The 72,089-nt window shown below is 25.7% G+C and overlaps 1 protein-coding gene and 1 long non-coding RNA gene across 3 annotated transcripts; both read right to left on the reverse strand.

Moving 5' to 3' along the window:
- Window positions 1–4,608: 4,608 nt before the first annotated feature.
- On the reverse strand, window positions 4,609–50,180 carry LOC145829707 (uncharacterized). Of its 2 annotated transcripts, none has more exons than XR_014369567.1 (6): window positions 50,027–50,180; window positions 49,535–49,665; window positions 45,973–46,097; window positions 8,834–8,934; window positions 5,227–5,401; window positions 4,609–5,027 (listed from the first exon to the last, which is right to left on the reverse strand). It is a non-coding gene; the product is annotated as an uncharacterized LOC145829707 (long non-coding RNA). The 2 variants fall into 2 exon arrangements; XR_014369568.1 differs by lacking the exon at window positions 50,027–50,180 and adding an exon at window positions 49,884–50,018.
- An 8,948-nt stretch (window positions 50,181–59,128) lies between these two features.
- On the reverse strand, window positions 59,129–63,554 carry LOC145830173 (uncharacterized). Its single transcript, XM_082938076.1, has 4 exons — window positions 62,863–63,554; window positions 62,008–62,266; window positions 61,749–61,815; window positions 59,129–60,263 (listed from the first exon to the last, which is right to left on the reverse strand). Exons 1-4 carry the CDS (start codon window positions 63,521–63,523, stop codon window positions 59,652–59,654), a joined length of 1,599 nt encoding a protein of 532 aa, XP_082794202.1. The 5' UTR covers window positions 63,524–63,554; the 3' UTR covers window positions 59,129–59,651.
- Window positions 63,555–72,089: the final 8,535 nt, after the last annotated feature.

The raw sequence follows: 72,089 nt of genomic DNA on the forward strand, positions 1-72,089 counted from the left end.
TTGATGTTTCAGAGCTAATAATGTTTTTTTTTTTCACAATACAACAGCTATAAGTTTATAACAAAATTAGTTTTAGTACTAAACATTTATACACTAAACTGTTAAGTGTGTATTTATTGTTTATTGAACGATAAAAGAAAAGCGGTCAAAAAGTTTGGTCGAAGGACCTGGTGTACGAAGGAACCTTTCGGTTATCGAGTCGTACACCACAATATACAACCGGTGTATAGAACTCGCTCTTCAGTATTAAAGTGTGCACACCTTTTTGACAATTTTTAAAGCCTCTGATCGAAACAATACAACTATTCTCAAATGCTTTAAGATGTAAAAATAGTACAAACTTTTTTGGAATATTATTAGCAGACTGTTTTAAATTATAAATTGATTTTTTTCTAAACTAAAAATACTTATATATTTACTTAACTGTGTTATAATATATATTTTTTTTAAAAGTTGATGTATAAAAGTTTTTTTGTTTAGAACTAAAATAAAAAAAAGTTTTTACTATAACTAAAAACTAAAACTGGTACAAACCAAAACTTATACTTATGTTAAGTCTAGAACTTAGGAACCTATATTAAATTTAAAAAATAAACTTTTATATACAAGTCTACACAGTAGATAAAAATAACACTGGGACAGTATGGCAAAAAATTATATGTCATTTATTTAAATTAATTCTTTATTTTAACTGTTTTAAGTGTGGTTTTTGCTTTTTTAAGCTTGACTAACAAATTTTAAATCATTTTTTCAAAATAAGTTTATATAGCTCATCTACACATTTCAATTTCACTGTTGAATAAAACACACTTTGACTTATGTTACCTAGCTTTTTCAGATAGTCATAAGTTTTAAAATTTTCTTAAACCCTAGTATTAATATACGAGAGTTGTTCTAAAAAAGTATATATAAAATGTTTTTTTTTTGTGATCATAGAGACAAACAAATATTATTGCAAGCTGTTCACCAGAAGCTAATGAGTGAACTCTTGATAATTTTTTACACTCAATCAATTTTCATAAAAAAGTACTGTTTTGTTTTTATAGTATTCAATTTCAATTGAAAATTTGTTGCTATGATAAAAACAACAAATGATAAAACATATTAATACTAAGGTAATCAACTCTTTAAAGAATAAACATTACTACAAAAAACTTAGTGTGCGTGCTAGTTTATAAATGTAACTTTTATGAAAAATTTAGATCTAAGGTTAATATCATTTTATTTAATGAAAGAGAAATATTTTTCGTAACTAATAACATTAGTTAAAAATATTAGTTTACTTAGGTTTTGATAAGTTTACAAAAATGTTCTCTAGGATTTGCAGTTTTGATTTAAAGAAAAATCTCATAGCTAACTCACTACTTTCAATGATATAAGAAATATTTTGTGATTTTATTTGATATTTTTTTAACAGTAATACGATAACGTAATATATTTATTTTTCAAATTAAGGATTTTTAAAGAATTAAAAGCAACTTTAAAAACAAGGTAAATAAATCAAGAGTAAAATAGACACAAGATTAGTGTACATAACTAAATTTAGCATAATAACTGATCCACTCATATATGTTCATTGATTATGATAATCATTTGATTTTTTTACTTATGCGTAAGAACAATAACAAATAAATTAGTTATTTTTTTAAATGTATAGTTTATTTTTTAATTCAAAAAAACAACAACAAATGTTTCATTTAGCTTATTGCTACGATCATCATTTACATAAAATATTTGTTTTTAGTTGTATTTTATAATTTTTAACTTTAAAATAACTTGTTTTATGTCTTTTCAAGCGGATTCAGTGAAAATAAATTAAGTTAAGTAACTATAACTTTGTTTTATATGTATAAAAATTTAGTACGCTAAAACAAACCTTTAAAAAAAAAAACAGCTTTTAATACGCGTTCTTAAGCCAGGTTTATAATAAATGAAAATCAAACTAAAAGTATAAGTTAATACATTTTTACATTCACAAACTAAGATCAATAAACTAATGTTAACTTAACTTAAAGTTTTTTAGCACTACAAAAAAGCTTAAGACGAGATACGTGCTTTGTTTTAATTAAATACTAGAGTTTTAAAGTATCTGTTTTATTTTACTCATAAAATAAAGAATAGGTGTAAGTATTTCTGAAAGAAAATATAATTTAACTGTTTTCCCGGAAATCTGAAGAAAATAACCTAAACTACCACTACAAGAATTAAGTCTTTTATCTTTGAATTAATTCATGTAAAGTTATTTTAACTTCAAAAATATATTTTCTCTTCCCTTTAGAAATTCATCTTTTTAATAATCTAAACTGCAACATATTAGTCTTTTTTTTTTTGAGTAGGTTTTATGAGGCGTTTGTCTTAAGTTTGAAAAACATAAATGTATTTAGTTTACTTTTTTTAGTATTAAAACAATTCTTACTAGCTTACCTCCTATGTTTTTAAAACAATTTGTGTATAAATAGAAATATATGAGCATTTTTGTTCAAATTTTGTTTATTTAAACGATTTTTGTTAGCTTTACTCTGTAATACAATGTTTACAAATATCAACCTCTATGATTATTAAAGTTTGAATGATAGTATGAGCTTCCTGGACAAGACATTAAAAGGTATCGGTGGTGTATGACTCGATAACCGAAAGGTTTTTCGTGCACCAGGTCTTAGGAGGAAATATTTTTAGCGCTTTTTTTGTCATTTGATAAACAATATAAATGGTGACGCAAACCACCACTTTAAACTATTTCGAAATCTAAAGCTTAACAAAGTTTATTCTTTCAAAATTTTCTATAAACTACAACTTACTTTTTATTTGGATGATTACTATTTTAAGTCAATAAACTTAAAGTTCAAAACCTAGTCTTGTGAAATAATTGAGACTTTTTTGCAGTTTTCGGTTATATAAAACTTTTACAAAACAATTTAAAACTTAAAAAAGTGTTTTTTCTTTAATATCTACAAATACCCTGAAACTATTATGGTACAATTTTTTTTAAATCTAATATCAAAGTTTGTATTTACTGTAAATGTCGTAAACTTATTTATTATCTTATTCTGTACTAAGATAGTGTAAGGTTTACTGAAAAAAGTCACAAGTTGTTAAAAAAAAGTGTTGCGATCTACAGTTAATACAATTTTAGTCCTGTGATACAATAATTTTCAATAACTGTCTGTTTTTATTGTAACAAAGAATTAAAAACTTGAACCAAGAGAATACTTTACTTCTACATTTCATAATTAAAGTAAATTACTTCCCTCATTTCCTAAAACTTATAAAGTTTCACTTAGATTTTGCCTTTATAAACAGAAAAATTTAAGAAATTTTGCCCGCTAAATCTTTAATAGACTTAAAATAAATGTAGTGGTAGTAAAAAAATATATTTATGTGACAACATACATACAAAATTTTTCGATCTTAAGTCTTCTGTTTGTAAGACTTGAAATAAAAATGCCATATACTAATCATTAAATTGCTATTTTGAATTTACATGTTTAATCTCCAACATTTTTCTGTTAAAAAAGCATTGTTCTAGCGAAAAAAGGAATTAATTATCATTGAAATAAAAAATGTTTTAAATCGTTTAAATTTATTTACAAGCATTTATTTTATGATTTATACAAAACTTTAAAAATATATCCATACAGAAAGTTAAAGAAAATGTATACAATTATTATCAAATAAGTGTCAGTTTTAATTTTATTGTCGTAGAAAACTATTAATCATGAACGGTACAACAAAGAAATTTGTTTAAGTATTTATTTATGTTAAACATGTAGAAAATACTACCTGATTCTCAAGGGATTTACATAATTTACAGTTGATATCCAAAAACACAATGACTAAATTTAAACTATTTTTAGAAGTAACAAATAGTAGTTATTTAAAGTATTCCATTGAAAATATTTGTAATGCAAGATCAAAATAACATTTTGATGCTTTTGAAGAAAGCTTCATTGTGTAAAAAAATATAATATTTAGTGAAAGCAAAAGTCACCTACTTGTTCGATAAATATTATGAGTTGTGTTGCTAATCTACCCGCAACAACAAAATATTTTAAACACTTGAATGTAGACTACTGACCTACTAACCTCGCGTTTTACAAAACAAAAAATACATTTATTTATTTTACAAAAACAACTTATACTTAAGGTGAAAACATCCTAACAGCACTTTTTTTTGTTTTCAAAACTCACAAACCTCATAGTTTATGCTAATTTGAATTTTGATTTAGTGTCTTTTTTAACAAAAACAAAAATCTGGCTGTAAGCAATTCCATGTACTAAAACCAACTTTTAAATTAACCTAGAATAAACGAGCCGTGAACTAATTAAAATTTTGCAGTTAGGTAACTAAGAATTTCCCAAAAAATTTGCAACTTAACACTTTTTTCGCTTCATTAAGTATAACAAAGCAAAAAGGTTGTTTTAGTTGACTTTTCACAATTTTGTTACAAATATTTTACTTGATTTCGTTATAATGATATAAGTGCCCTCAAATAGCTAATTATAGTACATTTTTAACTATCTTATATTTTTGCTGTAACTAGCATGAAGACTGGTCAGAATTATAATATAGAGTTTTTATTCAAAGTATTGATAGAAAAAGAAATCGATAAACTAAACTGAAAGTAAAACCTTTATCTTAATAAACATTGTAAACTAATAGTGTAAATGTTTGTTATTTTTAAATTTGGTTTTAAAGGTTTTATACAAAGTTGAACTTTTAATAAAACAAATGAGTCGTGCAGTTCAAAAAAAGAAGACGATAAAAATCGCGAAAAAAACTTAACACAAAAGTTTTGAGTGACGTCATTATGATTTATGTTGGGTAAGGAAGACGGTTGAGCGAGCTTGTATAATGCAATTTGAAACGTTACACTTCATCTGATGTGACGAATAAGTTTTCGGATAGTCTATATTATCGCTTGAAAAAAATAAATTTATCTTTTTCATTTGAAGTGCTTTTACTTCTTCTTGTATACAAACTTTCTGGCAAAGTATCAGCTAAGTTTTCGTGTAATATATAATGTACCCTGTGTTAATATATAAATATAAGACTAATAGCATTACGTTTACCAAAGAATGATTCAAAACTACTTACAAATGAGAAATCAAATTATCATACATGCAAATATTTCAACATTTTATTGGTTTTTATAGGAGTTGAAATTACTTAAAGTAAATATAACTTTATTTAAATGATTTATAAACGAGTCTGATCAAAGCACTAACTACCGCCTTGCAGTTGACAAAAGAGGGGAGTAGTTTACTTTCGTGACCAAACGACTGCAGAGTGAAGCCATGAATTTTTGCTGCCTTCTTTGTGGTAATATTTGCTCCGAAACAATTCTTTGCGGTGATGATTTGACTTTTCTTTTGATCTTTACCGCTGTGTTAACCAGTAAACCTGATGTTTAATCTTTATTTGAAAACCAATTGAAAAAATTATATTTTTTTAACAACTAATTTATTCTGTTGTACATTAAAAAAATCAATGAAAAGTTTCATGAAAAAATCATTAAGTTACTTACAAGTTCATACATAAAAATGTTTTATACGTTAAAAAAAAGTAAGCGTTTTACCTAGTGTATTAAATTAAACACTTCAACTAAAGTTTATTACAATAACTATTTTGATCAATATCACTTAAATATTTTTTTTTGTAAAGTTTGTGCATAGAAATATTTTCTAACAATACAAATTTAACAACAACATTTCATAATAGCCACGATTGGGCTATAACAAAACGATCAGTCATAATAATTTGTTTTCGTGGTCAAAGTGAAAGTTTAAACGAACATGTGCAAACAAAACCATTTTCACAACTTTCACACTACACAGAAGTCACACCAACACAATTGAATCGCGCAATCTCTAGGTCAACAACAAGCCGTTCAAAGCTACTGTAATCAGGGTCTACATCTAGCGTCTACATGGGTTGGCGCCAAATGAGGCGTCGTTGCGTCTCACACTTTTATTTAAATCAAAACAGAAGCAAAACTTTGCGAAAACACTCTATAGAACAGTTAGAAGGCAAACAAAGCAAAGTGGTGAATTCATCAAGTTTTAGACAAGGTATGATAAATGGTTTATTTGATAGGCCCATACACACAGTGTACAAAAGTTGTAATGCTGTGCGTTGATTGGTCAGCAAAGAACAAACAATTTTTCTACACGCTTTAATTACCTTTTCGACGTTTCAGAACTAGGCGTGAAGTGTTGTTTAATTATGAAAACATCTGTCTCGCTTTAATACTGATAAATTGACTTCAAAATATTTTTAACTTGAAAGTTGGGTAAATGTTTATTTTAAACGAGAAATAGCTACGTATACAAGAACTTATTAGAAATACAAATCAGAAAAAACGGTTAACAATCAGCTAAAATATGTGTTTTATTTATTATACCTTAACTTTTTGCAACTAAAAAGTAACTTTTCCTTAATAGGGTGTTTTAAAGATTTTTGATTATCTGTTACACTTAGTAGTGATTTTTCCTAACTTAATACTACTTCGATTTCTTTTATAAATTAAATATAAACAACTTAAAAAAAATAATCTGTACACTTTAAAAAATTATAAACGTCATATACATTTAGTATCCAGAGCAATAAAAGTTAAGATTATTGTACTGTATTTGAAGCATCTAATTTTTAGTAGAAATGTGTTTAAAGTCGTTGTTACATATGTATATTTTTTAAAATTTATAGATATTGATCAAAAAAACTAAAAGTTTTCTGTTTTATGTATTGCTACAATGAAGCTAGATATTTTCTGCTAATAGTAAAATTTTATGATAAAAATGGCAGTTTGTTTAAAATTTGAGGGTTTTTGAAATTGAGTTGTTTTTGTTTAGATATAACCTTTTAGTTTATGTTGTTGTTATATGTTCAAATTTAGGCAACAAAGAAAAAAAAAAACTGTTTTAATTTCAAAATACACTTTTAATACAAAAAATTATAATTACATGTTTACGAACTATACCTAAAGCAACGTATAAAAAGTTGATAAGTAAATTTTAGCGTTAAAATAAATGACTACTATAATCTAATAACAATAACAACAGTACAACTTAATGCAAAATTGTTTACTATTTTTTTTTGTTTTACTATTAGAATATTTTTAGAGTATTTGTATTGATTTATACTATTGAAAAAAATGGAAACAACAAAGCTACTACAGTTTGTGATTTTGCTACAGTAAGAAAACAAAAAGTTTTCATTGAATTAAGCAGCTTTTGTTCTCACAAAGCAGTTTATCTTTTAAAGAGAGTTCAATTACTAGCTGAGAACAAACATAAGTGTTTTTCAGTATTTATGTTGATAAGTGCCACTACAATTAGGTGGTTTTAAAGGTTTAAAAAGTCAATAGCTGTTACTTATATAAAATATCGTTAGATGGTGCTAAAGCTTTAGATTTGTTATTCTTCTACGAGTTATACTAAGAACAGTTTTTTTCGTTAGTGTTTGTCAAATAAACTTATCAAACGTTTTTGCTAAAAAAGATTATAAGTGTTTTTAATATATAAGAGTATACTAAGGTAATACTTTAAAGGCCAATATAGTATAAAACCTTTATAAAATAGATATATGTATTAATGACGTTAAGACGGTTGCTAATGACGAAGTTCTGATATTAAATGCGCGCTTCAAGAGAACCAGTAATCTATTAGTGGCAAGGCCGTGAACTTTTTTGTCTCTAAAACAGTAAATCCTCACTGATCCCCTGTCTTAACCTCAATCATAAACGTTTTCTATATGCGTATGATGACTCACTGCTGGATTTCAGCGTACAATTTAACACCGTGGTAGTGACTTTGTACTTTTTTTATGTCTATTTAAATTCTTTACGGTAGTATCTTGTACTTAATGCATTTTAGAACAGCTGACCTATTTTATTTTGAAAATTATTAAAATTACATAAGTTTTAAGAAAACTTTTATAAAACTAGGTGTCATCTCGAAAAAGTGGATAAAGTTTACGGTTTTAAAATATAAACTATAACGCCAAAAATGTTTTGTAAGTTTGTTTGTATCATCTCTATACTATATATAAATGTTGCAAATAAATATACGAAGTGAATCTTAGAACAGTACAAATACTTGTATAATAAATGAGATTACAGACTGAAAACTTTTATACACCTGAAATTGTAATGATTTTTAATTAGCTCAATTTCACAAAAAAATAACTTGCGATATCTTATAGCAGTTCTTTTAAGAGTAACGTTCCCTAATTTTTTTTCGAAAGCCGTATTTATGTGCCGTTGTAAACCCAGCTCATTCATAAATATGTACTTGTACCAACAAAAACGTTAAAAAGAAAAAAAAACGGTCAGGGGGTTGAATTTCTGCGCGCGAGCCCAATTTGCGACATGATTTCTTGTTGTTTCAGAGCAGCTCTATAAACAATCACAAGCAAGGTCGGTCTTCATTCTGTCACAAGGAGTGGTGACGGATGAAAGTGAAACAAAAGAAAACAATGTACACAAGATATAAATGAAGACGAATGACAGGTGCAGTGGATGTGATCGGCTCGCTAAGCAAACTTCTCATTATGTTTGTTGTAGATGTGTACAGTGGAAGTTTGTTTTGACGCAATTTTGCTGCGCGCACTTGACGATATTTAAGCTTTTATGTGTGTTTTAGAGAAAAGATCAACATTAAAATGAAGACTCAAGAATAATTATTAATTTTGTTGTTTAAAAAGATTTTTTTATAAAAAATTACATTAACTATTTTTAAGAATATTTTGTGTACAAAGGTCTTTTTTAGTCCTAAACTGTAAAGGAATCACGTAAATTTTGATATAATCAGTAAAGAATTGATAAGAAAAAATTACCTTTACGACCAGCAGTCAGCTAATGTTTGCTTTCCAATAGAAGCTGTCATTTTATTGGAGTATCTACTTCCGTTGATTTTTTTTGAAGAAAAAATGAAGTTCTGCAAAATAAATTAGTCAAAATAAAATGTCTATAATTAAGCTGACTTAATAATAAATCGAAGCAGTTTTATTGTATTTTTTTATTTATTATTTAACTAAAAAGTGTTAAATTATAAAACAAAAAAATTTGAAACAAAAATACTAAAACATAAAAAACAAAGTTATGTTTCATAAAGGTACTTTAAAAGTTTTTATCAAAATTATTTTTTTTATTTTTCAGATTTTTAGTTATATAGTTGTACATTGACAACTATATTTTATAGTTTGGAACGAAAATAAAAAGTGTAGAACCATCTAATCGTTTAAAAATCCTTCAAATAACAAACTTATCAATTTTTCCTAAACTTAAAAAGGAATAAATAGATTAATAAATCTGTCGATCCGCGGATAAAAGGTAATCCAAACGTGCGTATTTAAACAAACAATTAACAAGTCATTTATATGCCTAAAGTGAGCTCTTTTAATGCAGGAAGCTTTATCTTGCGTTTAAAAATAATCTTAAATTAAGATTTTGATATGATGTCTAATTCTTTGGTTTAGTATAGGTATTAGGGTAATTTTACATTGTGGATTAATGTTCTTAACTTACTTAGTTTGTTTGTTTGTTTTAATTTAGTTATTAAGATTATGATGTTAATTGTTTGTTTAATAAGTCAAACTTTTTATTACTTTTCAAGGAGCTTATATACCAATATCTCAAATTCGATTTTAAGTTAAATTATCTTAAATAAGTAACACGTTATATATTTTTTTTAAAGTTATTTTAGGGTATCTAAAACCTTTTTAAATTAAAGTAATAAATGTATTCAGAAACTAAATACAAAATTGTACAAAACAATTTTTTTTTAAACTTAAATGACAGCATATATTTCAATGCATATTTTAAGTATAGTCATGATTATATCATACTTAAAAATTTTTTATGCTACATTTTAAAATAAAATTGAACTCTAGTACTATATTATAACTAAATTTAAAGATACTGAAAAAAAATTGCAGCATTTTATGAATTTGTCTAAATACAATGGGTGCAGTAAAAAATTATAGTCTTCTTATAATCTAATGGTCTTTTAAAGTTGCTTTTACTTATTTTTAACACTACAAAAAATTAAAGTTATCTTTTTACCTTTTCAATATCTTCCTCTAACACCTTCTGCACAAAAAAAAACTAAATAAGAAAACTAAGTACACAAATAAGTTGAAAAAAGTTTGCTTTTAAATAGGCTTCAAGTTAAAAAACATGAAAGGTAGTTAAGAACTTAGGATTAAAAAGTAGTTTATTTAAATGTTAATTACTAGTCATACACATACTTCTTGCAAAAACAGATTTCACTTTATTTAAGCAAGTGTGAACAGTGATTATTTTTAAGAGCGCTAGAACTATATGACACCGTAAATAAAAGAGACTGTACTTAATTGACAACTTTTGTTTTGAAGGTTAAAAATAATGTAAGGTGTATAAAAAATAATGGCAATATGACCATCTGCTGATTAAAAGTGACTGAAACTGATAAGGCTACAACAGCCATTACCTGTTTGTTTGCCACTGATATTTGCATTTCCCAACAATCTGATTAGTACTTGTTTGCCACTAACAAACATGCTAGTAAAAAAATACTTCTTAAAATTGACAGCAGCCATTTTGATATAATACTACAGTTTCCTCAACTGAAAGTTCAAAGTTTTAAGCGGTCACTTTTTATAAGTAAATCATATCATAAGTTTTTTATTTGAGTCACAGTTTTATTTTTGTTTGTCGATGAAGACGAATTAAAACTTTAAAACAAAATGTCACGGGAAAGGTAGCGTGAATAGGGCGAGCTGTTGTTCACCACAGTGAGGAAACTGGCTCGTTCAGCTTAATTTGCAACAAAGTTCATTAATCTCTTATTCATCCCCAACGGTCTGCTATCAATACTACGCGCTCCCACACCAATGAAAACGAACGAGAAAGGGTTTCGATTGGTGATAGCTAATGACTCGGAAAAAATTGCAGTTGGCCAATTATGATGCATGTTTTAGTTAATTTATGTAACTACTCTATGTTTTGGCTGCTTTTATAGTGACCAGAGTTTAATAAAAACATTGCTCGGCGCTTCTTGGAGGTACATAGGTATAAATGAATAACGTGTGTTCTATCAAAACAGGAGTTATTTAAAAAACACAGCAATAAAAGCTCAGGACAAACAAGTTAGAATGTAGATTAGAACATTGTTTTTTATAAACTAATTTGACTGACTAATTTTAGCGCGAAATCTACAAACAATAATTTCAAAATATACATTTACTTTATAAAAATATTTCAACACGCTTTTATTTCAAAGTTCAAATAATTTAACAACTATTTTTTCATCCATGAAAAAATAAGTATTATTCAAATCATCTCTAAAACGCTTTTTGTGTATAAAATGCACTTGATTAAAAATTTTTTAAACTCTTGTACAACTACTTTTTATCCATATAAAGTAATTTGTTCAATTACTGGATCAGATCAAAATAAAAAAACAGTACAAATAAAACGTTTTAAAAACACTTAAGTTCAGTTTTATTTCATCGTGTTTATACTTAACTAAACTCTAAGAAAATGTTTCTATTAGATTTTTTATATTTGATTCATATTGCAAAAAATCTGCTTTCAAACAAAAAAAAACTATTTTTTGCGATATTAATACTTCCAGATAATTACTTCTAATTTGTTTTATTCATAGCAATACTTAATACCATAATAAACTGCAAAAAAGCTATATGGAACTTTTTTTTGAGATAAAAATATTTAAAATATAAAATAAATGTTTGGTTATGAGAAAATAAAGTAGTTAGAATTTTCATATATTTACCGCTACTACTAAAAAAATAAAGTAGATGTACTAAGTTTTTTTGTTATGTCAATCTTAAACCTAAGGGTAAATATTAACCTAAATAATTAAGTTTGTACAAACTTTAAGAGCTTTTATGAAAAAGTATATGAAAAAGTTAAACAAGATTGTAAGAGGTTTTCATTCAAACAATTTGAACACAAGATGTCAACAAAGAGTTACATTTAAAATATATATTTAGTTTACATATACCCCTTTGAATTAACTGATTGCTATTTATTTTACAAAAATAAGATTAATTTTAAGTCTTACATAAACAATATTGAAAATATTAACATAACTTACTTTGCAATTTTTATTCATAAAGTTAACTTTTGAAGTTATAATATGAAAAGATAAAAACAACTCTACAAAAAAGTTCATGCAGAATTGATTAATAAAATATTCCTAAGTTCACAAATTGACTGAGCTAAGGAAGTTTGTGTTATACACAATTAATATTATTTCTAAATAAAAGCTTTTCCAAATTCATAAAAAAAGGTATATTTACAAAACTGTACAAAAAACGTCTTTAGTTTGTTTTCTGAAGTGAAGAAAGTAATTTGTATTTTATGGGTAGTAATTTAACGATATTTTTGTTTTATTATTTAAACTTTGACTTATCATTAAGAAAAATTAACTGTACTTTTATAAAAACGATAGAACACTAAACAGGTTACTTCATAAGTATAAATGGCGGATTAACAATTTGCATTTAAAAATTTCTTAGTGTTGCTAGTCTAGCGAAAGAAAACGTTACTTAAGTATCGCTGTAGTTCCAAATATTTTGTTTGTCGGTTTCAAAACGCTTTGTTAATGTATTGTTTTCCTATGCAAACAAAACTCATACGGTTAGGGAGATTAAAATTTATAATCCCTTTCTTTGTATAACATTCTACTCCAAATTCTATTTGGATAAAAACATTTTGTTTGCTGCAATAATACAAATAAACAGAGGTGTTAGACACATACGTGATTGTTAATAATAACAATTTATGTCCTTGTAAGTCGGTTTTGCTTGATTAACTAGTGAAGCGATTTCTAAAGTTTGGTTTCTAAAAAAAACTCAAAGTTCTTCTAGAAAGTACTTAAAACAAATAAATATTTAATGTAAAAATTTGTTTATACTGAACTTAAAAAAAAACGTATGTACTTCATGAAGCTTTTTACCCTTATCACACGAATAAAAAAAAGTTAAGTCATGTGTCTACAAACATTGAATAAATCAAGAATTCAATTTAGAAAACATAACTAAAAAAAAAAGAAAAGTAAGTTATTTTCTGAATCAAAAAAAGATTTAACATTGATCGCGAAATAAAATATATCTAATTATTAAAGCTGCAACTTTTGTAATCAAAAATGGTACGAGTATACTTTTAATGAAGTAAAAAATTAATTTACAACGTTCATAAAAAAAAATTAAATTGTTTTAAAAAACCTTATAACTTTTACTTTTACCAAGTTTAACACTGTATTGACGTACAAACTTTGTTAAATTTGTAAAAACTCGTAAATTACAAACTTAACAAAAATTTATACCAACTTATACATAAAATAATAGTTTTAGTTATATGTTTACTCTTAAATTTACATAGACCACATACATGACTTGCATAATTCATCTTAATTGTAAGATAAACCGTTTATATTTTAATAATCTAACTTTTTAAACTTAAAATACACTATTTTCAAATTTAAAAATCGGTTTTAAGATAAAAAATTGTGAAGTTTCAAAAGTTACTTAGCAATTTATATCCCTTACCTCGAATCGGCTTTGTAAAAGTCATGCTTGAAAGCAACTGAATGTAAAATTATGCGAAGCGCTGAATGATGCAAGAAGCTAAAGGCAGCTGTGGTAAATTCTGATAGAATTTTGATGAAATATTTCCATTTCAAATCATTACTCTTATTCTTTTAGCAAGTGTCTTCAGTTTCATATCATTTTTAAGTCGTTTATATATTATTTAACACTAAAGGTGCTAGAGATTTAAAGATTTTTTGTAACTCCACTTGTTTATTACCAAACTATTTTATTCACAGTATAATTTTTTTTTGCAATAAAACTTAAAATAAATTTGTGTTTATTACAAACAAAAACTCATTTAAAAACTATACAAATAAAACTAACTAATACTTTTTTACTGCTACCATAAAAACAATGTTATATATAACATAACTAACAAAGCAAATAATAATTACAATTTTAAGCTTATTAATTCTGATTATTTTTTTAAGTGGACAATGGACAGCTGCTAATTTAGTTTTTAAATTACAAATTAAACCAATAAGAAAGTTATATATATATATTATATTATTGCAAGTTTATTGTCATATGAAGGACCCAGGCATCAAAACCTAGGCCACTTACACAGAAAGACATACAACAAAAAGACAAAAATAAACCAAAATTGTACATTAACTGAGTTTAACTAATTAAAGTTTAAAAATTAACATAAAAACACAAAAATTATAACACAAAATTTATAATTCCGGTGCTTCCGAAAAGAGAACAACAATATCCTACTTCAACTTCACCCGAACAGATGGTTTCACTCCAAAACTGGTTTCACTTTCATTCGAACGACTGGCTTCACATTATTTGAACAACTGGTTCAGCTTTCATTTGAGTAACCGGCTTAACTTTTATCCATACAACTTGTATCACTTTTATTCGTTTGACTAGAACCGCTTTTATTTGAACAACGTTTTTCATTTTTTTTTAGGAGAGCCTGCTTCATATTTACTTTAATATCTTTAATACTCAGATAACTCAGCGTTTGTTGGACTTTCGTAGTAGCTGATAAATGTTGAGAACACTGACTATAAACAAAACTTAAGAACCCAAGGCCTCTAGCACTTTAACAGCCCAATAAACTATGTATTAAGGAACAGGTTTTGTTATACACAGAGGAAAGGCGCCGCTAATAAAATAAAGCTATAGGTTAAACCAAATTAGACAAATACAACCAGTGGTTAATGAAGAAATAACAACAAAAAAAAAAAAAAAAAAATCACTTATGAATTTTGCTAACAAAATATTTATTTAAATCAAACTTTTTTAACCTTAACCGAAAATGCTCAACTTTTTTACAAGAGACTAATTCGTTTGGAAGCTTGTTCCATAATTCAACTGAACGATAAAAAAAAGAATTATGCCAAACATTATTATTGAAATTATGTCTGCATGTAAATTTTCTGCTGTTACCTCTCAGTAAATAAGTACATTTATGAGGTTCAAAAATAGACTGTAAATTAATTGTAGTTTCACTATTAATCAGTTTGAAAAAAGTAATTAAGTCAAACTCAATCCTTCTATACTCTAAAGACTTTATACCAAGTTTTGAGAGTCTATCAAAATAAGATGTGTATGAGATGTTACAACGGTTGAAGACTATTCTTGTATATTTTCTTTGAATGGATTCAAGATGGTTAATATCTTTCTTCAGGTATGGAGACCAAATTGGTGTGTTGTATTCTAACTTAGGACGAATGTAAAGGAGATAAATTTTTTTGAGGATGTTTATATCTGTAGATTTAAAACTCTTTAAAACTTGAAAAGAAATAGTTGATGCAATTTGATAAACGTAATTGATATGGTGGTTCCATTTTAGGTTTTCAGCAATAAAAATTCCCAGATCTTTAAACACTTTAGTTGAAGGTAACCTTATGTTGTTTATTCTAAATTCAGAAGTGATACTAGATGTATTTTTTTGAATGTTTAGAACCTGATATTTACTAGGATTTAAAACTAGTTTTCTTTCTTTTAGCCAATGATAAATTTTATCCAAAGATTTTTGTAGAATTGTGTTAGAATGGCTAAAAATTTTTGTATCGTCTGCAAAGAGATTTATGTTGCTATCGACATCTACTTCTAAAGCTATATCATTGATATAAATTATAAATAAAAGTGGGCCAATAACCCCTCCTTGAGGCACTCCACTGAAAACAGGCAAAGAATCTGAAAAAGTGTTACCAATAACTACTTTTTGGGTTCTGTTTTCAAGAAACTCTTTGAACCAGCTAACTAAACTTTTATGAATTTTGTATTGAGTTAAAGTCTTTATTAGTTTAAAATGGGATACAGAGTCAAAAGCCTTTTGAATGTCTGTGTAAATAACTTTAGTTGACTTATTGCTTAGAAATGAAACCAACCATGAGTGTAAGCAATTCAACAGTTGATAACTAGATGATCGATTAGGTAGAAAACCAAACTATTTATGTGAAATTAGCTTATTTAAAAAAAGGTGATCGAGTATTTTTAGAGAAATTATATGTTCGAAAATTCTACAAAAACTGCTTGTTAAAGAAATGGGTCTGTAGTTTAAAGGGTTGTACTTACTACCTTTTTTGTGCACTGGTATGACATATGAGACTTTCCACTGGTTTGGTACAGAGGATGTAGCTAGTGAACAATTAAAAATTAGTGAGATTGGAAGAATTAGGGAATAAATAGTACGTTTAATAAAATATGAAGGAATGTTTTCAGGCGTTCTGATTATTTTATCTTTTAAATGATTAACAGACTTAATTATTTCATCATTGCTTATGAAGAAGTTTTTCATTTCCAAACACTTTTTACTAACAAGTGTAAAATTTTTGTCATCACAATCTTTAATAAATACCTTTTGAAAGGACCTGTTAAAAAAAGAGGCTTTATCAAGTTCTGATATTATTGGAAAATTATTTTCATTAATTAATACAGGTAAAGAAGGTGTTAACTTGAGCTTTGATTTTACATAGCTGTAGAATTTTTTTGAGTTTGTATTTTGGCAAAAACGTTTTTCATGTTCTATGTTGAACACTTTCACTGCTTTTTCATATTTTTTTGATACAGTTTTGTATTTTTCTATCATCTGCTTATCTAACTTACATTGTTTGTAGAGTTTTAGTTTTTCTCTTAACAACTTTTTTATATCAGAAGGATATGTTTTCATTTTTCTGTCTTGTTTAATCAAAGGCACAAACTGTTTGATTGAAAAGTTTATTGTTTTGATAAATTTATCATAAAACATTTGTAGATTTTTTGAGTTGTTAAAAAGAACTTTCCAATTTATATCTGATAAAAATTTATTAATATTCTCAAAATTTGCTCTACGAAAATCTGGATAGAGTGATTTAGGAGATGGTTTTTTACTTTTGTGAACACTTATCCCAAACAAAATAACATTGTGATCATTTATATTTGTTAAAGGTGAATCAACCAAATGAAACTTAACTCTATCTAATGCCATATAATTACAAAGCAGTAAATCGAGGATATTACCGTTCTTATGGGTAGGTGAGTCAATAAGTTGTGTAAGGAGATTATCTGAACAAAATTTAATAAAACATTTGTGACAATCATTGTAGGTTGTGCTTGGGATATTCCAGTCTATATTTGGCAAATTAAAGTCACCTAAAATGTAAAAAGGAGACTGTTTTGGAATAAGGTTTCTGATTAAGTCGATCATGTTTGAAACAACAGCTAGAGATTTAGAGGAATTCGGAGGGATGTAGACACATAAAAATCTCAATCTGAGTCCTTTAAGAATCAAATCAAAACACAAAAATTCAAAACCATCAGATGAAACAAAATTAGTTTTTACTTCAATTAATTTTAAAAAGTTTTTAAATATAACAGCAACGCCTCCTCCCCTGCCTATTCTGTCATTACGGATTATATTATACCCTAGAGGACAAAAATTTGAATCAATAACATTTGAATTTAACCATGTTTCAGTAAAAAAAAATAAATCTAAATTTTGTGTACACATATAACATTCAATGAAGCTTATCTTGTTTAAAATAGATCTTACATTAGTATATGAAACATTTAAGAATAAATCTTTACTAGAGGTTAAACTATTAGAAAAAACAGTGCCTGAGGCCTTAGTATTAGAACAATTAAAGATAAAACTAGATGACTTAAGATGCATGTCAGTGTTTAAACTAGACTTATTAGGCCCAGAGATCCTGGGCGTTAAACCGAAAGGGCAGTTGAGTACTTTCAACTATTTTGTTTTGTTTTATAACGTATCTTATGTTCAAATTTTTACTTTCAGCTTCTGCTTGTTTTTGTTTTAGTTCAAATCTCAATTTTCTAAAATGTTCCATCTCTGATTTTGTTCGATCAATATTAATGTATATACTAATTTGTTTTCCCAGATGCTGTATTTTAAGGTTTTTTAGACTCAACAGTCGTTTTCTGCTAGATTGTGTCAGTAACTTCAAAATTATTGGTCTCGTTTTATTGCCGTTGTATTTACCGATACGGTATATTGTATTTAATTCAGTTTCAGCTATCTTGTTGGAACCTAGAGAACTTTGTATTTTATTCAGGTCATTTTTTGCATTTTCTACCGTATAAACTGATGTATTGGTAATGTTTTCTGGAATATTAAATACTATTACATTTAAAGATTTTTTTTCTTTCAACTTCCTCTCTTTTAACTTATTATGTATATATTAAACTTAATTTTTAAAAATAGTCTACTAATGCTTTAAGCAGGCGTCGGCAACTGCGGCCCACAGGTCAAGGTTGTCATTCAAGCAAACATTTTTGATCAGAAAGAAGCTATTTAGATTTAAAAGATAATGCTGAAGCTAGTTCAAGCTTTTTATAATAAAATTTTACAACCATACTGTTTTTTTAATATGATAGTAAAGTTCTACTTGTTTTATGCTTGTTTGTTTACACATTTGCTGTTAAGTTTATACATATATATTTTTTAATACTGTGAATTATTTTAGTGTGGCCCACAAAGTAGTTTTTTAATGAATCTTGCCTGTCTTCATAAAAACCTGTCCACTTCTAAGTTAAAGTACTATAATTATCATTTTAGTTGAAATACTTAGTTTTTTTTTTTCTGTTAAAACTGGATAAAATATTGAGTTACTAAAACATATACACAAAAATCGGTCTATAGAAAATTTAATATATTACTATTTAAAAAAGTTATTTACGAAATAAGTTGATTAGCTTTTGATTTCGTGTATTTATAAATTTGTATATTTCATAAATTATTTTCTAAACTTGTTACTATTTTTTATAAACAAAAATAAACCCATTAGTAGTATAAAGTAGTTAGTTAATCAAGTTACAGTAACATTTTGAACAGATCAAAAACTAAGTATAACAATAAACTATAATGACCATGTTAATCAAATATTACCCAAATTTATTTTTCAAAAACTTAATAACTAATATTTAAATTTTATCATTATATAAAGCTTTCATTCATTATTAATCCAATTTAGTAAAAGTAAAAAATGCAAACTTTACAAATTTGTTTTCTTGTTATAAGTACGAGACGTCTATTTTTAATATCAAATAGTTTTAATTAACGCCTAAGCGTACTATAAACACAATCTCTTTAACAAAAAAGTTTAAAATAAAACTAATACTCACATTAACTTCGTAGCAAAAAAAATTTATATACACTTTTTTACTTTTGTATCAAGTAGAACTATTAAAAAAAAGCTTATTTACTTTAGACATGTGTCTAATAAAACTTTAAAACCTAAAGTAACTTTTTAATAAATATTATTTTGAAAAAATAGTTAACACCGGTAATTAAAATAAAAGTAATGAATTTAGGCTACGATCAGTCTGTTTCAAAAAAGTGTTTGTTTTAAATCAATCAAAAATTAAATTGTTGTAAACAATAACACATCATAAAAACAACAAACAAATTTTAAACAATGAAAACAGAAGTTTATGTAAATTTATTAGTATGTAAATATTATATTCAAGAGAAGCTCTTAAAGAATATTAAAAGAAAAAAAGTATTAGGAATTTCATATTTATAAACTGATAAACATTATTTCATTATAAGATGTACAAAAAAATTTCTATTTATATATCAAGACATGCATTACAGTTACAATGGAAAACAAGCTCAAATTAAAAAATTAGTAACAGTTTAATACTTTGCTCTGCATCAATTTTTCTTAATAATATTCAGAACATTTTCTGATTGAAGTCATTTCAACAAGTTTTTAAACATAATCTCTATTGCTTTGCTTAACTGAGTTAAATTTTAGCAATAATGAAAACATAAATCATTTTCCCAAAAAAAAATGGTCATTATTGTTTTTGGATTTATGAATGAAAAGATGAAATTAAACACAAGGTGAGTTTAGTAAACGTTATATATAAGTAAAATTACATAGTGTAAAGAGACTTTTTTTACATCAACTAAGAGTGCACTAAGAATAAATTAATTATATATCTAACAATTTTATAAATGAATTAGATTATAAAATATTTAATTTTCTTTTAACTAAAAATAATTTATGTTACGTATTCATTTTTATGGTAAAATTAGTTAACAAGTTTTTTGAAAAGTAAGCGAAAAATTTATGAGGTTATATTATTATTATTTTCCGTTTATAGTTGTAAACGAAAAACAAGACTCACAAAATATTTGGTCTTAGGACCTGGTACACGAAAAACCTTTCGGTTATCGAGTCGCACACCACGGATACCTTTTAACGTCTTGTCCAGGACAAGTACGTAGTTATTATTGATATTGTTTGTAGTTAAACAAAACATTATTAAATATATATATTGTTCCAAGAAATGACATTAAATTATCTTGGTGTATGACTCGATAATTAAAAGGATTTTCCTTAAACTAGGTCCTTGAAACAAATTTTTGAACGCTTTTTTTTTGTTCAATACACAATATATACAACTTTTAGGAAAAAAGCTTTGCATATTTATCGGTGCAATTTTTAACAAAATTTAAGTGTAACAGAAACAAATTTAGATTTTATTATTAATAGTTTAATTTAATTGAAATCATAGTTTTTTCTTAATCAATTTTTGTCGTGCGCTTAAAAAAACACTTATAATAAATTTGTTTTTTAAGTTATAAAACTAAATTATTAAAATTAAAGAATTACACTTAGCTTTTATTCTTCAAAAAGAGCTAGTCAAGATAAAAGATACTATAAATACTTTTTTTTTATCTAAGAAGTAAAAAACTGAAAATTTTATGGTAATAGTAATTGCTTATAATTTTTTTGTAATGAGAAATTTTAAACTATAACCCATATAAAGAATTTATAGGTTATACTTCAGAAAACTTGCAAGGTAATTTGATTGTTTGCATATAGAATTTAAGAGTTATTCGCTAATAAAACAATTTCTCACTTTATACGTTTTTACACTGTTAAATCTTAACTTTTTTAATTAATCTATATGAAAGATTTATAAAAATAAAATTAAAATAAAGCACCTATAAAAAATTATCTTAAGTTTTAAAAAACTTTACAAAAGCAAAATTGTAGTCAAAAACCCATTTAATAATTACTACTTTTACTCATCATTTGATTAAGAACACATTGAAAAATATTAAATTTATAACAGCTTAAATCTGATTGTTTTGTACAGGTGTTTATGACACATCCGTGAAGTATGACTAGATCACCGAGAGATCTTTTTGTACACCAGATCCTTAGATCAAACTTTTTGAGCAATTTTCTTTTCGTTTAATATAAAACGATATAAACTGACCAAAACATTTCGGGGGCCAGATGTTTTAGCTCGCCAAGAGATAGTTTGCCCTCGAGCAGTAATTATCTTACTCCACTAAATAAAAGATTAAAAAAGATAAAGTTTTACATTTATAAATTAAGTGAGTTTTGTTATATAAAATTCTATCAACTTGAAAAAAAAAGTCTAATTCTGCAATTTTAAATCAAAACCAAGTCAAATATTGTTTTTTTTTTCTTGTCCTGGACAAGACGTTAAAAGGTATCCGTGGTGTACGACTCGATGACTGAAAGGTTCTTTGTGCACCAGATCCTTGGACCAATTATTTTGAGCGTCTTTTTATTTTTTGGAATAAAAAAAATATATATATATAACCAACGCCTTGTAGTATTCTTATTTATGTTTATAAATCAATCTAATACGGAAATTAGAATAAATTGGTAATTTTATCTTTCATAGTTTAAAATAAGGCTTCAGGATAATAATATAACTTTTTAGTTTTTTTTCACAAAATTTTGAATTCAAAAAATCACTGGTTAGTTAAAAATACTTTTTGGTGAAATTTACTACTAACTATATTTTTTATGTATATTAACGACAGTAAAATATTGTTTAAACTTTTTTGTGCTTTGTTTTTAGTTTTAAAAGTTGTTTATTAATAAGCTTTAAAATTAAGACTATTTACTTATATTTTTTGCTACTTAAATTACTAGTGTAAGTATTTAAAAAAATAAATTGTACTTCAAGCAAAGTAAAAATAAAACTTAGATAAATAAGTTAGTTTTTATTATACAAATCTTTTTTTATCACCAATTGTTTTTAAACTCTTTTTGTGCCAAGTTAATTGTGCTTTTAAAGAAAAACTTAATTAAATTTTAATTTTATTAAAATATTATTTCTTAACGTAATTTCACAAGTTTTTCTAGTAAATAATTACTTTTTTCCACAAAAACTATCTTTAGACTAGTACAATGTTTCTTTAGAAGTTCAAATTTTTTTTTTTCATAAAACTTTATTTTCTTGACAAAACGTTAAAAAATATCCAAGTGGTGTGCGACTCGATAACCGATTTTTTTTTTCTGCACCAGGTCTAGGACCAAATATTTTGAGCACTTTCTTTGTTATTTAATAAACTTTAATACAAAGGTTTGTTTTTCATTCAAAAACTTTCAAAATCCAGAACTATTTTTATTACTTTAACACTTTTAGTATTTGATACACAAATATTTACAAAACAAGATAACTTTTTACTCATATACAACTTTGGGATACTTTTTAAGCCATAAAAACTTACATAATTTTAGCATATAAGTATACACAACGTTTTAAAGTTTAAGACTTCTATTTCTTTTAAAGATTTCAAAACAAAATCATTTTTTAGTCAACTCATCTTATTTAAAATTCAATGTATAAATATTAAATAACATTTTCAAATTTGTGCGGATAGAAACTGTAATACGGTTATATTATAAATTCTAGCAGAATACTTTGAGCGAATAGGTATCAAAAATGCACGAAGGAATATTTTTGCACAGGTTGAAACTTTTATTATTGTACGCCAGGTCCTTAGACCAAACTTTTTGAGCGCTTTTTTTTTTATCCTTCACTAAACAATATATATTTTTTTTTAATTTTTACTATCACTGCTACTCCTAACCCTTTGTCAGTATTTTTTACTCTTATTATACTTTATGATTTTTATTATTATCTTTTTTACTGTCACTGTTACCCCTAAGCCTTGGTCAGTATTTTTTGTTTGCTTTAATTTTACTCTCGTGTATAATTGACCTGTCTCAATTTTGAACATTACTTTCTTAGTTTGTTAATTGCGCATGTTACAATACTTCGTTTTACAGACTCATTATTTTCAAGTCGTATATAAATAAAGGTGTTTAGCTATTTGGCAGTTTATTCTTTTTTTGTTAAGCAATGTAAGATGTTTTCGACACTCTACATGTGATAGTTTACTAAAGAAACGAAGCAAACCAAAAACGAAGTAATACTGCTTTTAAATAAATTACTTTAAACAGAAAAAATAATTAAGTGGTTAATCTAGTTGAGTTAAGTTACTAGAAAATTTTACAGGTAAGTCTTAAATTAGTTTCTTATTTTGACGCACCTTCTCAATAGATCCGCTTTAAGCTGAAAAAGTATTTGAATATTTTCAATTAAAACAATCTATTTTACTATTTGTTTTACATCAAGTTATAAAAAAACTAAAGTTATTTAATACTTTTGTTTGCATTTTAATTTGTTTTGAAAATAAATTGTTAAATATAGAACAATTTTTCATGTATACTTATCGCATTCGATTTTATGCATACTTATCGCATTCGATTTTATGCATACTTATCGCATTCGATCATCTTCAAAAAAAGATGCATAATCCGTCAAATACAGTCTTTTTGGTTAAAGATATGTGTGCAATATGCATTTTTTTTACTAATATAATACTAAATTTTTCTACATTGCTTATTGGGAAACGGGTCAAAATTGCACGAGTGAAAGTTTTGCACGGAGGGTCATTTTTTCCCGAGAGTAAAAAAAAATTAAAGATAAATTAACAAAAAAAAATTAAGGAGAAAAAAAGTTATCGACCAAGGAGAAGGGGTAACATTGATAGTAAAAATAAAACTAATAAAAACTACTATTAAAAAATCAAGAAAATAAATTGATTAAAAAAACAGCTACCGACCGAGGGTAACAGAGATAGTAAAAATATTTAATAATAAAAATAAGTTACCGACCGAGGGTAAGTGGCAACAGTGGTAGTAAAAATTTCAACCCGTGCAATTTTGACACCCACCCTGCTTATTGTTATTTATTAAGACTTAAATATTTAACTCTTTAAGTTTAAATACTTGATCTTGAATAACTAAAAAGTTATACTAATAAAAAAGTTTCACATTTTTATTACAAAACAAATAATAACTAGTGTAAGTAGTAAATTTAGTTTATAAGAAAGCTTTTATCAAGGCGCAACAATGTACCAAAAGTAATTAAGCCTGATATTTAATGCCTTAACCGTAAAATAGCTAAATGTAACACTTTTAGGAAAATTTCTGAGAAAGCACTTTAGTATATTTTTTTACGTTTTACACAATTATATTTTTTAAAGAATTATTTTAATAGAATACATTATATATAGTTTTTTAACTTCTTTATTAAGGATCGGATTAGAACTTTCTAGAAAATAAAAAAATAGTTTTCCTTTAATACTGGTTATTATTTAAGATTTTGTAAAACAAAACTAAGTTTATGCGTTTAACAATCTTATTGAGCGCTTATTTATATGATCTGTATCTTTTATTATTTAATCCTTATTTCCCATCGTTTAATTACTTAATGGAATACTGTTCAACAATAAATTACGTAGTCATAATTAATCAACTATAAATCTATTAGCTATTTAAGTCAGTTTCCATATTTTTGTTTTCTAAACTGATAAACAGTAGTTTGACAACTATAGTCTTTAAAAGTAACAACAAAAAAGTTAGACGCATAAAATGTATTTTAACAACGTAGCAGAGAAACTACAAACATTAAATGCTAATTTGTAGAAATTTTCATGAATACATTACTACAGTGAATGAAATATAAATTAACTTTGAAATCAAAAATCGTTAAATAGTTTAAATGATAGTAAAAAAATACTGTTGTTATTGTTTGTGGAAGCTCAGCAATTGTGCTGGTAATAAGATAATTGAATTTTTGATAGTTGGAGTATATACAAAAAATCATAAAAAAATTTAAAGTGACTACTATTGGTCAACTTAATTATATATATTACACAATTTTGAATCTTTTCAGGACTTATTCAATTTTTTTTGTGATTTTTTTTAAATTGTCATCAGATAAAGAACAATCAAAAGATTTTTTTTTTATAAATTTGATTAGCACATCAAACTTTATAGCGCTTTCGAGATTTTAACTATCATATTCAATAAAGTTTCATAACTAAAATGAATTTTGCAAGTAAACTGAATTTAAAGAAAACAAATATTAAGACGTAGTAATTCAAAATATGTATGATTATTTTGTAAACAGGTAGAAGTTTTTAGTAAAGAGTAATTACATTATTTTAATTAAAAATAAATTTGAACAAGATAAAACATTTTCTTAAAGAAAGCTATCTTAGAAAAAATATTTGATGTAAACTATTGGTCTTAAACTTAAAGTGATACTACTATCGACTAAAAAAAACATTTCTGAAACGAAATTAAAATATGTACGTATATAAAAAAGCTATTTGTTGCAAACCACTTATCTTAAAGAAATACTATTATCGATGAAAACAAACTTCAAACAAAAAGCTACCTTTACAATAAAATATATGATGTAAATTATTGGTCTTTAAATAATACTATTATTAAAAAAAGAGTAGTATTAGTTTGTTTATGTTTGCTGGTGACAAATTAGTCCTCTTTCTATAAATAATCCAAGTCCGTAAGATTTTTTGTTGAATTAGTGAATAATTAGTTATCTTCGAAATATTTTCTCCGTATTGGATGAAAAAGCACTGTGTAGATTAAGTGCAGCTCGATGGTTTGTTTTGATGGTGGTTATGCTTTTACATTTATGCCTGTGAGAGCACCATCTTTGGGAAAAAGACTTAATTGCCTGTCCAAGATGTTCATCAAATTTGTTACACTTTTTAACCTAATAACTTTATTTATGTAAATTTAGTTTTTTTTTTTGACTACTCTACCTTCTTCACCTCGGTTGTATAACACACATGTTCTACAAAGATGTAAACCACCATTACAACACTATCTTTATGGTCTATGACCTTAATTAATTAACACTGTTGCAATTGTTCGTAGGCGTTTATATGCTACTAACACATTTGGGTTTAACTATTTGTTAACAATTTCTAACAGTTTTAGAAAGTTTGTCGTCCAAACATAAACATTCTTGTCAGCTTGTCTTCATTGATGGTCCAAATCGATCTTTCCATTATGCTGTAATTTTAACCATATCGCCAACTAGAGCTTTGCAGATTAACACTTTAAACATTTGTTTTAAAAGAATTTAGTGCTTCTAGACAATCTCATTCAAGTTCACACAGTTCCCCTTAGTATGATTGACTCTCCAAATACAGCTTATATGTAAATGAAGTGATTATTATTGTAACCAGTTGTAAATTAAAACCATCGGGTAAACTTGTCTATGCTCAAAGATGACATTAAAATTTAATTTTGAAATCAAAACATAATCAAAAAGTAGTTATTAAGAAAATTGAAAGTGCAGGTAAAAATATCATCACTTGAGATAACAATTCTAATCCTTCGGCAAAGAGCAGCAAATAAGTAGGCTAAGAAAAGAAAACTTAATGATAAGAATTTGCAAGTTCAAAAGGGTAGTACAGAAGATGCTTCAATTGCTTTAAAAAACATCACGTTGCTAAAGAAAAGTTCAAGTCTAGCAAAATAGGGGTTATAAGCATCTGCTGTTAGTCGAAAACTTCAACTAAAAGGTCGAACAGGCTAGCAAAAAAGGCTGAAAACAAACAAAAGATTAAGACTTATGCTGAAACTAACTTCTACCATTCAGCGATTGTCAGCCAACTTTCAGAGAGGAAAAACTCACAGTAAACAGCTTGTATATTCATACTTGTGTTACATATAAAAATATGTTTGATTGTTTCAATTCCACAAGAGTTGCAAACCAAATACTTGCAAGAGTTGCGTAGTCGGTTTTTACCATTGCAGATAACATAGGATGCAAAGAAACTTTGATCGTGAGAAACTTATTCTAAGGTTCACAAAGTTGGACAAAGCTACTTGTAAAGTCTGTGCACAGTTAGATATCAAGAAAACTAAAGGTGTTAATAGAAATATCACTTTAGGTGATATGTCCAATCCTTCTGCTCAGCGAAGCATAGAAAAGATGAGAAGATTGATGAGATGGATGAAGTTCTGGGTTTGTGCAAGCCTGAGATAAATTTAAAGAAAAATTTTATAAGACTGCTGCCTTGGTTTACATGGCTAATTTCAAAAAGTTAGGCAGAAAAAAAAGGTAAGAAAACAAACTCAAATTCTGCAGCAGTAAATGAACAAAGCTATACTTTGCAGCTGTAATCAAACGAACAAATTGTTACTACCAAGAACTCTATTACCTTGAATATAAAGCTCGATGATACAAATTTTCAACTTCAAAAAAGTAGAACAGAATATGTAAAATTACTTTTAAAAAAGCTTCCTTTTGCTAAAGAATTGAAAAATTTTAGCAATAAAGTAGTTAAAAGCATCAGTTGTGACTCGAAAACGTCAAACAGAAGATTGAAAAGGCTGGTAGAAAACGCTGAAATAAACAAAACATCAAAGTTAATGCTGAAACCGTCTTCTATAATCTAATTATTGTCAGCAGAAACTTCTCTTTAAAAACGGATTGATACAAAATGTAATCTGAATTTGAAAGTTTCATTTAAATGAATTATAAAAACTCAACTAAAGTTAAGAGTTTCATGAAAAGAAATGTGCCTTCAAAATTTCATGTGCTGAAACTAACTTCTACAATTCAGCAATTGTCCTTTTAAAGAGGATAAACTTAATTAAAGAAGTTGTTTAAAATTGAAACCTCACAAGCGAATATAAAACTTAAGATCTAGTTCAAAACTTCCAAAAAAACTTTGATTTGTTTTATTGCAGCTAAATAATTGTTTTCTATTATTAATTGTTAATAGTGTATCATAAACTAACTGTATAATATTTTTAGAAAAGTTGATAGAAACTATTTGTAAAATTTCCACTTTATTTAACATACATTAATTAAAATAATTTCTATTTAGTCAATTATGACTATGTAAAAGGACTTAATACTATAAACATTATATAAAAACTTAACAAAGAAGAATATCTTTAAAATTTAAGTTAAACGTTATTTTTTGTTCTTAGTTAACTAAATTTAATATTTTTTACCTTAAAAAAACTAACATTTTAAATTAAAAACCTTAGTTTTAAATGAATAGTATTATTTAAATGCAAAATTTAGTTACAATGTTTTATATAATAAAATTCAAACTTTTATATATGCACTAAAATTTTTTAAACTTATTATTTTAGAGTATTAGTTGAAAATAGTTAGTTTTTGTCAGATTAACCAAAAGGTAGTTTAGTTTTTGTTAAGTATAAATAATTTAATTTGTAACCATGTAAAGTTGTAAAAGTAAGTAACTTATGATCAAAAAAAAAGTTTACATTAGGGGTGGGCAATGTTTTAAGTTGAAGGCTAGATGTAGAAAAATTTAGTAGTTGGAGGCCTAGCATTGAAATATCTTTTATGTCACAAAAGTTACTCAATTAACTAATTATTTTGACAAGTACTACATGAATTTTTTTACTATTTATTACAAACCCCACAATATCTAGTGTAAGTTTGAAAAATTTCTGGTTAAGCAGGCAAGATTTAGAAGGCTTGGGCCAAAGTTTTACCTTTCATATTGGCTTCCAGCCTAAATATCTTTAAGTTCTTTTTATACTTTTCTTCCATTGACTTTTAAGAAACTTATTTGTTAATAAAAAGTTTTTAACAGTACTGAAGTCAATTTTTGAAATGAGCCAGTTTTTTTTGTGTTAATATGAACATAGTTCAATTGATTCTCATTTCTACTTTTTAAGATTTGAATGTTTCATTTGTATAGACTTTTAAACTTTTAAAATAAATCATAAAAACTACTACTTACTATTAATTACTCGTTTTTTCAAAAAAAATTTCTAGGTTTTCCAAATTTCTTCCAGGTTTTTAAAAGTACACATTTTCGGGTCTATTTTTAGTTTAAAGTTAATTTTAAGGTAAGAAACTGTGTTAAATAGTATAAAAACATTGAAAAGTTACTGTAAAGCTACTTTAAATTTGTTTTTTAATGAAAAAATGTTTTGATGATAACAATTTTTTTTATTTATATGATAGATTTTTTGAGTCAAACCGAAATTTTACTACTGAACATGTGAAAAACTGTTTAAATTCCAGATTTTTAGTGATTTTTGTTCAAAATTCCAGGTTTTTTTTTTGCCTAAATTGTCAAATTTCAGGTTTTTCCAGATTAACTGTTTTTTTTTGTTTTTTTTTTTATAAAATTTTAATTTTTCAATTTTTAAAAAATTCTTTCCAACATAATTTCCTAAATATATCAAGGAACACTACCTGAAATTTTGAAGTAGTTATCTCAAAAAACGTAGAAGATAGATTTTTAGTGAAATAGTCTATTTTTGCCGTTTTAATTTGCGCCTCCCATAAGGAACCTATTGTTGCCTCTGACTTTGACCGGCTATATCTCAAAAATTATTTTGAACTTTTAAAATAGGTAAAAAGCATCTTGTAGCTTAGTGAAAACTATATAAAATAAGATCAAATTGTAAAAAAGTGTTTAACCCCCTATGCCCTTAAAATCTTGAGAAAAACTGGGTCAAATTGTTCAAAAAGTCATAAAAATAACCACAGTTTTTCAATAAAAAAATACAAGCCTGTATTTTTCAAAAAAAGCAAACTAATCTGAGACTTTCAAAAATTGCAAACTAATGTAAGTTGTGAACTATCTCCTACGTTTTTTGAGATACTTACCTCAAACTTTCAGAAAATGTTCCTTTCAATATTTAAAAAATGCTGTTGGAACAAAATTAATAAAAAAACTTTAAAAAATAAATAAACAAATCAATTTTTTGTCATAATCTATGATTAAATATATTCCATAAATATGTTCATGTAGATCTAATTAAAAATATTATGATGGTAAAATAACTTTGGTTTTAAACATTTATTAAAAATATATGAACACTAATACAAAACTATTAAAATTTGAAAACTCTGCATCCATTAAATCTAGCCTGAGAAAATGTTTGGAAAAATATTCAAAATGATTTGAGTTTTTCAAGAACTTTCAAACAAGCATATATCTTTCAATGAGGTATAAACTAGCTTGATTTTTCAAAAATTTTAAACTAACTTGAGTGTGTGGCAACCCTGTTTGAAAATTAAAACCTGCAACACATTAAAAATCATATATTATAAAACTTTGTTTTTCCTTAATATCTTTATAAACTAAAATATTTTAAGTATGCAAAATAAAAGTAATTTTTTAATTCAGAATAGTTTAAATACTAAATAGTTTTAGACTAAACTTAAACTTGAAGAAATTTTCTTTTCAGATGAGTTTATTGCTTTTGAACAATTTTAAAAATATGTAAAATATTCTACTTAAACTTATATTAAGAATTACTACCTCCAGGTAACTTTTAAAATTTGTTTATATTTTTAATAACATTTTGAGTAAAAAACTTATGCTTTATAATATATCTCATATACTTAATTCATGGCTATTATAATTCAGACAATTCTTTTTGGAGTGCAGGCAGTTCTGAATAAGAAGTTTTTTTGACAAAGTTACTCTCACATAAACTTATAAAATAGTGTAGAGTATTACAGCTTTGACAGTCTTTAAGTTAGAAAAAACTTTAAGTGACTAAAAACTGTCCTGAGTGACCATAAACTGTACTGAGTCATCCGGAGTTTTTTTTTTCATCATTTGAAATTTTTTTAAATAAATAAAAAAAATATAAATAAATTACTCAAAGTTAATGAAAATAGAATTTGTGAAAAAAATGAGTTATATAACATAAAAATATTGAAACTTAAACGACTAAAACTTATTCAAGATCTAGAGAAAAAAATGGACTGAGATTTTCAAAAAATCTTATAACTATCCTTAGTTTTTTATAAAATAAACAAACTGGCTTGAGTAATCCTGATTTTTTTTTTGTACTAGTCTGAGTTATCCTGAGATTTTTAAAAATTTCAAGCTGTTCTTAGCTATTCTTAGTGTGTGGTAACCCTGATACTTTTGAAGATATTTTAATATAAACTTTATAGTATTAAGTCAACATAGCTTTTTGCAAAATTATTGATAATTTAACTATGAAAACTAGTTTAAGTACCATTGAAATCTTTTGAAAATCTCTTTCTAGTTTTAAGCTGGTTTGTTCAAAAATCATGATGCTAACACAAAAATATTACAATGCAAAATTAAGACTTAAAATTAATTTCATTTGTGATGTCATAATAACTTAATGGGTAAATTAAGAACCAGTAAATTGATTAAAAAGTTCTTTAATAGAACATATACTATTTTGTTATAATTATAGTTCAGTAACTTATCTAAAAATAATTTTTATATTCAAAACTGCTTTTTAACTGTCCCCCAAAAAGAATTGAATGTAATAATTTTTGAATTTATGGTGTAGGGGTTGTAATGACAGCTTTAAAAAAACTCAGATTTGAACGTTGCAAGAACAAAACTAACTGCCTACATGTATACAAAAAAATTGCACAAAAATATCATATAACTAATTTTGATTATTTTTATACTTTACAGTTTTGACAAAATTAATTTTAGTTTATATTATAATAAACAGAAAACTAGATGTACAAAATTTGATTGTATTTTTATATACCATTCACAAAAAACTTGTGTTAAATTTTTTTACAGACTTTTAAAACAAAGATATTTTACTTTGAGCTAAAGAAAATAAAAAACATAAGGCCATAGGGGGTCTACCATTTTACTTACTAAAATTCACATACAAAAGATTTTATACTATAAAATGCTTTTAAGGGCATAGGGGGGTTAAACACTTTTTTACAATTTGATCTTATTTTATATAGTTTTCACTAAGCTACAAGATGCTTTTTACTGATTTTATAAAATTTAAAATGATTTTTTAAAACAATAGGTACCTTATAGAAGGCACAAAACAAACCAAAACAGCAAATAACTAGAAATCACTAAAAATCTATCTCCTCCTACATTTTTTGAGATAACTACTACAAATTTTCAGGAAATGTTCTTTGCAATATTTAGAAAATTCTTTTGGAACAAAATTTTTAAAACTATAAAAAAAAAGTTTTATTATAATAAAAAAAAAGGTATTTTATCTTATTTTTTATATAAAACTTTTATTTTTTATAAAATTCATCTGACAGAATTTTCTAAAAATATTAAGGAACACTTCCTTAAATTTTAAGGTAGCTATCTCAAAAAACGTAGGAGAAGATAGAATTTTAGTGAAATAGTTTATTTTTGTGGTTTTAATCAGGGTTGCCACTTGTTTTTTCAAATTTTTTTCCAGGTTTTTCAAATTTCTTCCAGGTTTTTAAAAGTACAAAGTTTTGGGTCTATTTTTAGTTTTAAGTTAATTTCCATTTACAGGGTTGCCACTTTACCTGGAAATGACAACTTATGGTAAAAAAACATCAGTCTCAAACTCTACCCCTTGCAACAATAAACGTTTTCTGGTGAAATAAAAATATTTAGTCAAAAATAACCTGGAAAAACCTGGAATTAAAGAAATTTTGAAAAAAAAACTGGAAAAACCTTGAATTTTGAACAAAAAACCTGGAATTTTTAAGAATTTTATCATGTTCAGTAGTAAATTTTGGTTTGACTCAAAAAACTTGTCATATAGATAAAAAAAATTTTGTCATCACCAAAAACTTTTTTTTTAAAAACAAATTTTAAGTAGCTTTACAGTATCTTTTCAATATTTTTATACTGTTTAACACTGTTTCTTACCTTAAATTTAACTTTAAACTAAATATAAACCCAAAAATGTGTACTTTTAAAAACCTGGAAGAAATTTGAAAAACCTGGAAAAAATTTTGAAAAAACGAGTGGCAACCCTGTATTTAAGAAACTGTGTTAAATAGTATAAAAATATTGAAAAGATACTGTAAAATTATTTTAAATGTGTATTTTAATAAAAAAGAAATTTATGATGACATAAAATCTTAATTATATGATATATTTTTTGTATCAAATCAAAATTTTACAACTGAAAATGTTAAAACTATTAAAAATTCCAGGTTTTTCCAGGTTTTTTGATCAAAATTCCAGGTTTTTTTCAAAATTTCTCAAATTCCAGGTTTTTCCAGGTTATTTTAGCCTAAAATGTCAAATTCCAGGTTTTTCCAGGTTTCCAGGTAAAGTGGCAACCCTGTTTAGTCTGTGTCTTCCATAAGGAACCTATTGTTTCCTCCAACTTTGACCTGGTATATCTCAAAAATTATTTGTATTTTTTTAAATTTGTAAATACATCTTGTAGCTTAGTAAAAACTATATAAAATAAGATCAAATTGTAAAAAAAGTATTTTACCCCCCCCCCTGTGCCCTTAATTATGTTGTTCCTCAAATCATTAATGTATATTAAAGTCAACAAAGGTCCTGGAACTGAATTTTCGTTCCACACACTGAGAATTTTTTGAAAGTTTTTTAAATATCAAGGTGACTCAAACTACTTTTTTTTTAATTTCAAGCTAGCTTGGTTTTTATTTAAAAATAACTCAGGGAAGATTTAAAGATTTTTAGAAAATTATCAGCCTCACTCTTGCTTTGGACCCCTACACCATCACTGATAACATAGCTCAAACAAACTAAAATACTTCAGGAAAAAAAATAAAAGTAAGGGCAGGTATGTGTCTATTCAATACTTGATATTTCAATAATGATTCAATACTTTAGTTTTTATTTATTATTTTTTATTTATACTCTTAACCCTAACCCACCTTACCCAAACATAAAAAAAAGTTATTCAAAAAATAAAATTTTGTTGTTTAAATAAAAAAAAATTTTTAATATTTTGCTGACTCAGCAAATATGCAAACTAGTTGCATGTATTTTAAGTAATTCAAAAACAGCAGTGGAAATTTGAAGCTACCCCTGTATCTACAAATCCTTGACGCTTCTGATTGGCTTTAGTTTCACATATCTTTATTTTAAATTTTAAGTAATAAATCTACTTTTTTCAATTCATTTGTTATATGTTGTGTAAGGTGGGCTAGGGGTAAAGTAAGAGTTAAAAATCTTAGGTAAAATTTCTACTGCAGCCCTGACCCAGCAGGTTAACTAACTCTCGCTTTGTTTAGTGTTTATTTATCCTGGACAAGACATTAAAAGGTATCCTTGGTGAGCGATTCGATAACCGAAAGGTTTTTTCGTGCATCAGGTCTTAGGACCAAACATTTTGAACGAGTGTGAAGTTAGCTTGACCGCGTCTTTCAAGAATTTTTTTAAAATGTCCAAATTTTGGACCGATTTATTTTCCTTATCTTAATAGCTAATTATTTTTTTGTTTTTTTTTTTGTATTCTAGAGACCGGTCCTTTGCCCTTAACTTAAAAAAATCCATTGAATTGGGGTTTGGTTTTTTGAGTTGGGCCCCTTAGAAAAAAAAAAGAGATTTTTTAGAATTTTTATATTTTATGAGTTTAATAATAATAATATTTTTTTTTAATCTTCTTATTAATATGTGAAGTAACGGCTATAACATTTTTTTTTTACTAACTGTCAATATTTTGTACAGTTTGGCATTAATAAGGTTTTTTTTAATAATTTTTTTAATTTTATGAGATTGAGTAAAAAAAAGAAAAATAATAATAATATTTATTTATAGTTCATTTAAGAATATATTCTGATGACAAATTACATCAGAATAATGATTAGTATTATTAAATCCAGCATGTTTACTTGTTTAATTTTTAGCAGAGTTTAACCAATAAATATTTTCTATACATAGATGCGTTCTTGAGTATTCTAATTCGAGAGTTATAAAATGTTTTCATACATTTTTCTTTGATGAAGAATTAAAATTTTTTATAAAACTTTATTATTGTTTTTGACGACTAATTTTTTTTGTTACAACTAAGTCAGTATTAAAAATAGATACTAATAAAAAAGTATTCAGTTTTTTTAAATTCTTAACTCTCTTTTTTCAATTGCTTTACATTTAATTATGTTTACTTGAATTTGTTACGGAAGTAAGACATAATTTCAATATTTAGTTTAGTAGACACTGCTGAAAAAAAATTACTCAATAAACAAAATTGTACTACTATAAAATTATATGGTATTGTAATTAACACACTTAAAAGGTTTTAGTTGTCGATATGATGTATATTACATAGGTTAATATAAGTAAAAACTTTTTAACATATTTTTAACAGAAAATTCTACTTCAAGCTGAATTTCTCTTAGAGAGAAAAAACAACCATGTTACATTTTTTAAACTTTGTATCAATCAATTGTTTTTAAAAATACTTCTAAGCTATTTTTTTGCACTTTTTTATTTAAATAATTTATCTTATATCAATTAAACTGAATAAATCAAAAAAATATCGATTAACCTTTACAACATTTTTTTAGCATGCTCAAAAATCTTTATTAAGCATTTTATCACGTAATTTAAATAATTAAAAAAAAATGTAACATAATTGTTTTATCGATACTAATCAAATTACTCTTTTAGAATATTAATTTTTAAAACTGCTTATTTAATGTAACTGTATAGATCTTAGTTTTTAGCAATGATTTTTCTGTTATTTTGATAATAATATTAACCATGTCATGTTATAAGAAAAAAAAAACAAATTCTGTCTGTCAACAAAAGCTAAGCTCGCTATTTATTAGTTAAAAAAAAGTTTTATCTGTATAACAAAACAATACAGTATGTAGTTTTTATTAAACTAAATATTTTTAAAGAACTTATATAAAATACTAGTTTTATAAATATTCAATTGTCTTTAAATATACCTTTACATATTTAACTTTCAATAAATGATTTTTTTTAAATTGATCAATGACAATCTTTCAGGAAAAAGTACTCACTGCTCAATACTTAAAAATATAAAAGAGCAAAAGTATTTGTTTATAAAGATTTATAATTTGCTTTACATTCAATTTTTACTGTTTCGCTGTAAAAACAGAACTCTAAATTATCACTTCATGATTTAATTAAACAACTTACTGATAATTAAAAAGTATAAAAAACCTAATTTACTTAAGGCTTTACTATTTAATCTCACCACAATAAGTAATATAAAGTTAAACTATAAACTTCTATAACAAAATAGTAACTGTTGTGATAATAAAAGATAAATAGTCATTAAATATTATTTACTTATTTTGTTTGAACTTTTTTCAGTCTGATAACTACTTTTGTTTTGGTTATAAGTATTTCAATTCTATCAAATGTAATTTCTTGTGTATAAACTTAGGAGTTCAGATTTTGTTACTTTACTAACATGATTATCTTAAAATCTTCTCTTGCAATTAAGGTTGTATATTAAATAAAATGCACATAAGTTAAAACCGTTTTTATATGTAAACTAATAAACCTAAACAAAGTTTTTTGTCGCTTTTTTTTAAATCTTTTACTTTAAATTTAATTTCTATACAGACTAACTGTGGCACACCAATTAATTTAATCATTATAAACTTATTTTTGTAACTAATAGTAATCTACTTTTTCTTTATCATATTTGGTCAAAAAATTGAAGTATTTTTATTAACTATTCGTTTGAATTAGTAATTTAGCAAACTTTATTTTAGTCGGTTTAATCTCATAAAATGTGAAAACTTCTGCTTATGAGAAAACAAAGTGTTACATTTAAATTTCACATTGCAACACTAAAGTGTTTATATTTTTATTGTGATAAACTTGTATTTTTTAAAGTAACTTTAAAGCAGGGTTGCCAAAATTAAAAACTGTTTAATACAATCTTATCATACAAGTGCTAGCTGGCCCCATGCTTGTGGCTATTATGGAAGTTAGACTTTCAAAATAACGTTTTTAACTTTGAAGTTAGTTTGGTTAAATTAACTTAAAATGTTTAAAGTAATACTCAAACTATTTCAACATGTGGGGAGTTTCAACACAAAAACATTAGTGTTTAAGAATATAGACTTAGATTATATTTGAATATAGCTTAAATCGGTTATTTGAATATACATTTAATCAGTTTTTTGTATAACGATAATCAGTTTTAAATTAGTGGTTTTTCACTATCCTCTAACGCAGAGGTCGGCAGACTGCCAACCTCTGCTCTATTGATTATAGTGTAACTATACTTTTCAAAATATATTTGCTTTAAATGTTATTTAGGTTTTTTACTTGTTTAATTTTGAACAAATGTGAATCAGTTTCAAGAGATAAAATAAACTAAATAAAAAATAATCAGTAAAATTTAAAAAAATAGTCATGATGATTTTTGTCAAGTTATTTTACTATTACTCCCGTTTATTGAAAACAAAAAAAAAGCGCTCCAAAAAATGTTTTAAGGACCTGGTTTACAAAAAAACCTTTCGGTTTTTGGTAACCGTTTAAAGTTTATGATATAAAATAGCTTTAGTAAATTTGAATTTGCTGTAGAGTGGTATTTCAACATATTTTAAAAGGTATTGTTCTTTAGTATCAAAACTAAGTTACTTTGAGGAAGAGGTTGAAAAACTCTAAAACTTTTAACCCGCGACGAGATTTTTGTCAAAAAAAAACAGATAAACTAATCAAATATAAGCATGTAGGATTTGAATACTAAAATTCTTATTGTAATGATTAAGTAATGATTTTAAATATTTTTAAAGTTAATCGAGTATACAGCTCATTTTCTCTTATTTAATGTACATAGGTTTTAAAAACATTGAAGACCACTTGTTTATATAATATTAGTTTAGTCTCGATAAAATAATTTTAATTTTTGTTATTATTTTACTTTGGGTTGGAGACAAAGTATTTAATCTAACATTTAGTTATTAAGTATTTTTGTATACTTTTATATTTAAAAAAATTAATATATTTTACGCAGATCTTTATGTACCATTTAACCAGTGCTGTACGACTCGTAAGTTCGGCGGCTAAGGCTTACTAGATAAAGTCTTTCGCAGGCCAGACTTGTTAAACTGAAGTCTTAATAAGCGGCGTAACTTTGAAAACTAAACTTAATAATATAAATGATATAACTATAATAAGAAATGTTTAAAGTTGCAATTTATTAAATGTTAATACTAATTAGCAAACTAACAATGTTTAAATGAATTACTAATTCTCAGTTTTGCAAGAGGCTATTAGTATTTTTAGTTACTATAAACTTAAATCAAATTTTATTTGTAGTTGGATATAACAGGATTTCTTATATTTTAATTGTTTCTGATTTCTTTTCTGCTTTAAGTATTTTAAAAATTCCTTAATTTTCAAAGCAGAAACAATTTTATAGTTTATAATTAACCAATTGAAAAAAAAAAGTTTCTCTAAAAACTAAGACCCAGTTAAACTAAGCTAAAATACATACATGACAATTGTTTTACCTTTTTACTTGGTTATGGGAAATTAGTCTCAATCTTTCAACAATTTTTTATTTTATATTGGTTTAATATTTTTTTTAAAAACTCAAGAGTTTTTAAAGAAAAAATACCCTGTTTTACTGAATTTACATAATTTCTAAATACTATGGTTGCCACTGATTAAGCTGAGAAAAATTTCCTGACTTTTTACCAAAATTTTCCTGACTTTTCTTATTCAAACTCTTAAATTTAACTTATTCTAAAATACAAAATCTAACACTTGAAACTATATAAAGCTTTCAACCTAATTTAAATACAGGTTAAAAACAACAGTTTTTTGCTGAATTCTATCATCAAACTTCCAGTACATCACTTAAATAAACCATCTGTGTATGATTGATGTTTGTAATAAACAGCTCTATCAGCAAAATATTTGTATTATTACCTTATAAACACAGCTTGTCTGAAAAAAGACACAATTTTTTAGCATTTCCTAGCATAAATATATCTAGATAAACGAAACGACATATAAGGAACTTTTCAATTAAAAACTTGAATTAATAACGAACTTTCACAACTAAAATCTTAAAACAATAGCAAATTTTTACAGTTGAAACCTTAAAACAATAAAGAACACATTTTTTGAATTTCCTAGCATAAATGTACCTAAATAAACGAAACGACATATAAGGAACTTTTACAATTAAAACCTTAAATCAAATAGGAATTTTCTCAACTCAAACCTCAAAACAATAACGAAGTTTTACAATTAAAACATTAAAACAATAAAGAACTTAATCAAATACTGTTTTTTAAATGTACGTACTAAAATTTATTTTCTCCGTTTTTTTATTAGCACTTCAACCTCTTTATCCAATGAAGATATAGTTTCCTTCATCTGGTCTGCATTCCGCTTCAGTATACACATTAACTTGTTACATAAAATACTAAACTAATTGCTTAGTTATAAAGAAGTCAATTGTTTACTTAAAAAAAAACACTTTAATTCTAAAATTATGCTAGATAGACTTTTGTGTGTATATCACAGTTTCACTATGGAAGTGTCCTTGCTACAGATCATCGATACTAAAAAGCTTACAAAATCTGCTTGTTCAAGTAGGGTACTTGTTCATTATGTTAATATAAAATTTTAGCAGTTTTATAAATGATATTTTACTAATTTATACCAGATGAAGAAGGCATTGGAAATAAAATTAAATATTTTTGTAAATTTCTAGGAAAATTTTGGAATTTTTTTCTGACTTTAATAGACTTCTAATTAGTTTTTACCATTTGAAGGCTTTAAAAAACAAGGAATTTTGTAAATTTAAACTGACAAAATCTCACTTTTTTTTTAATTTCATTAAATTTCCTAACTTTTCCTGACTTTTTTTCAAAACCCCCCATTTTTCCTGACTTTTGTAATTTTTTTTAATTTTTCCTGACTTTTCCTGATTTCCTGACTTTTCCTGACCGAGTGGCAACCCTGAAATAATTAAAGCAGAAATAAAACAAAAAAAGTTATACAAAAACAGTTCTATTCAACTATGACTAACACTCTGTTTAATTTTCTATTTATTAAAAAGTCAATGGACGCTTAACCCTCTTTTCAGCTCTTTATGTAACAAACATCAAACTAAAAAATCATTTCAAATAATTGTTAACAAAAACCTCATTTAGTTTAATCTTTTAAAGATTATTAAAACTAAAAATACGTTGTCTACTTCTAATTTAAACACCATTTTTTTCATTCAACATTGTTACAGAGTAAAATGCATTGATTTACTTTTTTAATTGTGCTGTCTTTTCTTTGAAGATTAATTTTTTAATGTTAAAAGCGAGTTTTTTATAGCTCAAAATAGAAGTAAATAAGTGGTTTGTATTTTGATTACCGGGAGGTGTTTTAATACAACAGCTGACTTTATAAGCATAGTTTTTTTTTCGTACTTATCAAACTATTATGTGTTAGAAGATACAAATTTATGATTTTTTTATAAAAAAACATTTACAAGTATATATACTGTCGTGTGTATAAAAATTATTTTTATTGATTACAAATATACTTTTATGTATTTGTTTTATTTATCTAAATGTAAAGTTTTCAAAAATATCATTCAAAAGCAGTAACTTCATACTCTAGCCCGCGAAAGACATTTTCAATCCTAATTTTACCTGCAAAAAACTGTTTTCAGTAACTCTGCTCTGTTGCTTATAAAAGACTGCTAACCCCTAAACATATTCTAAAACTAGTAACGTTACCATTGTTCTTGGGTATAAAATTACAATTATTTACCTTTTTTGTTTATTTTTTTTTAATAACTATACCTTAAAGTTTGTTGCAAGTATAGAAAATTTCAAAACTAATTAACATAATAGTGTAAACAAAATAAAAATTAAAATAAATTTAACACAGTTGATGATACATCTTAGGGTAAGGTGTCAAAAATGCACGAATGGTCACTTTTGGACGAATACAATTTTTCACGGGTTGCATTTTTTTCTTTATTTATTTTTCTTTTACTACCCTTGTTACTCTTAACTTAACCCTTACCCTTGGTCGGTAACTTTTTTTTAATTTTTTTTATTTATTTTTTTTACTATACATATTTCAAACTATTAATGTTACCCCTAACTCTTGGTCGGTATTTTCTTTTAATTAATTTAAATTATTTTTTTTACCCTAGTGCAAAAGTGACCCCTTGTGCTTTTTTTGACTTTTTGTGCAAAAGTGTCTTCCTGCATATATGACCCCTCCCCACATATTAGTATTTTAATTTACATTACAACTTATAGTGTTCAACAAGTAAAAATATTAAGGTTCTTATTATAATATTAAAACTAAAGACTTTTTAAGTTTTCTTACTGTAGATGCCGCCTTTTAAACAAAAAACAAGAATTATTTGATTTTTTTTACAATCAATCTTATTTTTTCTCAGAGACCTCATTGACTTTTAACAAAAGAGTTGATTGTATGAGCTAATTAAAAAAAATTTGAAATTTTAAAACTGATGCATTAGTTTTACTTTATAAACTATAAAGTTCAATGTAATAATGATTAACAAGCTCCTGAAATATTCTTGCAACAGGTATAATATCTCTTATAGAGTTTTTGTTCAATTAGTAGAGTTTATACTTTTTCTGAGATAATTGAAAATTAAAAAAACTAAACTACCCTATGCTATACTTTTTAAAACTTTCCATTTTAAAATAATTTGAAAAATAATTTTTATCTACAAAATAATGTTTGTTGACGAATATAATGTAGACTGAGTAGTTTTGTAGTAAAATATTAAATAAAATGTAAAGAGTGATTTCTGTAACTTTAAAACTACAAGATAAACAAATAAAATTTTAAAATGAACTTTGTTTTACAAATATAACTATAAAAACCACTATAAAACAATATTCTAATAGTATAATATAACTTGTTTATTTAAGCATTTTAGGATGATAGGTATTGCTAATCTTTAAAGCAAAAATGCTAGCCTGAGAGACCAAAAATTAACCTGAGTTTTTAAGAAAGTTGAAAAAATTTGTATCAGCCGAAAACTAAAAACAAAAGTTAATAAAGTTTTTGTAACTAAAAATATTAAAGTAAAAATAAAATGATCTAATACATAGAAACAAAAATAAATTTTAATAAAGAAAAATTAAAAAAAAACAAGCCTGAGTCAAAAAAATGTTTAAGGTTGCCCGGGTTGGCCTGAGTAATTCAAAAAATTAAATTTTGCTTTAGTTCTTAGTTTATTAAATAAATATAAAAATATTTTATTTCATTTTTATTATACATGTGATTCAGATTTCTATTCATCGTACAGATTTAACTAAGCTTTAACACACTTTAAATATTTAGCTAAAAAACAGTTTTAAATTAATGAAAATAGTATGTTACATGTCATTCTGCTTGTGGTATATATATAATTAAAATGTTTAGTTTTAACTATATTTTGTCGGTAATTAAAGCAACTTTTTTAATATGCTCAGAGTGTAAAGATTTATAGTTTTGGTAAAAAGGGATTTTCCCAGAATTTATTTTGTTAAAAATTATAAAAAATATTTTAAGGCAAAGTTGAAAAGTTTTATAACCAAATAGTTACAGCTACTGTATAAAGTTACAAGCAATCATTATAAAAAGAATAACTAATAATTATTTCAATTATCTTCAGTAAAGCTGAAGTATTTTTTATGCAATCATTTATTAAGTACTAGACTGTACCGCACAACAATTAACAACAGTTTTATAGGAAATCTGCGACCTGATTTTGTTCTTATTAGTACTTTTAAGGGGACAAAACTTTTTAATGAGTTTTAATAAGGACGAAATCAGGTCATGAATTGTGTTATAGACTGTTGTTGATGGTTATGCGACGCATTCTAGTACACATTGTAGAATGGCAAAGTAAGACTTAGTCCTAATTATTTAGATTTATTATTTATTATGGTAATTGAAAATTATCTAGTGTCTAGAATTTTATAATTTTTAAACCCCTGACAATAAAACAACCTCTCTAATCTACTGAATGGGAAACAAAATTAAGATCAAATACGTAATTTCAAAAAAAAAACTGATTTCAAATTGAAAATAGTTTTTCTTAACTAATCTAAAACGTTTTTCCACCCTTACTATATTTGTTCTACAAGCAGTTTGCTTTATAAAAAGTAATTAGCTGTTTTATGAATGTTTTAATTTTCTGAATATTTGTATAAGTCAACCTACGATTGTATTATAAAACTCAAGCAAATAGTTAATTATAAAAAATAGGTTTTTACAAAGGCATTTTGAAACAACAAAAAGTTTCCAAGTCAGATTTTTTGTCTAAGGTTTTAAAGTGTTTAAAATTAGATCATTTAGTTTATTCTACGAAGTTTTTCTTTTTCTACAGACAAATTTCTGCAGTTTTCATAACTAAAAATGTAACATTTAAATGGTGCAAAAGCTATATAACATTTATCTACCTTAAACAAAATAAAAGCCAGTTATTTTGGATTCAACTAATCAACAAATTAACAATTAAAAGGTAAAATTATAATTAAAATATTTATACTTTTTTTGCGAGACTTAATTTTGTTTTAACTTTAAGCCTTGTAACCAACGGTATACTCATGATTCCCACCCGCGTACAACTCCCACCCAATCAAATTCCACCCTATTTTTTTTTCTTTTTTGTATATATTTTTATTTTACCATTACTGTTACCCCTAACCCTTGATCGGTATTTTTTTCTTTTAATTTATAGTATTACTTTTTTAATTTTTGTATAACTTTATTCTAGTTTTTTACTTTGGTTTGATTGGGTTTAAATTAATTTGGGTGAATTGATTCAAATGTGAATGAATTTGGGGGAAATAGTGAGGGTGGAAGTTTATTCGGGTAGGAATCGTGCACGGGTTGGAACTGAGTGTGTCACATAACCAATATGTGAGAAAACTAAGTGGTTGCTAGAGCAAAGTAATTATCAACAGTTAAGTAGTTTGATACTTTTAAAAGTGACAGCTAAGAATGCTGCTTGCTTTATTAAACAAATCTCTAATCACAGAAAACTATAGGTTCAAAAATTAGTTAAAGTTGTTCTGTTTTAATTTAAAGTTTGAAAATTTATGGCAATAAAATTTACCAAAACTAATGTTAAAAACCTATTAAAGTTTATTTGTCTCATTTGAAACAACAATTATCTTTTTAGTAAAAATTTACTATTTTTATTTTAACCATGTTCACATTGATGGAAAGTCCACCAGAAAATTTTCGAGAGCAAAATTTTCTTTATCTTTCTCTAATTAAAAAATAATAATAATAATAATGAACTGTAAATTAGGTATAACGTATTATATAAAACTTAGTATATCATTAAAATGTTTAGTATTTGTGAAGCTAACTAGAAACAATTCTCTAAACTTAAATTCCCTCATGGCCAAAAGTAGTTGTTTTGATTTTAAAGTCAATTTTTTTTTCTGCCCGAATAAATAAGTAAAAAAAAAGAATAACGTTTATTATCAGTTTCGGCAAAAAAATAATGCATGACTTCTACTTACACTATTAATAACTTTATTTAAAACTAAAACTTATAGAATTTATTATTACACTTCAAAACATTCTCATGTTGAAAACTTACAAAAGTAAAAATACACGTATGCTGCAAAGTACTTAGTAGCTATTCAACTTTGCATATTTATTTAGTGTTTAAATTTTTTAAAACATATTACATGTTTTGGTTTTAAAAAAACAAATAAAGAGATCTCAACTACTGGAGGATAAATAATTAATTTTTTTTTTCAAGAATTTATTTTAGAAACTAAGTTTCGGTCAGTGCTTAAAAAAATCTTAAAGATTCTATTTGATTCTACTTGAATAAGATTATTTAAGCACTGACGAGGTCTTTGACCGAAACTTAGTTGATAAAATAGTTTCTTAAAAGAATAAATTCAATGTTTTAACATATAATAGTAATAATAATAATAACAATAATAATAATAATAATAATAATAATAATAATTGTTTAATAATTATTATAGTAATAATAATAAAAAGTTAGTTTTAGAGCTGCTAAAACCCTTTGTCTTCAAAATTTTGATGTTATAAAATTAAGTCTAACTTGATTTGATTATGATGTCTAAAAATTAATTTTTAGCTTGGCGTTTAAAAATAGAAATTAAAAAATAAAAGACAGGAAAAAGTTAGTTTATAAAACTGCATTTAAAAATACTACCAGTTTTATATACAACCTAAATAAAAACTATTTCTTTTATTAGAAATATTATAAACCATCTTAAGATTGTTGAAAAACCTACAAGCTTCAAAAAGTTAGTATAAGTCATTTAACTAGAAATATCAAAACAGATAGTTCGTGTATTTATTAAGATATACTTAAATGTTTTACTTTTACTTAATCAGAGCTCAGAAATTAAGGAGTTGGATGTATAGAAAGACTTTTCGGCAAAACTTACAAACTTAAACTAATAATGAACTTAAGTATTTCTAAATTTCAACAAAAACTAAACTCAAATTTAAAAATAAAATCTGAAAAATAAACCAAAAATTTTTCTAAAATGAATGATTGTACTTGAAGTAAAAACACCTAAAAATATAATTTAAATTCGTTGTTAGCAGTTCTTATAATTAAATTTTGAGTATATTTCTATTAACGGTACTGATTAAAATACATGTTTACTTATCAATGTTCCATACAGTTAGTTTTGTTAAATCATTAAGTTCTGAATTTATTTACTAAAATATTTTACTTTCTAAAGATGTAAATTTAGTAGAATAAACATAATATTAAGTTACAAAGCTAGTCATGTAAAACCCTAAAACTTCATCAATAAATTAAACTTTAATGTTTAAACTCATATCTAATGAATAACTCAAATTATAAAATATGAGTTAAAAAAAAGCAAAATAATGTTGTATAACGGTATTAGACTCGTAAACGGTCGTAAAGTCGCAAGTTTCAACTGAAAGTATTTATCTAGAGCAAACAAAGTACTACTTATTAGAAGATAGTTCAAAAGTCTTAATTCTTTGAGTTGGTTTGATTAACCCCTGTCCCTTATTTACAAAAGTTCTTGCTGCACTATAGAAGAAAACTGTAAACTTTTGAACTCACTATTTCTGTTGGTTTTTCTTCAATGATTTTCTCAACCCAGGTTCAATAGTTCAAATGTTCTTCCAAACTGCATCTTTTCAGAGTTGTAGATTGAAAGCACTTAAAGTGTACGCTGTGAACTTTATCTAAAAAAAAAAGGATTTAGTTAATTTTAATAATTAAGATTGTTTTAAACACTTAATGTTATTTTCAAACTTAAAAGTGCTAAAAACCTTTAAATATATTAACAAATCTAAGAAAAAAATATTTAAGTTTTGTATAACTAAATTTTAAATTGAAATATAGGATTATGAAATTAAATTGTAAAGTACAAAAATAGCTTTTAAACTTAAATCCGTATTGAACTGCTAAAAATAGTTAAAGTTTCTAAGCATAAGTAACTATAAATAAATTTATAAAAAAACTTTTTTTAAGCATCTTTTTTAACGATATAACAGTATTTTACAATTTTTTTTATGTAATTTTCAAATAAAGTACTTTAAAATAGAGTAAAAACTACTTTTATTGTTCTTTAAAATTTAAAGTATTGTTTAAAAAGTAAGTATACTTCATCAATACTACTACTAATTTATATATTTTCCTCTTCAGAATAGAAATTTCGCCTACTTTTATTATATAAAATATTAAAAGTTTGTTTGTAACCCTTAAATCAAGTTTACATATATTCTAAACTTTAAAAAATCATAAAATGTTCATCTATAAATATATATAACTTAAAAATAAAAAACTTTCTTTGTAAATGTATTATTAAAAAAAGATAAAAAAAAGAAAAAAAAGTCAAAGATAGTCTTATTCAAAACAATTTAATTATTTATTAGCTTAAATTTACACTACATCATCTTATTATAGAATATATGATCATCTTAATGAAATATAGTGTTTGTTTTAAAAAATGGTTAAAGGACCTATAGTACAGAAAAACCTTATCGAGTCGTGCATTACTTGGACATAGTTTAAGGTCTTGTCCAGGACAAGACTTACTTTTAAAGATAACAGAGCAAAGTTTTCATTTATATATTCAATAATAAGTATCAAGTAAAACATTGTGAATTAGCTAGATAGAACTAGCTTAAATCTTAATAAACAAATAATATAATTTCAGATTTTTTAAAACATATTTCATTTCGAAAAACACATGCTTCTTAAACAAACAAAACTCTTTTGATAACTTAATAAAGTCATTAAATAAAATTTTAGATAATCCAACAGTATTTTAATCATATTATTTATCAGTACTCAAATTTGTTTAGTTTAGTTAGTAAAATTTAAGGAAGAAAGTGTTTGTTTTTATTTTAAATAAAATTTTGCTTAAACTATAAGACTAACATTTGGAACATTTTCTTGTACTAGTTAACAAAATTTTGTCTGAAAATTTAATATTTAAAATAATACTAGCAATGCTGTCAGCTGCAGTAATATTGCTCAAATTTGATTGGCTAAATCTTGATTTCTGTTTATTTTGAATCTAATAAATATTAAGCTTTGTTTACTTATTCGAAGCACTATTTATTGCTGTTTTTGGTAAGGTGAAAGAGTGGTAACAGTTTCAATTTAAAATTTTGCGTAAAATGGACTGGGTTTATGGGTTTTATTTATAGTTCTGCATTACTGTGTTGTTACTGTTTCTTATTTTCATAAACAAAATGAATGAAAAACAGTACTACTTCAGCCGACTCTTTAAAGTGTTCATGTTAAAAAATCAAGTTTTGTTTAAATTGTTAGGATTGACTGCAGTACTAATGTTTTTAGAACTGTTACCCTTGTTTCACCCTACCCAAACATATAAAAAGTAGTACTTCTGATTTGTTAAATAAATATTAAAAGTTAACTAAGTTCAAAATAAACTGAAATAAAGTTTTATCCAATTAATTTTGAGCTGTACTACTGCAGCTGACAGTATTTTAAATGTGAATTTTTCTTATATATTTACTTAGTCATTCTTAATTTTTTATTTAGGATTGAAAAAAGAAACAAGTTTTACTTATTATAATTAATTGATGTAAATTATGCATTAATCTTATGTTAACAAAGTTGTCTGGATAGATTAAAAATTCTAAATATACATATAATAAACTTATGAAAAATTTTAACATAAAATAATCTGAGTTAATTTTCTAATTTACTAAGTATTTATCATTTAAATTTTCCACTTGTGCTATGTTATATGATCATTTATTTAAAAAATATCTCAAATTAAAGACAAGACTAGGATTGTATTACAGCCTACATATATAGTACATACTATAAATTAAAAAGCAATTTTTATGAACTACCTACTAAATACTTCTATTTTCAAACACAAACATTTAAAAAATACTAGATTACTACAAGACTTCCGTAAAACTTCTTTATTTATAAGTTTTTAAATGTTAAATTGTTGCAATTCGAATAAAATACCTTATGTCAGATCTTTCTAGTCAGATCAATAGTTGTAGTAAAAAAAATTATACAAAAACAGTTTATAATTCAAATTTTTAACTGTGTACAACTATAATTAAGTTAAATTTAATTCGTTTATGACTTTAAAAATATAAGACTAAGGTTAAAGGATACTATTACAGTAAAAAAGACTTTGAATTTCCTTTACTTTAAATAATTTTATATTTTAAGTTATCGAAAGTTTTTTAAACACGAATAAGTTTCTAAGTTGTTTAAAAAAATTTATTCTAATTAAGTTGTGAAGAAAAATAACATTATTAGATTAAAAATGCAAACTTAGTTTATCTTTAGTTGAATGTTGAAAAAATTATTTTGATTAAAGGTGAAAGCATGAAACAGTTTGTTAAGATCTCTGTAAACAAAATTAGCAACATAAAATGTAATTTTAAATAACTGTAGTGTAAACACTGAGGTATTAAAATAAGAAAATTGTCCAGTTAAAAATATTAAAATTAGTAAAATGGAAAAAACAAAATTAATAAAAAAAGTATTAAGATTTCAGCTTTAAAAAAACATTTTATAAAATTAACTATAAATTTATTTACAAATAATAAATTTTATTGTGAAAATTTGAAAATATTTTTAATTTGCGGAAATAATGTACACATATTTAATTACATACACATACAAAACTTAATACATATACAATTATCACAAAACTGAATATATTTTACAATTTAGAAAAAAAGTAATGTATTAAAAAGTTATTTTTTTCTATAAGATTAATTTTTTTTTTACTTAAAAGTAAATAATTTTTATAGTCTGTACAGAAATGTGCAAATTTAAGTATAAATCAAATAGTCAATTTAATAACTAAGTAATTAATTATAAAATATTTTTTTTCAACTAGGTGGTAAAACATTTACTCCATTCAAAACATTTAAAAGTATTATATTTCACAAAAAATTAAATATTAATTTTTATTTTTAATAATGTGTCTACAAAAATAAATAAAATAAAATTTTTTTAAACATCTTCAAAATAAAATAAGACAGGAACACTATTTTGTTTGCAAATTTAACAAACTAAAGCTCTTTTAAAAATACTTTTTGCTGGTTTAATAGAAACTAAAAATACACTTTATAGCTTTGTTTATTAGATAATTTACTTAAAAATTTACTACCTTGAAGTTTATTCAATCCTTGCAAAATTCTTCACATAGATGCTGTTTGCTAATACAGAGTTTGGTGGCACTTTTTTACGAAATGTGTAGGTCTTCAAAATTTAAGATTTTTAGAAGGCAATATCTTCAATCTAAAAATAATTATGTGTTAATAAGTCAGAAATCTGTACCCAACAAATCACTACAGAATTTATTTATATATAAGTTTAAACCCATTTTTTGAACAAAAGTTTTAAATTTAGTATTTATAAGTAAAAATAATATTTTTTTGTAAACTAAAATTATAAAACTCCTCAAAAATAGATAGCATCGTAAGGTTTTTTACTATCTAAGTAATATTAAAACAAACCTGAGTTAAAGTTTAACCAAGGATAACTTTCAATCAACAAAGTTTCAAACGAAGTACAAAGGTGACACATACAATACATTTAAAAACTAAACTTAAAAAAATAAACATACAAACTTAAATAAAAGTACAACCACATACACTACCTCTTGACAGTTTAACACTTAGTTTCTCGTCGAGCAAGTGGCCGCTCATATATATGGCAGAGGATTAGCAGTTTCTTCTTCGTAACTTCGTCTCCCCCGGGACCCAATTGGTGGTTTCAACCGAGTTGGTGGTCTTTCACAAGCTTGTGTTTTATCGAAACCTCAAATTCCGGCGTTATTCTGGTGTTAAGTGCTTGATATTATAATAAGGAAACAATAGAAAATACTTAATGATACTTTTTAGTTTTATTTCATAATACATTTTCTTAAAGATGTATTGTTATATTAAAAATAAATTTTTATAAAAAAAAGCTGAAATACAAAGTTATATCTCCTTTTTTTTTAACAGTTTTACTCGAAGAGTTAGTATTCAATTTACTTTTATCATAAGAGAGTATATTTAAGAAGCGAAATGTTAGTTTTAAAATAAAGAAACTTTTTATTAATACTTGTTCATCTTAATTATTTATAAAACTCTTGGTACTCTAGTTTTATTAAGATTGAACAAATAAACAAATACTTTTTACTTATTTTTGAAATTAAAAATGACTTTTAAAAGTTTTAAACAAACAGATCACAGTACTTGAGCTGTACAAACAATTTTATTAAAACTATATGAATGTTGAAACTAGATTCGTTTTTTATTTTTCGGATAGGGCTTCAAAACACTTAGAGACAAACAAGGAAAAGTCTTAAAGTTGCAAAAGTAAATCAAGAAATTCTGATGAAAACAATATTAGTAGTCACTAATTCCTAACTTTTACTTGATAAACTTTTTCAATATTATTGAGAAATGTGTTTTATTTTGTTTCAACAAACATTATGTTTAATGCAAACAAACGTAATAAAATTCAAAACGTTTTTTTTACAAACTTCATCTTTAATACAATAAAACTTTTATTATAAAAATTTCTTAACTAAATATACATCAGAATTTGAAATACCTTACTAGACTTTTGATTGAATTGATAAGAAAAAAACTTTTTAACATGAAGAACAACTACTTAAATTTTAAAAATCTTTCATAAAAAATAAGAGAAATTGATGTGATAGGTCTTAAAAACCATTTAGCTTGAAGGAACTAGCACATAAAAAAAGTACACACTATTTTAAGTTTAGAAACTTTTTAGTTTTTGAATACAGTTCTAAAGATAAAAAGCAGTTATTTTTTAGAAATTTATAAGCAACATCAAAAAGAATACCGCCAGTATGTGAAACAAGTTCTAAAATAGCTTTTAATAAGAAATCATATTTTAGTTCATAACTGAACTTATCTTTTTAGATCAATGTTAACCTTGATAAGTTTAAATAAAGTTAAATCAGCCTTTAAGTTTTGATGTAATGAAATAAACAAAAAGTAAACATTTTTAGTAGATTTAAATCAAAACTATATAAAAAGTTATTGACATTTAACTTAAATCTTATTAGGTAGACAAGCTGTTGAATTTAATCAGAATTTTTTGTATAAAAAATACTTTTATATTGATTTTATAACTACTATACATACTTCTAACAGCATTCATTAGTATATTTTCCTTAATATACCAGTTTTAAGAATCTAGGACTTCATTCACAACTATTAATATATAATTATTAGATACAATTTAACTTTTAAGTATAAAATTATTACGTATATGATATGTAATACAAATGTAAAAGATATAAATATCGCTATACTAATCTTGTTATTTACAGAAGATTAAGTTATTCTGTACAGTATAACAAACACAATAAAAATCTAAGAGTTATAAGTAGTCTTGTTTTATTAAAAAGTCTTTACTTTACAAAAAGTTACAGAAGTTGACTTTGTTTTTTTTAGATCGATGTGTAGATTTCTTTATTGTTTACAGTATGTTTATGCTAATAAGTGTTTTTTTTTAATCTTTAATTATTAGTATTTAGTTTTAATAAAATTTGAAGTTAATTATACAAAATATTTTTAAACGAAGTATAAGTTTAATTTTACAGGAAGCTACTATTCTTATTAAGAAAACCTTTTTATGAACCAAAAACATTTTCTATATATAATGATATGTGCTTATTGATATGTGCTTATGATGTGTCAGTTAAACTGTGATTATTTAGCTTTGTTAATTGAAAAAGAAGTGATAGTTTGATTCCATTGCTTAAATTTTATGGGCTTCAAATAAAATTCTTTAATAAAGATGATTATTATCATGAAACTTATGTAGGGCTTGTTTATTTTTTGTGTCATATTTAAATAAGAAAGCAAATTAGTTTCTTTTTAATGAAAAGATCAAAGAGCTTGCCGCCGAATAGTTTAAGATCTAAGTATTTCAAATAGTTTTACTAAACTAAAAAATACATGATTATATATGGATTCATAGCTTAGAAATATATTGTTAAATAACGTTTGAAACTAACTTTGATTACTGTAACACCAGCCAATGCAACTACAATTATTGGAAAAAAAAGTCTTTATTAAATGCATCAACTTTTAAACTGTTCATTAACAAACATTCTTGTTCTTATCATTAAGAACAAAACTAATAACTGTATGTAAAAGCTATTTAATGTTATTTTGATTTACTTTGGTATGCCTGTAACAGTTTTTTTTTAATATAACTTTTTGTTAATTGAATCTGAAAAGATCAGAGATAATGCCGCTTATAAAACTAGTAATTTTAAAAACTACTATAAAAATGTAAACTTAATCATAAAAAGCTCCAAGTTATCGTTGTATATCAATATCTAAAATAGTTATAAAAAGTACCACAAATTATCATACTGCTAGTATGCGTAAAAGTAATAAACTATCTATTTTTTATCAGACAAATAATTATTCTTCAAAAAATGTGCCCAGAAATCTTTATCAAAAAGATAAAAATACACATTTTCTAATTTGATTCAAAATTTTGACTACTTTGTTTTGATATATTTTACATTACTTTTTTAAGCTCTTTAAAAGCATCATTTTTCATGATTTTTACAAGCTGTTTGAAAAAAACATCTTCGTAGTTATAGATAGAAGAAGAACTATTTTAGTTTCTCAAGCAAAAGATCAAAGTACTTACCTACACAGTTAGCTCCAACAGATGTCATTTTAAATAAAAACATTCCTGAAAGATAAATTGAAGCATATTAAAGACTTAGACTTTGTAACTTTAACGGGTACTCAGATTAAAGTAAAAATACTTTAGATAGTTCAATTAAAACTGTTTTAACAGAAAATAGTGATTTTTTAAATTACTAAACATAATTAAACTCTTTTTAAATTAGTTGTTCTTATCTTTAACATCTACTGTCTTTTAAAAGTACAATTTGTTTATAATTTTATTCATTTTAATTTTGTTGGTCAAAACTTTTGTTATGTTGTTTCTTATAAGATCAAAGAAAAAAGCCGACAATTTTTTTTTATTAACAATGGATAATACAACAAATCAAGGAACCAAATTTAATATCTCTAATAAAGTTAATAAACATTAATTTTTTAACTAAAATTACTTACATGTAAAATTTCAATTTAAATTAATTAAAAATCAATTAGTATCAAAAAAGATATGTTGATATAGTCATAAACTGACCAGCATTGTTGAAAACAACTCAAATTTGATTCTTTCCTAATATTAAAGATACATTATTTTTACTGCAAACAATTAAAAATGACTAAAGCTAAGATACTTACAACTCATATAACTTGGACTTTGTTTCAAATTTGTTTTATTAATATGTATTTTGTAATATGCATATTTATAAGATCAAAGGAAGGATGCCGCCTAAGTCATTTACTGACCAGCTTTGTAAAAAAAATTAATCAAATTTGATTCTTTTCTAAGTTAATGATATTTTTACTGCAAACAATTTAAATATTTAAAAACCAAAATACTACCAATTATGTAACTAGAATTTTACTTTATTTTTTTTATAAAACACTGTTTTTGTAATAAACATGTCTATAAGATCAAAGGAAAAATGCCGACAATTAAAAGTATGAAAATACAAAGTTGTGTATAAGTCTATAAATTATCTGTAAGTCTGATTAACCGTATAAAAAAGTAAAAATTATTAATTTTTATTTTTTTACAAAACAAATTATAAAATATTTTGATAACTCAAAACAAAATTATCAAAAAAAGATCAAAGAAAAATGCCGCCATAGTCATCAACTGACCATCTTTGTTTTGAAAAACAACTCTGATTTGATTCTTTTCTAAAGTTACTAATAAATTTTGTATACTGTTAACAATTAAAAATAACTAAATTCAACATATTATCACTTCTACAACTTGATTTTTGTTTAATATTTATTTTATTAATCATTATTGTTGTAATATACATATATGTAAGATCAAAGAAAAATACCGCCATAGTCATTAACTGACCAGATTTGTTAAAAATAACTCTGATATGATTCTTTTCTAAAGTTAATGATAAATTGTTTTGACTGAAAACAGTTTAAAATAACTAAAGCTGAAATAGAACTGATTCTATAACTAGTTTTTATTTCAATCTAGTTTTATTCATTATAGTTTGGTTGTATACATGTATGTATTGTATATATATGTATACTTATAAGATCAAAGTAAAATGCCGACAAGTAAAAGTGTAAAAATACAAACATATATATGAGTCAAACCAAACGTATTACAAAATAAAAACTCTGTAGACATTTATTTTTTAACTAAACTAATTAACAAATGTCTTTAAAACTAAAAACAAAACTAAATTTACAAAAAAGATCAAAGAAAAAAGCCGCCATAGTTATTAACTGATCTGTTTTGATACTGAACATTTACTATTCACACATTGATGATTTCCTAAAATGACTTATCAATTGTTTTGACTATAAACAATGGAAGGCAACTACAAACAAGTTAATTTGTGTAACCCCAAAAATTTGTTTACACCAAAACAATTATTCAATTGAAAGCTTTTTCTCCTCTGAAGCAAAAACAGAACTGAAAACAGATCTTATAACAAGTTTAGAAGTTTTTTTTCAATAGTATAATTAAGGCTATTAGTTGTAGTGCTACAAGAATTAATAAAAAAATTTACTAAAAAAGTATTAAATACATATTTTTAGGCATTAAAAGTTTTGAACACGTTTTATTATTTATATATGATTACTTTATTTTAATTTTCGATAAACATAAATATGAAAAAATAAAAACATTTTTAAATTTAGGTTCATGCCTTTTCATAATAATAGTCGAAGTCAGTGACTGTACATTAATGATATAACTTAAAATTAATATAATACGAAGTTTTTAAGACTTTTTTTTGTCCTGGACAATGACGTTAAACTGTATCTAAGTGGTGTACGACTCGATAACCGATAGGTTCTTTCGTAACTAGGTCCTGGGACCAAATATTTTGAGCGCTGTTTTTTATCGTTAAATATACAGTACTTATTTAAAGTTTTTATCGATTTATAGTTTTTTTTATAAAACTCTTAGTTTTAGATATGTACTTTGCATTTTCGTTATTTTCCGATATACAGTTTTTTTTTTTGCTCGTTTGCGATTTAGGTGTTACAATTAAATTAAATTAGAATATAAAAATGATATTAAGTTACAGCGACATACAAAATCAGTTTATTCATTTTCGATATACGAAGAATATATACAAATACTAAAAAACAACATTATAAAGCTTATTTGCTGTTTATATTTAACGACACATGTTTCATGAGTTTTTGTTTAAGGATTATCTGCTTTCCTTAACAAGCAGCACATCTTTGTTTAATAAATTGTTTCTGGATATTTTTATTTGGAAAAAAAACTTATTTAAAAACACACCAAAAAATTCAATAAAATTAAATTGATGATATAACTTACTTTTAATTTAATTTTATTTGTAACTTATTACTGTCAAGGAGAGAACAAAGTTAAATGTAGTATTTTTTTTTTTAACATAAAAACTGGTAAGTCCACTTTTTACTATGTTTTTAAAAATAATTGTTTGAAACTAGTTCTTTATAACTTGCTTACTTTGATTAAGCCATGAATTCAGTATTACTTACTTAATTTTGTAAGTATTCAATGACTAAGTTCGTTTGCATTAACTTTTTTCTAGTTAAGATTTTTGTAGATTAAGTCCTATAAACCTTAAAACTAAATCAAATGCCCAGTAGTGCTTAGTTCCTGCAAGTACTTTTAACTTTTTAGTAAAAAGTAAATAGTTATAAATCTATATGTTATTTAAAAAACAATACTTGCGTTTATTATTTCAACGGTATTCTTTATTTTATGTCAATTTTAGACACTCACGCTATAAATATTTAAACAAAGTTTGAATAAAAGTTCAGTCGGACTATAAAAATGGAAATCTCTTTCTAATCTCCATAATCCGGTAACCATTAGCAACAAAAGTTACTTCATTAACGAAGCGACTTACAAAGTAATCCGCATATGACGTAGAAAAAGTAAACACATACGAGACGCGATAAGTATAAAGAATAAACTACGGTTGGTGTGTAAAACAAGTATAAATTAAACACAGTAATGTACAAAAGGTTTAATTTTTCTATTGCTGATAAGTAACAGTTTTATATACCCACAGCCGGTGTTGCTCAAAAGTTTCAAAATGTTTAGAAAAACTTTGTTTTATTTTGTAAAGGATAAATTAAGTTAATCAAGATTTTTTTATATTTAAATATTTAGTTTCTCACGTTATTTAGCGTTTTACCTTCAATATGAAAGCAAATTTTTATCATTAAAGTTAATTTTGAAGCAGCATAATTTTTCCAAACTTAGTTTTGATTAAATTACATCGTGTGCGGTCTCTATCAAGAACGGAAAACAGTTTCCGACCGCATCCAGCCACACACAAAAAAAAAACAACTAGATGTGTGCTACGTCATCAGCATGTAGATTAATTGAGCGGGCGACGGCAAGACTGTGACGTCACAACAAGTCTGTCATCGAGCGGCGCGAACGCTCATGGCTCGCGGGTGGCATGAGCAAAAATCAGCTACTTTAGGGACCAAGACTTCAGACGGAGTTGCGGACCACCGTGAAGCTGTAGGGTTTTCTGGTTTGCTTCAAATAATAAGTGGCGATCGTGACGATTAGACTCGCGTGGCGCCTCCATTCGCATCGTGGAAATATTCTGTTGGAAATCAAACAGAAATTTGCAGTAAAACTTTGAGTGAGCGCAGTTAAGAGTTTTTGTTAAACTATTTCGGTTAATTACTGTTTTAAACTTTCGCCGACGTTTGGTTTGTTTGAAACTTACAAGTACCCCGCTTTTATTTTATTCTTTGTTAAAGTTAAACGCAGATGATCCGTTTGCATATAAATTTTTTTTTTTAAATAGTGTTAAACATGACGGAGATTTTCAAAATTTTGGTTTAAGGAAATATTATAAAAGTTTTAATTACTTACTAACAGAGTAATGCCAACTATGAAATTCGTTTTTAAATACTGCATGGTTTTTAAAAAAATATAGTTATTTTTTATATATAGTTTTTTTATATACTCAAATTATCTGAAAAACAACAGGATTTTTTTATTAATTTTGAATTTATACTTATATAACATTTAGTTTTACGGTAAAACTAATTTAAGTTTGTGTCTTTATTCTATTTATGTACCGTTAATTACGTGAAAAGTTAAATCAAAAACATTCACAAATGTAATTTCTATCCTAAAGTATATTTGCATTAAAACTTTTTTATGCCTCAAATCATACTTATATAAAAGAAATCAATGGTATAACGAAATTAATAACTAAATTTTAAATTATCATTTTATCGGTCTTAGTATGTGCTTCTTTTATTTTAGTCGATGTCATCAAAAGTTTAAGCAAACATTAAATTCTTCACTTGTAGTGTGTTTAAGTCATAAACGTTTGTAGAAACTTTAAAAAAAATTTTGTGTGTATATGTTTTGTTCAATGTACTTTTCAGAAACAAAAAATTCACAAACAAACATAATTGATTAGTATTTTTATTTTCTAACATGTTTCCTTCTACAAAAAAAAAAGCCAAAATTATGTGATGATAGAGATGAAATAAATCAAACAAGCATAATCACAAGCTTTGAAAGTTAAATTAAGTAGTTCGCTGGACAATATCCAGCATCCATTATGACCACCAATTAATTTTAGAAACACCTTTATAAGTCACATAGATACACAGGTAATACTGTGAACTAGTTTCAGAAGGACACTGTGTAAATAGTACGGACGGATTAGTTTTATATATTTTTAAAATTTTAGTAAGTGTACTTTAATTTGATGTTTGTAAATATAACAACGTATTAAACTAATGTTTATTGTTTTTAAAAGTTAAATTGATAGAAAAACTGTAAGTTAAAGTTACACAAAAAAATCAAAGATAAATAAAATTAGTCAATTTAATTTATTTCAATTTTTTAGAATTTATTTACTTTATTCTCTTCTAAAATATAACTATGTTTCATGACCGCAAACAATTTATTATGTTTAGTTATAAAAGTTTTACTTAACTTTACCGACTTTTTATTAAAAACCGTTTTTTATCATTTTTATAGAAGGATAACAAATATAAGCCAAATAAAAGTATGTGGCGCGACGATTACAACACGTAAGAATCAGCTAGTTAATTAGTTGGATGCATGTTTTCATTGATCATTGTTATTATTACATGTAATTGCTCGTGTTACTGCAACTTAATTTATGTACAGGGAATACTTCTACATAGTGACTTGTTAAAACGCCTTACACTTAAGTAAATAGCATTTATGTTTTGAGCAGTTGTATAGTTTTTTAAACCTTTTTACTGAAAACTAAGAAAACATACAAGTCTTGAATAATATTTTTTTTTTATTGTAAGTGTTTTCAAGAAAATATTTCTAAAAAACTTTATTAAAGTACCGTACAGAATAAAAAAATTTTAGTCGGTAAAAGTAGTTTCTGATAATTTTTGTTGCTTAAATGAAATATTTTTATACTTCCTATACAAATTTTATTTGTATATTATTTATAGGAAAATAAACGTAGTATAGCAAATATAATTTATTAAAGAAATTAAACGAATACTTTATAAAGTTTATTTTGCAATAATAAACATTTATAAAATTATAATTTACCAAATATATAAACACTTTTGCTAGAAACTTTTCCATTAGTTTTCTATTGACATGTATGTATTGTTTAAATAAAAAAGAAATTTCACAAAAAAAAAAGTTCTATTAATACACGATAAACAAGAAGATCACGAAAATCAGCAAGTGCAAGAATATGGGTTAAAGTTTGTATAAGTTTAAAAATTTTCGTTTATATTAAATATTGCATAAATTATGTATACAAATTGTTGATCTACAAGACGTAAACTGTAATTTTGAAGAAAATAATCGGTGTTCTATGTATTTCGTACCAATATTTACAAATGAAACGTAAAAAAGTATAATTTAAACTTTTATAAAAGCTAAACAACTTTTAATAACTTGAAGAAGAAAAGAAGACCTTAAAAAAGTTTTTAGTCATAACAAAATCAATAAAATGTAAAGAAAAAGATATTTAACAGTTTTGCTACGACTGAAAATGAAAGATGAACCGAAAATATAAGTTTTAAGATGCAATCGTATCATGTATCAAAAAGTTATATTCTTTTTCAGAAAATCTACATACGTTTTTTTTTAAACTTAGCAAAACATAGATTTTTTCTTACTACCAAAACAAGTTAAGGTCCTGATCCGAACTGGCAGTTGGGATACGTCTTGATCGGGTCCCTGCCTCCAGCGTTTCCTGTCGTCTGCTGGTATATCTGGTACGGGTTGGTCACCATGTTGCCCGCCGCCACACCTGTCGAGTTCGAATGCAGTTTGGCTTTGTGACGCAGGGAGTTGAGCGAAGTGGCGTCGCACGATGACGTCATCGAGTTGCGATGGTACATGGCTGCGGAACTGGAAGCGGCGGCCGGGTTGTAGTGGCATCCGGCGGCGGCACCCGCAGAACCGGTGGTCGAACCGAGGCCAGTGAGACCGTGTCCGCCCATGGTTGAGATCATGTGACTGGCGTTTCCTGCCGCGTTGCTGGGGTGACCAGCCGCGCCGAAGCCCGCGGAAAGAGCGGCCGCGGGCGCAGTTAATGGGTTGATTGCAGCGGCGTTCAGCGCGCTCCACGGCCCACCTGCGTACTTGTTGGCCCAATTATTGTACGTGTAATTTGCCTGGTAGAACGCGGCCGAATCGTCGTACATGAAACCGTTCAAATGGGGGAAGCTTCCGCGCAGGTCCGGAATCTGGTTGCGTTCTCGTTTCCTCCATTTTGCTCTGCGGTTTTTGAACCATACCTGAGTTTGAGATAAAATTAAAGTTTGAAAAAATATTTTTCTAATAGAAAATTATAATTTTAGATAGTAGATAAACTTATTTTATTACTAGTAATGACTAAGTGAGTTTGTTTTTACTAAATTGTACTTATTGAATGCAATTTTTTATCTCAAATGCTACACGGACACGAATACAAACCATCAATGATATGCCTTAAACTTTTCAGAATGTTAATAATTAAATACAGTTTACGCGCCATTTTATTTTCAATACCAACGGCTAGTTGTCATAGACTAGACTGTGCAATAAATAGCATAAGTATTGAAAGCAAATAAATGAAATAAGTAAGATTAAAAAAGGATTAAAAGTTTTTAAAGTAAAGTAGGTCCTTAGCACACGGAAATTAAAAATAGTCTTGTTCTTAACTTCAAAAACTTGATATTTAAAATAAACAATTATGCTGTCAATAATGATAAGCTTAACCTTCCGTGTACTACAAAGAAGCTTTTTATAGGTGTATTTAGAAAATTTACCAAGTTATACTGTAAACAGCGCGACAACAAACATTTGTTTTGAAACTCTTAAGTTAGTGTTAAATTCAATCAAAGAAAAACATGTACGCGTTCCAGAATATTATGTATAGAATGATGTCGACATTAATTCAATTAAACATACACCGTCTGACGCCAACAGTTTGTGCAACAATATTCTTTTAAAGACCTTCAAGTATATATAGTTTCTTTTTTTAATGTTATTTAGTTGTTTCACTCATCAAAACTTAAAAACTAGTACTAAATGTCATTTAACATTGGTAACATGTTGCCCAGTTGTATACTTTTTAAGCTTAGACTTTCTATTCGATTTTTCTGAACATTTTTACCGATGAAAAAACTTAAATGTTTATTTTAAACTGATTTTATCAAGAAGGTTAAGCTTTTTAAAAAGGATTGTTAACAAAATAAGTTTAGGTTTAAAATTTTACATAGTAAACTTTGTAATTAGTTGAAAAGTTAAAATTAATTAAACAGCGGTATAAACCGTACATAAAAATTAAGTTTCTCAGACAATATAGAAAAAATATAATACGATATAATATATACAAAATTAAATTTTTACTGTTAACTTTTAAATAGAAAATCTAATGTCAACCGCAAACTGTTAAGGCTTTTTAATGTAATGAAATACGTTATGCTATTTCTAAATGCTTACCTATTTGGTTATAAATTATTATAAACAAATATCAATTTTATGGAACTCAAAACTTTGTTATTTTGTTTTTTTGTTTTTTGATACATAAAGTCTGTTTGTGTTTATGTGTTTTAAAAAAATCAACTATATTCAAAACTTTGCTAAGTTTTTAGTAACTTTAAATTTTCTGAATGTATATGTTTTTATTACCCTAGGGCCTAGAGTTTTATAGCAAAACATTTTTTTCAATCATACAATTATACATTTTTAGTATAAGTATGATTTAAAATTGCAAAATAGCAGCTAGTTTTACTTACTCGCACTCTTTGTTCGGTCAGAGAAGTATAACGGGCAATGTCTTCTCTCATTGTCATATCTGGGTATCTATAAAAAAAAGAGTTAATCGCATATCAGTATTTAATTGTTAAAAACATCTTATCATAAATTAATAAAATCATTAAAACTATTGAGTTTTTTTTTCGGTGTTTTTTTACATTTAAGATATACAAAAGAGTTGTAATAAATTTTAATTTTTTTTAACTTATAATTCTAGCAGCAAAATACGCGATTATAAACCTGTTTCTTTGAAAAGTTCTTTCCAATTCTTGCAGCTGAAAAGAAGTAAAGTGTGTTCTTTGACGTCTTTGCCTTTGCTGCTTTCCGTTTTTGTCAACGCTAGAGGTCATTGCCGAGTTGGAACCTTCCACCTGACCACTGACTTTGGTACTGGACTCGTCCGTGCTTGTGTTTGAAGCCATTTTGTCGTTCGAAGACGGATCTTGGTCTGCTCTGCTTTCATTGATACTCAAAGAGCTGCTATCATCTACTTGGTCGTCTGTTTGAATATTCAAAAAATAGTCGTTTATTCTATTTTTCTACAACGTTCTTTATTCAAGGTTAATAAGCTTGTAGACTTTTCACTTATATATTTAATATAAAAAGAAAATTAGTTTAAACGCTTTTTTATACTCCAAATAAATACTATATAATATGCAGCTAACCTTTTTATCATTAAGTAGAGTTACTCAATATTTTATTTTATTATTTAGCTAGTTCCTTTACGAACACAGTACAAGACTTAAAGCTTTAAATTCTACGAAGTTGTTTATAATGGTTTTTGCTGACACCAATGAAAAAAGGAAGTACATAGACAAGAAGAAAAAAGAATATCGATTTAATTACTTCTTACATGTAATCTCTTCAGCTACAAGCTTCCATTAGTGTTATAATTGGAACCCGAAAAGAGACAAGCTTTAATCAATAATTAAATATGTTGTGATGTCATCACAAAATAAACTCTAAGTGTATGACTAACTCAAAGTATAGCTGATTTAGCTTCATTTTTTATTGACTTTAATTATCCAGTTTTCATTCACGCTACAACAAACCAATTTAGTTTAAGCAATTAAAATAATCTAGCGTGAAAATTACCTTCAACTTCTGTTGGGGAGAGTTCTTCAGGGGGCGACCCCAAACTCTTACCCGAGTTACATTCCGGGGACGAAGAAGTCGTTCTCATGCTGCTACAGTTGAGCTGTATGTTTTCCTCGATGACCGAGTTACTCGAGACCATTACGTTGTCGTACTTTCTAGACCCAATGACGTCATTATCGATAGAATCCGGGTTCCGGTTGTCACACGGCTTCATTTCGGTGCGGTCAGTCGCAATGAAGCCGTCCGAAGGCGGGTGATCGGTACCGTTTGCAACATTACTAGCTCCAGCCGACTGAAAGTCCGCGAAGCGAGCCAGCTGCTCGATCACCGGCGGGCTCAAAGAGCTTTGAAACTGCCCGTTGGAATTGCTAAAGTAGTTCGGCCCGCTGGTGGTCGACTCCGGGCTGTTGTTAGAAGCTTTCCCCGTCGAGTAGCTTCCTCCGCTGACGCTCGACGGAAAACCGTTTTGCTGCAAAGCGGTTCCGCCGCCGAGGTTGCTGTAGTTTTGATGGGGGTTGTAGTAACCGTTGGCGGAAACGGCCCGCACTCCGCCCTGGCTGCTGTAGTGCGGTGCTGAGAACGTGGTTGGTCCGTTCTGGTGTAAATGGCTGCCCATGTGAGTGTGGAACAAGTGCTCGCTGCTTCGGTATCCGTTCATTGTGATTGGTTAGTTACAAACAACAAGTTAACCTTCTGGAGATGATTATAAGCGTAAGTTGCCATTTTTTTACTTTTGCGCGCTTTTGAGCGCGCGCCAGGACAAATAAGGTCAAGTGACACTTTATTAGTAATAACAACGAGTGTTTTTATATTAGCAGTACTTTTTAAAAAGTAAACTTTCTTCGTGAATAGTAAACTAATAATTTTTAATACTTGGAATTTTTTATAAGTACTAAATATCATGCTGACGTTTAATATTTTTGTATAAAGATATTTATATATACTTCAAGCCTTTTAGTTTATTTAATTTTTTTTATCTTAAAATACTTTTATATAAACTTTAACAACCTCAAAAAGGTAACTCGAGTTTCTATTTTCGGGATATAACGGTTAGAATTTAAAGCTAAAAAGTAGTTTTTTTGCAAATAACCCAAATATCCTTTAAGCTTGTAAATCTTGTCAATTTAAAAGTTTATTAAATTATTAATTTTATCAACTATATGAAAATAATTAAAAACTGTTGACGTATCAGTTGCTGTAAATTAATAAATACTGATGTAGATAACTGTTTAATTTTTCTATAGAAACTAACTATATATAACTGAATTAATTTGTACGAAAACAAATTCAAGTTTTCTGAAAATAAGTAATTTTTTGTAGTTTCTATGTTTATTTCATTAGTTGTTTTTTAGGAAAGCTAAAACTAATTTATAGCTTTTATTGTTTAAGTTGAATCAAACATACATCTTTTCTCACAGATTTATAATATTTCTATTAGAATAATCTGACTTCTTTCTGATATTTTAAATTTTTCTAACTAATTAAACTAAAAAAAATTCATACAGTATACTAAAAGTATATACATTTGATTAAGAATTCAAATTTGTTTAAAAAAGGTTTCAACCTCAGCAAACTGTCATAATACTGTTTCAACAAATGTCGTTATCTAAACTTATAAGGTTCTCTGAAATTTTTTTTTTATGTTTTACTCAATTCATGCTGATACTTCTAGGGTCTCAGAAACCTTGTCCATTTACTGATATCAGTATCAATATTGAACTAATGTTTCGATCAATCACAAGCTCACAATTAAACTACTATTGCGCTTTTTTTCTCTCGTGTCCTTTTTTTTCTCGTTAAAGCTAAAGTAAGCTTCTCTTACGACAATGCGTGGTTAGAAAAAAGCAATTTTAAAATTTATGTCATTTTAATTATAGATTTAAAAAACGTTAAATTTCCCATATCTATTTAACTCTAAAAAAGTAAAAAACAATAACTATACGCTTAATACTTCTGTGTAAAAATAATTTACTTCAAAGTGGTTTTTTCACAAAAGCGTTTAAATAAAATGCGTACTAAATTTACTAACACTAAATTACTTTATTTAATTTCTAAAAGACACTTATTAGTTCTTTTAAATAAATGTTTAATAAATAGTAGCAATACAATAAAAAAAACAGCTTTTTAGTATATAAAGTAAACACTAATTAATACAACAAAACACTTTTATTAACTTATACAATTATTTTGTTTTACCACAGTTTTGAACACTTAAGCAAAAAAATAAAACAGCGTCTGTTTAAACACTTAAGAATCTATAAAACAACAATTTCTAAGTGTCATAAAAATACTGCTTTGTTTCGAATAATAATAACTTCAGCTAGCTAAAATTGTTCAGATCTAAGCTATAGTAAATGCTGCTAAAAACTATACTTTCAAAAGTTTTTATCTTGCTAAAACATTTTCAAATGACCAAACCGCCACAGTCATTTCGGCATAGCTCACGAAATGCAGCTGACTTTAGGATTTCAGGGATTTCACAGGGATTACTTGCGGACACGCTCGCCTGCGCACTGGACGGCATCCAGGCCCAACTCAACTGTTTCCATGGAAACTAGAGAAATTTTGAAGTGTGCACGAACCAGATAAAAGTCCTTGTTACCGCAAAATGGGTTCATGCATGGCCGGTGCAAGTAATCTGGTGGGATTTAGACGCCTACACTTCGCCTATCGCAATGTTCCTCGTTCGCGGAGAAAATTTCGTTTTACGTGTCTAATGAAGGCCTGCTTGTCTCCGGCTATTTTGGTAATTTCATCATTTTTTCAAATAAAAAATTCCGTCGACCCGTATGACAAGGGGTTTTCAAGTTCTATTTTCGAGCGCGCATTCAAAGGGGCCGGAGCTGTGTTCGTCGCCTGGCTTGTCCCCGAAAGAGGATTAAGTCAAGAGAAGTTTATCCCCGTGTCATAGCCCGTGGCATTGCTTGTCCGGTTTGCAAAGGTGTTCTCATCGACCACCCAGAGGGACAACACACAAACAGTGCTTTTATCTTTAGACGCCCTCTTTAGTTTTTGTGACGTAATAATAGACATCGCTAATCACCGCACGCGTTGCGTCGACTGTAGTTGCCGCGGGTCTTTAAAAAGATTCTAAGCCGCGTCGAAAAGAGTTATTTAAGCGAATCCACGTTCAAAAGAGATTTGACTTGTACGGCGGTGAGCAAAGGTAAAAGTGGAAGTGGAAGTCGACTCGTACCTGTTAACACAATGGACCCTGACTTTAAAAGCGCCGACTCTTTAAACTTTTTTAAATCGCGCAAAAAATTTAAAGACAAAGACAAGCTGCTTGAGTTAATCCCTTTGTAGTTTCGTGCAAGCTTTGTGACGTAATAAAGTTTGACTCGCATATAAGTGTGACGTAATAGACATTTTAATGGTTTTTTTAGGTAGAAAAGTTTTAAAATTGTAGAATAATTGTATCTAAACATGAGAGCTAATAGCTTGTAATTTCATTGTTCTAAAAATTCAATTACAGGTAAACAAAAACACCTTCTAAGTTATTGAATATAATCATTCGTCTGTAAATTTGTTTAAAAATGTTAGTTCCGTTTGTTCGCTGAAAACACATTTCTACAATTTTAACAACTTTTCAATGATCATTCTCTAATTTACTTAAGCTTAAGTTAATTAACTTTTTTTGTAAGCATTGAAATTTATAAAACCGGATTAAACTTAAAGTCTTGTATTCGTAATAATATATACACCTAAATTAACTAAACTAAAAACTAAACATACACCAGTTTTCTAATTTTACATTTTTTTGGCCTTAAATTTTGAATAACTTTTAATTTTCAATAACATGAAACTTACAGATTATTTTTAATTCAAAATAATATTTTTGACAGATTCTTTTTTTTCAAGTTAACTAGTTTATCCTTCTAGTATGTTTTTTACAAAAAATAAACTTACAAGTGTTGTCAATATTATAAAAAAAAGTATGTTTAGTTGAAGTAGCAAAATTCAAAAAAGTTATTTTTCTATTCGGTACAGACAAGATGATAGAATAAACCCGCATATTAAATGGCTCAACTAAAAATTATTCTATTAACGGATTAGCATGGAGTGTAATTTAAAGTTAAAACTACGGCAATTTAAAGTCAGTAATTTAGTTTTTTATTTGCTATGCAACATTTTTATTAAATTTTTACGTTTAGAAAGATTTTAGCTAAACTATTATAAATAAAAAATAAATAGAAGTTAACAAAGTCACATGTACTACTTATGTTAAGCTAACATTTTAAATTTAAAAATTACAAAAAAATATTTTTGCAACGTAACTACAACTAATGTGTTAAGAAAACAAAATTAAAAGTCAATTTTTGTTTTCTTTTTGTAATCTTGGTAAACTAATAAAAAATATTTAACCAATACACATTGTTAATTTTCTAAAATCTATGCTATACTTAAGTTAAATCGAAACTTTATTTATGTGATTAAATAAGTCATGATAAACAAAAAATCTTTATATACAATGAACTTATTAGTTAACACTAAATAAAAAGTATTTTTTTGTGTTTTAAAACACTTTAAAAAAATCTATGTAGTAAATAGGAAGTTTAAATGGTTTAGAGCAGCAATTCTTAATCTGGGTATATTTACTCCTGGGGTTAAATTCCCTTGTTATATGGGGTAAATTATCTTTATTACAAGTCATGTTAATTAATTTTTATCAATTGTATTTTTGATTTATAAGTTAGTACTAAAATTTTATTTTTTAAAGTTAAACAAACTCTTTCAATTTTACGACTTTTTATATCTAAAAAGCTTAAAGTTCAAAAAAAAAAGTTTTTTTTCCTTAAAATTAACACTATTTTGTATATTGGAAGTAAATTTGGTAACTACCTTCCAAAAAGGAGTATATTTGGTAATTACCTTCTAAAAGGGGTAAAACATGATAAAAAGGTTAAAAACCGGTGGTTTAGAGTATACAAAATGGTAGCATCTTTTTATGACAGGAAGAAAACTAAAAAAAGTTTTAATTAAGATAAAAGAGGTTAATATATTTAGTTATTTTCAGACAGTTTTTATGTTGTGTATTTAATAAACTTTACGTTTATTACCGACGCATATACAAAATTTTCACTTTAAGACTCGTTTAATTTCAAATTTTGTAAATTTCTGATATCAATTTTTTAAATTCACCAACTTGTTTATAACTTTTTTTTCTAAATTATACTAAATATTTATACTTTTAGGTCAGTAAATAAGAAGACAATAAAATACAGGTCAAGTACTAAATATATCTCTCCAGGCTACGGCTAATCCAAAAGAAGAAATAAGGTTAATTTTTTTTTTGCTACGTAAGCAATTTTAATACAGTAAGATGTAATATTGACAGATGTAAAATATAGTATACAATATGTACTTATATTTCACAAAAGATTCACTAACTTGTTATTTTTAGCTAGTATCATTTTTTAACTTACAAATGCTGCTTATTTTTATTATGACAAGGCCCTGTTATCAATCTTTAGAGTATGTAGAGATAAACTAAATCAAAATTATTTTAAAATTAAATTATTAAATTTTAAAGGTTTTTTTATATACAAACAATACCTTAAAAAACATACTTTTTAGTGGATTCACTCCAACAAAAGATCCATGTATTTTAGGATTAGCTGTCGAAAATGTAGAACTAGTATCGGCATCATTATGACAGCTGCTTTTTGAATAAGTGTGAACGTTTTGTGTCTCTTGATGCGTTCTCTTACTTGATACTGAACAAGGCTTTACTGAAAACTGGTTCAGGTATGGAGAGTAGTCGTCAATGTTCTGGCCTGTTTGCAAGCTAATATTGTCATTAATCACAAAAGCACTGCTGTTGTTCAAATTGTCAGGCTGCTTCGAACCGTCAAACTCTGAAAGCACGTCGAAGCTTTCGTGAACTTGAGTGTTGGCGCAGTTGAAACTGTCTCCGTTAGGCTGGCTTTGAAAGTTTTGAGGCGCGTGATAGCTTACGTTGATTTGATCCATTCCGTACGAAGAGTTTTCGTACTCGTTTGAAACAGCACTTTTCGGTTTATCGGAATCTCCGACTTGCAATTGGTCACTTTTGTCGAGTATTTCTGTAACATAATACTTGTTTTCTGATGAAATTATGTTGCTTAGATTTTGACCCTCCCCAGACGTCGCTCTAGAAAATTTGATAGATTAGATAATGATTAAACTTTTATTATTTGTTATAGAAAGCTTAACATGAGATTTAGAAACAGTGTTAAAGTACAAACTACTATTTTTTATTATTTAAAATAGACAAAGTTAAAACATTTATCAGCAAAGTTTTGTTTAAAGAACTTATTTTAGATTTTAAAAGGAGACATAAATATATTAGTTAGAACAAAATCTAAATATTAGGTATTATGCTAATTAATGTCACATAAAATAATATACTAAAGATTGTACATATTACTTGTACGTACAACTACTCTAATAATCAGAAAATTATTAATAAATGGTTTGGTTCTATTGTAATTACAGAAAAATGTGTAGCTTTTGGTTTGATTTTGGGGTACTTTTATTAAATTTATTTTCTAAAGAAGAATATAAGTTTTTCAGTACTTTCTTAATTAACATAAGACAGCCAAAAAATAGTTTAAATAGTAAAAAAAGTTAAAAATTAAACATATTTTGTATTAACCTAATACTTATAAAACTATAGTTATTTTCAAAGTTAAGCAAAACTTATAAAGTCGTTTTTATTTAATTTTTATTGTTTGAAATGTTGATTTTTTTTTGTTTCTATCAAAATTATAACTGGTATACAACAAAAAGTAAGTAAAAATGTTAAACAGAGTTAAGATTGTTCTTACTTTTATTAACTACTTAGAATTTATTAACAAATCTTTGAAAAAAGATCTTTTTTTTATAAGGGTTTTTAAATCGTTTTAATCATTACAATCATTTAATGATTTTTTTTTTTTTTAGTACCCTATAAGAGTTTGACTTTAAAAAGGTATGAACTTTGTACCAATTGTATATTTTTTATATCTATAATAACTATAAAAAATAAACTATATATACTGTTTCTCAAAATTAAGACACAATTTTTATGATTTTTTTATAATTTAAAAAAACAAAATAATAAAACTTACGTTGTGCTAGTTTGATCAGGTGAATAAACTTGAGATGATACAGTTGTATTTGGACAATAAAACCCGTCGGTATTACTGATATTCATACTAAACTTAAATTCTTATAAACAAGTGAAATATAAGTTGATTACTAAGAAACAGTTTTTATACATTGTTTTTTAAAACAAAAAAAAAAAGCTAGTCAATAAACTGTCTAAAAGCATGTAAATTTGTTAATCTTAAAAAGCATATTTATTCGATTAAAAACAGTTACTTTTTAGTTAAAAATAAATTTTTTACTTAATTTATTTAATTCAGTTTAGTTAGTTTTAAACTAATTCTTTCAAATAGATTGAAATTAAAAAAAACTACATTATTTAATATTGTGCAAAATTTTTAGTCACAAAAAATTTAAAAAATCTAAACTTTTTCTAGATAACAATCTTAAATACAACTAGATTAAGCAGTTTTTCTGTTTTAAATAACTTTAGAAAATTTAAAACTTCATTAAGCTTCAAAACTTATATTTTAGTTGAAGAAGCACAAAATGCTAAAATTTTAAAAAGTACAAATATACAGAGTTTTTTCGTTATTAATTCATAATTTTTTTATATTTATATTAATGAAAGTTTCATACTTACGCTAACGTATTTTATATGTGAAAATTAAAAAAAAAATTATAATTGAACAAAATGTATTATTAATTTTACTTACTTTTATTTTTATATAACTAGCTTTATATTCATTCAGATAGCTAAACAAAATAAGTAACACAAATTCTCTTTTAAATTTAACCAAAACTAATACTGTAATAGTCATCATCAAAATAATACACTGTAAAACAAAACTAACATATATAAAAAGCTAAATTATAATGCAAGTAGAATAACTTTATAGTTTTTCGCTAATTAATTTCTTCCAAATATTTTATCAAATAACGTACACTTAAACAAGTATACAAACAATAGACAAAAAACTATACTTTACTTAAACTGTTATGTGTATGAAGTATATTTTTTAAGATTATAAAATTTGTTAACAATGAGGTTGTGTTTTGTTTATTTTCTTTTTTTAACAATAACCCATTTTAAATTTTTTAATTATGTTCAACTTAAACTACTTTAACAAATTAGCTAAATTAACTAATTTCGATTTTACGTCCAAACAAGCAAAGTATAAAATAAATTCTTAAAACATAAAAACTTTTCATAACAGCCTTATTTATATCCTAAAACAGTAGGTGGATTTTTTTTTTAACAACTAAAACTCTACTGTGTTGTTATTATTAAGTCTACTGATCACAGTTTTATAAACCTCGAATTAAATAATACAATAAAAACGTTACATGTAGTATTTATTATAATAAAATAACAAGATTTTACATTAATACACTACTTATTACAAATTAAATAAATAAATTTATGGTGTTTTTGTTAAATGAAAAGCTTAAAAAGCTTAACCTATAACCTTATACACAACTTAAAAATTTGAGCATAAGATTAATTACACTTAAAATATTAATAACTGTTTATTTCTTATTTTTTGGAATTAATGTGCTTTACAAATAATTAAAAATTTGTCATTAGTAGTTGTTTTAACTATAGATTTAGTTCTATCAAGAAGTGTAAATTTGAAACTTGTATAAAACTTTTAATTTAATAATTTCTCAACAAAACATTATAACTTTAACTAACCTTAAAAATTATATTAAATAACACACCAAAATAAAAAAAGTCAAACACCGTTTTAACTAAAACCTATTTAAAAAAAAACACATTGCTCTCAACTCTAAACCTGAACTCAAGTTCACAGTGAAAAAACTAAAAAATGGCAGCTGAGCAACTGAGCCTTCATACAATGTTTATGCTGATAAAAACATGAAGCTCTGTGACCGGAACGTTTCAGTGATTACTGGTACTGTGGCTGAAGAGCATGAATGGCGCAGCGAAAGCCTCACCATTGATAATGGGATGGGAAATTGTATGAAATTTGAAGAGTACCTGGCGTCGACGTGCATTTTATTAATGTTAAATTAGCTGCCATGACATTTTGTTTGTGGTCTGCTTTTTTGCTCTGTTTCTTAGTAATTGTTAAACGTTCTCATAAGAAAGTCTTTTAAGAATTTAAACAATGACGGAATAAAAAAGTGTTAAA

Source organism: Thalia democratica, chromosome 2 (genome assembly GCF_965202585.1).
Source record: "Thalia democratica chromosome 2, ktThaDemo2.hap1.1, whole genome shotgun sequence".
Lineage (NCBI taxonomy): Eukaryota > Metazoa > Chordata > Thaliacea > Salpida > Salpidae > Thalia > Thalia democratica.

Coding starts and splice junctions, on each gene's coding strand:
- LOC145830173 (XM_082938076.1), bottom strand. CDS start 63,523: ATGAACGGATACCGAAGCAGCGAGCACTTGTTCCACACTCACATGGGC. Junction 61,816..62,007: donor AGAACTTTTCAAAGAAACAG/GTTTATAATCGC, acceptor TTTTTTTTATAG/ATACCCAGATATGACAATGA. Junction 60,264..61,748: donor TGACCGAACAAAGAGTGCGA/GTAAGTAAAACT, acceptor TCTCAAACTCAG/GTATGGTTCAAAAACCGCAG.